The 71641-nt window shown below is 47.5% G+C and overlaps 1 protein-coding gene and 1 long non-coding RNA gene across 4 annotated transcripts; both read right to left on the minus strand.

The window, feature by feature from the left end:
• Positions 1-18669: 18669 nt before the first annotated feature.
• On the minus strand, positions 18670-38853 carry LOC103651638 (ABC transporter B family member 11). Of its 3 annotated transcripts, XM_008677312.4 has the most exons (13): positions 38399-38509; positions 38031-38167; positions 25472-25526; positions 24742-24917; positions 22855-23076; positions 22493-22731; positions 21868-22393; positions 21510-21783; positions 20690-21356; positions 20365-20593; positions 20001-20267; positions 19661-19930; positions 18670-19570 (listed from the first exon to the last, which is right to left on the minus strand). In XM_008677312.4, exons 3-13 carry the CDS (start codon positions 25518-25520, stop codon positions 18926-18928), a joined length of 3564 nt encoding a protein of 1187 aa, XP_008675534.1. In that variant the 5' UTR covers positions 25521-25526; positions 38031-38167; positions 38399-38509; the 3' UTR covers positions 18670-18925. The 3 variants fall into 3 exon arrangements, 2 of the variants coding, with proteins under 2 accessions (XP_008675534.1, XP_008675533.1); XR_002750337.2 differs by lacking the exon at positions 38031-38167 and having other exon boundaries at positions 19661-19908; positions 38399-38853; XM_008677311.4 differs by lacking the exon at positions 38031-38167 and having other exon boundaries at positions 38399-38853.
• Positions 38854-43747: 4894 nt separating this feature from the next.
• LOC109945354 (uncharacterized) lies at positions 43748-45800 on the minus strand. Its single transcript, XR_002268512.1, has 3 exons — positions 45707-45800; positions 44956-45612; positions 43748-44224 (listed from the first exon to the last, which is right to left on the minus strand). It is a non-coding gene; the product is annotated as an uncharacterized lncRNA (long non-coding RNA).
• Positions 45801-71641: the final 25841 nt, after the last annotated feature.

Consider the following 71641-nt stretch of genomic DNA (forward strand, 5'->3'; position numbering starts at 1 on the left):
CGTGGAAGCAATAAAAGCGCAAGCTAAGGAAGAGGCGGAGAAGGACAGTGAGGCAGAATGGAATGATCTACTCGTCTGCCTTGGGCAGGAGCAAACAAAGGTCGAGAAGCTGAGCACAAGGCTGACAGAGCTCGGCGAAGATGTGGATACCCTTCTGCAGGGTATTGGCGATGACACTGCCATTCCAGATGATGACGATGAAGATGAAGATGATGAAGAGTGATTGGTTTATGTAACCTGCAGGTCTGCTGGTGTAATCTACCTTCATGTTGGGTCATGATATTGCGATGGCAACTGGCAAATGTACAGTGGATGACAAATGCACCGTTCCAACTAAATAGCCTCTTGTTTTTGGTTAATAAATTAAGATATAAAATCATTATCATTTCAACAGAGAATAAAACATGACAGGATGACATCTTTGTATGGATTTGGTGTACATCCATTTAGTGCATATTCGGTGTCCCACAAAAATTTAAGGCCTGAAACAGAAGAGGGTGAATTATCTCCTAATGGTGAAATGAAAGAGGAACACTTCTGTGTTTGCTCAGATGAAGCTGTAGATGGAACTTCGAAACAAAACACTGAATAGCAATGAGGTGATAAACCGATTTTACCAGCGTCGCTCTACCAGCAGAATTAGTAAGGGTAGCCTTCCAACCAGGGAGCCGCTCAGCTATCTTATCAATGAGCGGATAGAAGTCACTCTTTGTAAGTTTCCTAACGACAATGGCATACCAAGATACTTACAAGGGAAGTGTTGTATAATTCCAAATCACGAAGCTCACATCTGATGGGAGTGACTGAACTCTTTCCAATGTTTGTAGCCAAATTAGAGGCTTCATCAAAGACCCTAATGATTTCTTTGACCAGCAGTAAATTCCTCAGCGCGAGGATGTAAGAACAGCACTACATCGTCAGCATAGAGAGAAACCCTCTGCCCTATCCTTTTAAAATGTTGATGGTCGACTTTTAAAGTTTTAGATATTGGTAGTCAAAGGTAAAAGGAATTGACTTAGGATAAACAAACATACATGAATATATGGTTGTGGTCAGAGGAGGTAGATGCTAATAGATAAGTTGGCGGAACATTTTATTTGGGAATTTTAGTAGTCAGTAGGTTGTTGCTGTATGACAACAAAAGTTGAAAGGAATATGCTGCGGATGAAAGACGCAAAGACAGATCTTAACACTGTAAAAGGTCATGGGAAACTGGATATGTCGCAATGGAAAAAAGAGTTTCTTCCTTAGTAAATACAGCACTAAAGTAACTGGATATTGATTTATAGTAATGGCATCTTAAGTTTAGCTGTAGTGTGTTTAGGGTGAATTGGAACCATGCCACTATAGTGAAATACTACTGCAACTTTTGACATCCAAAATATGCCATCATGATTTGCTTTATCTTCGAGGCATACCATTATGTCATGTTACATCAATGTTTGTGATTTTTCAAACCTGTTATCTAACAAGCTAGGTTCTGTTTGCTCGTTAACAGCGAGTACTCTATGCAGTTGAATGCTTCTCGCATCAAAGTTCTTCAAGCTCAGGATGATCTAGTAAACAAAATGAAAGACGATGCGATGAAGGAACTCCTCCATGAATACAAGAACCTTTTGAAAGATCTAATTGTTCAGGTTTGGACAAAACATAATACACAGATTTCAATGTTCTTTTTTTACAAAGAAAAAAAAATCTACAAGTCGATATCTAAAGTTACTAAACAAATAAAATGTATGTACATTAATGCATGCTCTAATCTTAAATTGCAACTAATTAAGGCAAACTATAGCACAATATGCTATTTGTCATTTTTCCTAGATTTGGCTGATCTGAACTGATGTCAAATGCTCAATAGGGCCAAATATGCTATGTGCCATATCAGTACTTTCTGCATGCTGCTTCCCATTATTGTCAAACATCAATTAGACAGTCTGTTTGATCAAATGCAGATCCGGAAGCTTCTTTTTGGCCAGACTGCAGCCTAATTGACTCAATCCGCAGATGATGGTATGGCTTGCTTCTACCTAGTGGTTTTTGCCAAATTGATCGTTTACGGTATTCATCCCCAATGTACAAACTACCTTATCAAGGCACATAAATTCTCCAGAGCAATATTCAAAGTATTTTACTGCAGGTTTATCAGTACACTATACAACTTACTTGATGGTTCTTCTGAGGAGAAGCCCGCGGCGGAGAAGACGACCGCCGGGAAGAAGCCCAAGGCGGAGAAGCGGGTCCCCGCGGGCAAGTCTGCCGGCAAGGAGGACGGCGAGAGCAAGAGTGGCAGGAAGAAGGGAAAGAAGAGCGTGGAGACGTCGCGCCCACATTTATCCTCATCGAAGTGGAGGGAGTGGAGCAGTTCAAAGAGAGAGATCGTGGGGGGATTGCAGTTGGAAGCTGCAATGGAGATCGTGGCGCGCGGGGGTGGGGAGCCCTGGCGATGACGGCGCGCGGGGATGGGCCTCGTGGCGCGCGGGGGTGGGGCGCCCTAGCGACGACGGCGCGCCAGGGTGGAGCGGAGGAGTGGGCGGAAGGGGACGGCGCGCGGGGATGGGCCTCGTGGCGCGCGGAGGAGGACAGCGCGCTGGGGTGGGCTGCGCTGGGCCACAAGCAGATGGGCCTCCTGCGTTGTCAACAAATACAAGTTAAAAATAGTACCATATTGTGCACTGAACTGTGCACACCCTTGTTTATAAGGTTTAGTGTGTCCCAGAGAATGTGTAGTCTTGGTTGGCTGTGAGCTTGAACCCACGCTGCTAGCTTTTTTGGTAAAAATTTGGTCGCGGTTCGCGGGACGCTTGGGAATGGGAAACGGGTCACATGCGCGACACAGTTGGGAATGAAGCAAACACACAGGAGTTGGGAATGGGTTCAGTTGGGAATGAAGCAAACACACAGGAGCTGGGAATGGGTTCAGTTGGGAATGAAGCAAACACACAAGAGTTGGGATTGAAAACGGAGTTGGGAATGGGAATGGCAGAACCAGGAAAGGGGCAGCCTACCCCTTGCGTTCTTAATTAGTAGTATAGATTAAGGATACAATAATGCTTTCGAATGCCTCCAGTTAATACTAGTAAAAGCAGTGATGGCCAATGTATTCATGCGTGTGGTTCTTTGTCCTCCTGTGCCAATTGTTTTGGATTATTTCTTTCACACTTGATATATGGTCATATAGAATATTGTTTGCACGGTAGACTGTATTGTTTATATATTAAATTTTGAAATAGGGGGTGTGGTAAGAGATTGAATGGGTAGGCTGCTGGAGACATTCTTAGGATTGTTGGCCATAACAAGGGACTGTTTGCAAGCACCAAATATTCTAAGAAATTGATTTCTATCTCTAATTTTTAGAAATTGGTTTATGAAAAAATTGAACGCGCGTGTTTGAAACCTAGTTTCTTATAAACAAGATAAGTAAAGAAAAGTCTAGATTGAACTATTCACTTCATCTAGATCGAACTCATTGTTAATTCAAAATTTTTAAATAGTAATCAAATTTAGATTGAACTTCATTTTTCATGGGAACTACTTCCACCCACTTGGTGAAATAATCCATCGCAACTAGCGGACCTTGCTGATCGTAGGGTGGATCTGTCCAATTAAATGTGTACCCAATATTTGAATGGCCATGGCTTTATAATAGGGTTTATTTTTGAAGCTATACCATTTATACATTACTAAATTTTTAGTAGTCTAACAACCTTTATAATATTTAAAATAATTTTCAAACAAAGTTAACCAAAAATAGCCAGACCAATGGATTAGTCACTTCATCTTGTGAGTTGAGTGATGTGTGCCACGGACTCCTTCACTAACTTTGTGCATTAATTCCAAAGCTTTGGTGAGGACCAAACATATTAACAATATACCTTCAAACATATGGTAATGAAGCTCATCTCCTACTAACACATACTTCAAGGCCTTGTACCTTATCCTCTTACTTGCACATGATGCTTGATGATGAGAACATCACTACACATGATGCTTCTCCTTCTATGTCATATGGACAATAACATGCACGTCAAGTTCAATGGCAAGTTAAGTAGATCTTAGGTTCTAGTTTTTGTCAAACTCAAGACCGATTGCTACCTAATGAAATTCTTATTGTTTGGAATGAAGGACAACCATATGAGGGACTTAACAACCAGTAAGGAAGCACTCAAGGATGTGTACAAGGTGTTGGACAAGGGGTATGACAAGCACAACAAGCTAGAGTCGTATACTCGAAGATGACTTCGAGTCTCACTCGAAGTTGAGGACCAGTATGACTTAAAATTGACGCTCAGGATGCATACGAACTCAGATTTGTATGTTCTTTATATGGTTGGAACGATAATGACAAGATCTTTCCGGTGCCACTAATCTCACGTCCAAATTTTATTGAGTCGTCAAAAATCATCCAAGAAATATGAGATCAGAATCTATTTCAGTGTTGTGCCATTGTATGGACTCATTGGGCCTTGTACTCAGTTGAGTCCACTAGGGACATGTCTTTAGGGTTAACCACACCCTAAAATTTATATATTCTTAGTAACTGGTTGTAAGTGCAATCAACTCCAATTGAGGGTTTTGGTGATTAAATGACAAAACAAATAAGGTTTCTAACAAAGTTTGCTCCTAGTGTACATTCAGTTTCTGTAAAGATAAAAGGAGTGCCAACTTTATTTGAGAAAGGAAAAAGGAAGTATCAAGGACAAAGGAAATACATTATGTGGTGCCTTGAAAAGATTCCATGCGACGATCATGCAAAAGTTTCTATATTTCTTGAGTCGCAGGATTTATTTCTTCCTAAGTAGTTTTCGCACAGGTAATGGTGTTTGCTATTGCTCAAGCCTCTAAATTCAAAAGCTATTTGGAAAACCAAATTCTTTGGACACTCTATGGGTTCAACTGAAGTGAGGTTTGAGAGACGGAGATCCTTCCTACTCAAAAGCAGTTGAACTTTCCTTCAGAAAAGTTATTTCAGAAAAGTTCAACTTGACTTCAGCTGAGTTGAACTTATCTTGTGGATAGTTCAACTTAACTTGAACTGAGTTGAGCTTTTCTCGAGGATAGCTCAACTTGACTTCAGCTGTGAAGCTCTCTAGTCAAAACCAGTTGAACCTGCCCGTCCTAGCACTTTAACCTTAGTCAAACTGCCTCGTTTTGATCTAGGGTTTGCTCTGGTCAAAAACCCGTTTTAACTTGGGGTTAGGGCGGTTCAACCGACCTCACACAGAAAAGTTCAGCCTAAAAGCTCTTTTTAAGGAGACTCTACAAATATCCCTCATACCTCTCTCCTCATTTACTCTGGCCACCTCCCACACTTATTACTCACCTAACTTGAGACAAAGCACTCCTCCTCTCTCTCTGTCACCTTATCTCGCTCTCAAATTGATTGATTGAAGGAGCCCTTGGTGTGAGGTTTGTGCTTGTGACTTTCGAATTTGGTTCTCATCTCCCCTCTCTTTCTCATCTCTTGAGCTTGCTGCAAACACCTATTGTGCAAACTTGTTGCTCTTAGAACCTTCGAGTTCCTTGATGGATTAAGGTTGCTTCCGAGTCTCCAAACTTGTGGACGACCCCAAGAAGTTTGTATCACCCGCTCTTTTGAGCCGATTTGAGGAAAGGTTTGCCTTGACCTTTGTGGTCTGGTTGTGGAGGATTAGGGTTGGAAAAGACTCGCCCTATGTGGGCTCCTCAACGGGGAGTAGGACACCTTTGTGGTGTGGCCGAACCTCAGATATATCTTGTGTATTGTGCTTTTGCTTGGATTCTTGGTTGTGTTTTGTAGTTGGCAAGAAAGGCATAGAGAGTTGTTCTTTGTGTGAATCTCGTGGTGGATTCACTCTTGTATTTCTCACCATCCACACTTAGTTTATCCCATGTGTTCCCTTTCTAAAGGAATCTCTCATTGTGTTTCTGCGTTGTTAGAAGCCTAGATCTACTCTTGTAGTTGGACTGGTTCAGAGTGGTTCAATCAACCTTTATAGCGGTTGAACCGGTCTACACCAGTTGAAATGTTGATTTGACATTATTTCGAAGTTTGTGTTGATAATTTTCAGGTTTAGCATATTCACCCCCGCTCTAGGCTACTTTCACTGGCACGAGTTAGGGTTGGGTTTTACTTAGATTATTCTATTTCATACAATTTTGTCGTCTCATAAATTTGTATGACCCCAATTTGAATATGCATCTGTGAGATTGTGTTCTTCCTTGTGTTCTTGAAAGTCGCCTAGAGGGGGGGGGGTGAATAGGGCGAAACTGAAATTTACAAAATTAATCACAACTACAAGCCGGGTTAGCGTTAGAAATATAATTGAGTCCGCGAGAGAGGGTGCAAAACAAATCACAAGCGAATATGGAAGTGAGACACAAGGATTTGTTTTACCGAGGTTTGGTTCTCGCAAACCTACTCCCCGTTGAGGAGGCCACAAAGGCCGGGTCTTTTTCAACCCCTTCCCTCTCTCAAACGGTCCCTCGGACCGAGTGAGCTTCTTCTTCTCAATCAAATGGGAACAAACTTCCCAGCAAGGACCACCACACAATTGGTGTCTCTTGCTTTGGTTACAATTGAGTTGATCGGAAGAAAGATTGAAAGAAAGCACGATTGCAAAAGCCAAGCGACAAGAGCGACAAATAACACACGGACCACTTTCTCTCTCAAGTCACTAATCACTAATGATCTCTTTTCTCAATTGTGAAACTTGGAGAGATGGAGGCTTTGAATGTGTCTTGGAATGGATTGCTAGCTCTTGTATTGAATGTTGAAGGTTGGAATGCTTGGGTCAAGTGAATGGAGGTGGTTGGGGTTGTATTTATAGCCACCAACCACTTCCTAGTCGTTGCTCCATTCTGCCGACGGCGGACGGTCCGCCCGCCTGGTCCGGACGGTCCGCGCCTGTAGATCAACGGCTGAAAACGCAACGGTCAGCAGTAACGGCTATATCAACGGCTATATTGCATTTAATGCGTCGTCAGATGTCAGATAAAGCCAGTCGCGGACGGTTCGGTCGTGCACCCCGGACGGTCCGCGAGGCCGCTATAATTCATTTTTCTGAACCCGTTACCTTCGGGTTTTTCGGTTTCTCACCTACCGGACGGTCCGCGCCTGAGCTCGGACGGTCCGCGCACGGTCTCGGACGGTCCTTGCTTTTCCTTCGGACGGTCCGTAGTGCATACTTGGATTTTTGCATTGGTTCTGTCCGAGTGTCATCCTGGTGTTGCGGACAGTCCGCCGCAAGGGCCCGGACGGTCCGCACTTGGCCTGTTTTTCCAAAAAGCTTCTCCTGTCCGGAATAATCTACGGTATTCCGGACAGTCGATTTAGTATAGTTGTAGATGAACCTTTGACACCTGTAGAACATATAATCTAGAGCAAACTAGTTAGTCCAATTATTTGTGTTGGGCAATTCAACCACCAAAATTAATTAGGAACTAGATGTAAGCCTAATTCCCTTTCAATCTCCCCCTTTTTGGTGATTGACGCCAACACAAACCAAAGCAAGTATAGAAGTGCATAATTTAACTAGTTTGCATAATGTCAGTGTAAAGGTTGCTTGGAATTGAGTCAATATAAATACCCATAAAGTATGCATGGATTGTTTCTTTATTTTTAACATTTTGGACCACGCTTGCACCACTTGTTTTGTTTTTGCAAATTCTTTTGTAAATCCTTTTCAAAGTCCTTTTGCAAATAGTCAAAGGTAAATGAATAAGATTTCGAGAAGCATTTTCAAGATTTGAAATTCTCCCCCTGTTTCAAATGCTTTTCCCTTGACTAAACAAAACTCCCCCTAAATGAAATCCTCCTCTTAGTGTTCAAGAGGGTTTTGATAAATCAATTTTGAAACACTACTTTTCTCCCCCTTTTGAACACAATAAGATACCAATTTGAAATTTATCAATTGAGAACCATACCAATTGAGAAACTCTTTTTTTTAAATTAGGTGGTGGTGCGGTCTTTTTGCTTTGGGCTAATACTTTCTCCCCCTTTGGCATGAATCACCAAAAACGGAGTCATTAGAGCCCTTAGAATTACTCTTTCCCCCTTTGGTCATAAATAAGGGAGTGAAGATTATACCAAAGACGGAGTGATGCTCGGAGTGACGGCGAAGGATGAGTTGCGGAGTGGAAGCCTTTGTCTTCGCCGAAGACTCCAATTTCCTTTCAATACACCTATGACTTGGTTTGAAATAGACTTGAAAACGCATTAGTCATAGCATATGAAGGATACATGATCAAAGGTATATAAAAGAGCTATGTGTGCAAATCAACAAAAGAAGTTCCTAGAATCAAGAATATTTAGCTCATGCCTAAGTTTGTTAAAAGTTTGTTCATCTAGTGGCTTGGTAAAGATATCGGCTAATTGATCTTTAGTATTAATTTATGAAATCTCGATATCTCCCTTTTGTTGGTGATCCCTAAGAAAATGATACCGAATGGCTATGTGTTTAGTGCGGCTATGCTCGACGGGATTATCCGCCATTTTGATTGCACTCTCATTATCACATAGCAAAGGAACTTTGGTTAATTTGTAACCGTAGTCCCGTAGGGTTTGCCTCATCCAAAGTAATTGCGCGCAACAGTGGCCTGCGGCAATATACTCGGCTTCGGCAGTAGAAAGAGCTACTGAATTTTGCTTCTTTGAAGCCCAAGACACCAAGGATCTCCCCAAGAACTGGCAAGTCCCCGATGTGCTCTTTCTATTAATCTTACACCCCGCCCAATCGGCATCCGAATAACCAATCAAATCAAAAGTGGATCCCCTAGGATACCAAAGCCCAATCTTAGGAGTGTAAGCCAAATATCTCAAGATTTGTTTTACGGCCGTAAGGTGAGCTTCCTTAGGGTCGGCTTGGAATCTTGCACACATGCATACGGAAAGCATAATGTCCGGTCGAGATGCACATAAATAGAGTAATGAGCCTATCATCGACCGGTATACCTTTTGATCGACGGATTTACCTCCCGTGTCGAGGTCGAGATGCCCATTGGTTCCCATGGGTGTCTTGATGGGTTTGGCGTCCTTCATCCCAAACTTGTTTAGAATGTCTTGAGTATACTTCGTTTGGCTGATGAAGGTGCCCTCTTGGAGTTGCTTCACTTGAAATCCTAAGAAGTACTTCAACTCTCCCATCATAGACATCTCGAATTTCTGTGTCATGATCCTACTAAACTCTTCACATGTAGATTCGTTAGTAGACCCAAATATGATATCATCAACATAAATTTGGCATACAAACAAATCATTTTCAAGTGTTTTGGTAAAGAGTGTAGGATCAGCTTTTCCGACTTTGAATCCATTTGCAATAAGGAAATCTCTAAGGCATTCTTACCATGCTCTTGGGGCTTGCTTGAGCCCATAAAGCGCCTTAGAGAGTTTATACACATGGTTAGGGTACTCACTATCTTCAAAGCCGGGAGGTTGCTCAACATAGACCTCTTCCTTGATTGGTCCATTGAGGAAGGCACTTTTCACGTCCATTTGATAAAACTTGAAGCCATGGTAAGTAGCATAGGCCAATAATATACGAATTGACTCAAGCCTAGCTACGGGTGCATAGGTTTCACCGAAATCCAAACCTTCGACTTGGGAGTATCCCTTAGCCACAAGTCGAGCTTTGTTCCTTGTCACCACACCATGCTCGTCTTGCTTGTTGCGGAAGACCCACTTGGTTCCTACAACATTTTGATTAGGACGTGGAACCAAATGTCATACCTCATTCCTAGTGAAGTTGTTGAGCTCCTCTTGCATCGCCACCACCCAATCCAAATCTTGAAGTGCTTCCTCTACCCTGTGTGGCTCAATAGAGGAAACAAAATAGTAATGCTCACAAAAATGTGCAACCCGAGATCTAGTGGTTACCCCCTTATGAATGTCGCCGAGGATGGTGTCGACGGGGTGATCTCGTTGAATTGCTTGGTGGACTCTTGGGTGTGGCGGACTTTGTTATTCATCCTCCTTGTCTTGATCATTTGCATCTCCCCCTTGATCATTGCCGTCATCTTGAGGTGGCTCATTTGCTTGATCTTCTATTTCATCAACTTGAGCTTCATCCTCATTTTGAGTCGGTGGAGATGCTTGCGTGGAGGAGGATGGTTGATCTTGTTCATTTGGAGGCTCTTCGGATTCCTTAGGACACACATCCCCAAGGGACATGTTCCTTAGCGCGATGCATGGAGCCTCTTCATTACCTATCTCATCAAGATCAACTTGATCTACTTGAGAGCCGTTAGTCTCATCAAACACAACGTCACAAGAAACTTCAACTTGTCCAGAGGACTTGTTAAAGACTCTATATGCCCTTGTGTTTGAATCATATCCTAGTAAAAAGCCTTCTACAGTCTTAGGAGCAAATTTAGATTTTCGACCTCTTTTAACAAGAATAAAGCATTTGCTGCCAAAGACTCTAAAGTATGAAATATTGGGCTTTTTACCGATTAGGAGTTCATACGATGTCTTCTTGAGGATTCGGTGAAGATATAACCGGTTGATGGCGTAACAGGCGGTGTTGACCGCCTCGGCCCAAAACCGATCCGAAGTCTTGTACTCATCAAGCATGGTCCTTGCCATGTCCAATAGAGTTCGATTCTTCCTCTCCACTACACCATTTTGTTGTGGCGTGTAGGGAGAAGAGAACTCATGCTTGATGCCCTCTTCCTCAAGGAAGCCTTCAATTTGAGAGTTCTTGAACTCCGTCCCGTTGTCGCTTCTGATTTTCTTGATCCTTAAGCCGAACTCATTTTGAGCCCGTCTCAAGAATCCCTTTAAGGTTTCTTAGGTTTGAGATTTTTCCTGCAAAAAGAACACCCAAGTGAAGCGAGAATAATCATCCACTATTACAAGACAATACTTACTCCCGCCGATGCTTATGTAAGCAATCGGGCCGAATAGATCCATGTGGAGTAGCTCAAGCGGCCTGTCGGTCGTCATGATGTTCTTGTGTGGATGATTGGCACCAACTTGCTTTCCTGCTTGGCATGCGCTACAAATCCTGTCTTTCTCAAAATGAACATTTGTTAGTCCTAAAATGTGTTCTCCCTTTAGAAGCTTATGAAGATTCTTCATCCCAACATGGGCTAGTCGGCGGTGCCAGAGCCAACCCATGTTAGTCTTAGCAATTAAGCATGTGTCGAGTTCAGCTCTATCAAAATCTACCAAGTATAGCTGACCCTCTAGCACACCCTTAAATGCTATTGAATCATCACTTCTTCTAAAGACAGTGACACCTACATTAGTAAAGAGACAGTTGTAGCCCATTTTGCATAATTGAGATACAGAAAGCAAATTGTAATCTAATGAATCTACAAGAAAAACATTGGAAATAGAATGGTCAGGTGATATAGCAATTTTACCCAATCCTTTGACCAAACCTTGATTTCCATCCCCGAATGTGATCGCTCGTTGGGGATCTTGGTTTTTCTTGTAGGAGGAGAATATCTTTTTCTCCCCAGTCATGTGGTTTGTGCACCCTCTATCGATGATCCAACTTGAGCCCCCGGATGCATAAACCTACAAAACAAGTTTAGTTCTTGATTTTAGGTACCCAAACGGTTTTGGGTCCTTTGGCATTAGAAACAAAAACTTTGGGGACCCAAACACAAGTTTTGGAGCTCTTGTGTTTGCCCCCAACATACTTGGCAACGACCTTGCTGGATTTGTTAGTCAAAACATATGATGCATCAAAAGTTTTAAAGGAAATATCATGCTCATTTGATGCACTAGGAGTTTTCTTCTTAGGCAACTTAACATGGGTTGGTTGCCTAGAGCTAGATGTCTCACCCTTATACATGAAAGCATGGTTAGGGCCAGAGTGAGACTTCCTAGAGTGAATCCTCCTAATTTTGCTCTCGGGATAACCGGCAGGGTACAAAATATAACCCTCGTTATCTTGAGGCATGAGAGCCTTGCCCTTTACAAAATTAGACAATCTTTTAGGAGGGGCATTAAGTTTGACATTGTCTCCCCTTTGGAAGCCTATGTCATCCTTGATGCCAGGGCGTCTCCCATTCTAAAGCATACTTCTAGCAAATTTAAATTTTTCGTTCTCTAAGTTATGCTCGGCAATTTTAGCATCTAGTTTTGCTATATGATCATTTTGTTGTTTAATTAAAGTCATGTGATCATGAATAGCATTAACATCAATATCTCTACATCTAGTACAAATAGAAGTGTGCTCAACGGTAGATGTAGAGGGTTTGCAAGATTTTAATTCTACAACCTTAGCATGTAATATATCGTTTTCACTTCTAAGGTTAGAAATAGTAACATTGCAAACATCAAAATCTTTAGCCTTAGCAAGCAATTTTTCATTTTCATTTCTAAGGCTAGCAAGAGAAATGTTCAATTCTTCAATCCTAGCAAGTAAATCATCATTATCATCTCTAGAATTTGAAATTGAACCATTACAAGCATGAGAATCAACCTTAGATAATAAATTAGCATTTTCATTTCTAAGGTTGGCAATAGTGCCATGGCATGTGCTTAGCTCACTAGTTAATTTCTCACATTTTTCTACCTCTAGAGCATAAGCATTCTTAACCTTAACATGCTTTTTATTTTCCTTGATTAGGAAGTCCTCTTGGGAGTCCAAGAGATCATCCTTTTCATGGATGGCACTAATTAGTTCATTTAGTTTTTCTTTTTGTTCCATGTTAAGGTTGGCAAAAAGGATACGCAAATTATCTTCCTCATCACTAGCATTGTCATCACTAGAGGACTCATATCTAGTGGAGGATTTAGATTTAACCTTCTTCCTTTTGCCGTCCTTTGCCATGAGGCACTTGTGGCCGACGTTGGGGAAGAGGAGTCCCTTGGTGACGGCGATGTTGGCGGCGTCCTCGTCGTCGGAGGAGTCGGTGGAGCTCTCGTCGGAGTCCCACTCGCGGCACACGTGGGCATCGCCGCCCCTCTTCTTGTGGTACCTCTTCTTTTCTCTCTTCTTGCCCTTCTTGTCGTTATCCCTGTCACTGTCACTTGATAATGGACATTTAGCAATAAAGTGACCGGGCTTACCACACTTGTAGCAAACCTTCTTGGAACGGGATTTGTAATCCTTCCTCTTCCGTTGCTTGAGGATTTGGCGAAAGCTTTTGATGATCAAGGCCATCTCCTCGTTGTCGAGCTTTGAAGCGTCGATTGGTTGTCTACTTGGTGTAGACTCCTCCTTCTTTTCCTCCGTCGCCTTGAAAGCCACTGGTTGTGCTTCGGATGTGGAGGGATCATCAAGCTCGTTGATCTTCTTTGAGCCCTTGATCATACATTCAAAGCTCACAAAATTCTCGATAACTTCCTCGGGGGTCATTAGTGTGTATCTAGGATTACCACGAATTAATTGAACTTGAGTGGGGTTAAGGAAGATGAGTGATCTAAGAATAACCTTAACTACCTCGTGGTCATCCGATTTCTTGCTCCCGAGGTTGCGCACTTGGTTTACCAAGGTTTTGAGCCGGTTGTACATATCTTGTGGCTCCTCCCCTTGGCGAAGACGGAAGCGACCGAGCTCCCCCTCGATCGTTTCCCGCTTGGTGATCTTGGTGAGTTCATCACCCTCGTGCGCGGTCTTGAGTAGATCCCAAATCTCCTTCGCATTCTTCAATCCTTGCACCTTGTTATATTCCTCTCTACTTAGAGAGGCGAGGAGTATGGTTGTGGCTTGGGAGTTGAAGTGCTCGATTTGGGCTACTTCATCCTCATCATAGTTTTCATCCCCTACGGATGGTACCTGTGCACCAAACTCAACAACATCCCATATACTTTTGTGGAGCGAGGTTAGATGAAATCGCATTAAATCACTCCACCTAGCATAATCTTCACCATCAAAAGTTGGTGGTTTGCCTAATGGGACGGAAAGTAAAGGTGTATGTTTAGAAATGCGAGGGTAGCGTAGGGGAATCTTACTATACTTCTTACGCTCTTGGCGCTTAGAAGTGACGGACGCCGCGTCGGAGCCGGAGGTGGATGCCGATGAAGAATCGGTCTCGTAGTAGACCACCTTCCTCATCCTCTTTTTCTTGTCCCCACTCCGATGCGGCTTGTGGGAAGAGGATTTCTCCTTCTTCTCTTTATGGTGTGAAGAAGATCTCTTCTCCTTCCCTTTGGAGGAGTCCTTCTTCTTCTCCTTCCTCTTGGTGCGGGACGCTTCCGATGAAGTGCTCCCTTGGCTTGTAGTGGGCTTTTCGCCGGTCTCCATCTCCTTCTTGGCGTGATCTCCCGACATCACTTCGAGCGGTTAGGCTCTAATGAAGCACCGGGCTCTGATACCAATTGAAAGTCGCCTAGAGGGGGGGTGAATAGGGCGAAACTGAAATTTACAAAATTAATCACAACTACAAGCCGGGTTAGCGTTAGAAATATAATTGAGTCCGCGAGAGAGGGTGCAAAACAAATCGCACGCGAATATGGAAGTGAGACACAAGGATTTGTTTTACCGAGGTTTGGTTCTCGCAAACCTACTCCCCGTTGAGGAGGCCACAAAGGCCGGGTCTTTTTCAACCCCTTCCCTCTCTCAAACGGTCCCTCGGACCGAGTGAGCTTCTTCTTCTCAATCAAATGGGAACAAACTTCCCAGCAAGGACCACCACACAATTGGTGTCTCTTGCTTTGGTTACAATTGAGTTGATCGGAAGAAAGATTGAAAGAAAGCACGATTGCAAAAGCCAAGCGACAAGAGCGACAAATAACACACGGACCACTTTCTCTCTCAAGTCACTAATCACTAATGATCTCTTTTCTCAATTGTGAAACTTGGAGAGATGGAGGCTTTGAATGTGTCTTGGAATGGATTGCTAGCTCTTGTATTGAATGTTGAAGGTTGGAATGCTTGGGTCAAGTGAATGGAGGTGGTTGGGGTTGTATTTATAGCCACCAACCACTTCCTAGCCGTTGCTCCATTCTGCCGACGGCGGACGGTCCGCCCGCCTGGTCCGGACGGTCCGCGCCTGTAGATCAACGGCTGAAAACGCAACGGTCAGCAGTAACGGCTATATCAACGGCTATATTGCATTTAATGCGTCGTCAGATGTCAGATAAAGCCAGTCGCGGACGGTCCGGTCGTGCACCCCGGACGGTCCGCGAGGCCGCTATAATTCATTTTTCTGAACCCGTTACCTTCGGGTTTTTCGGTTTCTCACCTACCGGACGGTCCGCGCCTGAGCCCGGACGGTCCGCGCACGGTCTCGGACGGTCCTTGCTTTTCCTTCGGACGGTCCGTAGTGCATACTTGGATTTTTGCATTGGTTCTGTCCGAGTGTCATCCTGGTGTTGCGGACAGTCCGCCGCAAGGGCCCGGACGGTCCGCGCTTGGCCTGTTTTTCCAAAAAGCTTCTCCTGTCCGGAATAATCTACGGTATTCCGGACAGTCGATTTAGTATAGTTGTAGATGAACCTTTGACACCTGTAGAACATATAATCTAGAGCAAACTAGTTAGTCCAATTATTTGTGTTGGGCAATTCAACCACCAAAATTAATTAGGAACTAGATGTAAGCCTAATTCCCTTTCAGTTCTCATTTGCATTGGCAAGCTTAAGCCTTCTTAGTAAGGATAATATGTGTGTACATGAGTTAGTAACCAACAAAGTAGTGGTGTAGTGATTACAGGAGTTTCTTGCGTCACCGGAAAACTTTAGATCATCAACATTGAGATCTCCACCCCCAAATGACTTATCGAAAGATTGGGTTCCTTACTCTATCACGTGGTATCAGATTTCAAGTTGCCCAAGTATCTTACTTAGTTTTTCCTTAGTAGATTGAATCCATTTTTCATTACTGAAAGTCGCCTGGAGGGGGTGAATAGGCAAAACCTATAAATTATAAACTTTAAACACAAAACTTCACCCCGAGGTTAGTGTTAGAATGAGTAGTAATGAAATCGGAGTGCGGAAGATAGTTCTTCTTGTCATGAGTTGCTCAATCAATGCTGATAACTTTGGGAGCTAGCTCAAAAATGATTGCAAGAAAGATAACTTAGAGAGATGGGAAGGAAGAATCAAATCGCAATAAAATATTAACACAAAGACACGTGCGATTTATTTCTTGAGGTTCAGTTCTAAAGAACCTACCCCCCATTGAGGAGGCCACATAGGTCAGGTCTCTTTGAACCTTGCCCTCTCTCAAACCATCAATTAGATCGGTTTAGTGCTTCTTCTTAATCTTGAGGGTCACTCAGACCCCGCGAGGATCACCACACAATTAGGTGTCTCTTGCTAGCTTTACAAGTCACCTGGGAGTTTGGAAGGAGATGAAGAAAGCATGACCAAGAAACCAAGCAACAAAGAGCGACAAATGAAACACTAGCTCACACTCTCTAGAATCTCTCATAAGGCACTTATAATGTGTTTGGTTGCGGGATAGTTGGGGATAGGCAGGACAGGGACGTCCCCTGGCTTCCTCTCTCGTCCCTCCAATTTTAAGGAACAACTGGGGACTACAATGGGATAGTCCTATCCCAACTCTGACCCTGAATCAAACAACCTTATTTAAGGGATCGTCCTATCCCATCCCGTTGTATCATTACAACCAAACACACCCTTAATCACTAAGGAACGCAATCATAATTGTTGCACTTGGAGGATCTTTGATGCTTGTGTGGGGCTTTGGAATAAACTCTAGCTCTTTGCAATGAATGTGGGAGTTGAAATGCTTAGGTGCCTTCAATGGAGGTGGTTGGGGTTGTATTTATAGCCACCAATCACTTTCTAGTTGTTGCCCACTTTCTGCCAACCGCGAACAGTCCGCCCCTGCACATCAACGGCTGAAATCGCAACGATCAATAGTAACGGCTATATCAACGGCTATAAGTGCATTAAATGTGTCGTCAGATGTCTGATAAAGAAGTCGCGGACGGACCGGTCATGCACCCCGGATGGTCCGTGAGGACGCTAAAAATAAATTTTAACGAACCCAGCACCTTTGGGGTTTTCTGGTTTTCAACGGGCGGACGATCTGCGCCATAGGGATAGACGGTCCATGCTTGGTCCTAGACGGTGTTCTTCTCTCCTTCAGACAATTCATAGTAGAAGTTCTAAAATTTGCATAGTTCCTGTACAAGGTGCACCGAGGTGTCGCGGACAGTCCGCCGGAAGGGGCCGGACGGTCAGCGCACAAGTGATTTCTCCAAAAAAACTCTCCTGTCCGGAATAACCTACGTTATTCCGGACAGTCGATTTAGAATAGATATGGATGGACTTATGTACATGTGAAACAACCAACTAGGCAAACTAGTTAATCCAATAGGTTGTGAGGGTCATCAAGCACCAAAATCAATTTAGAGAAAATGATAAAGGTCATTTCCCTTTCAATTACCTAGAGTCCCTAAAAAACCTCACAAAATCTGTACCTCCTATCGATGTTAGAGCCTGCAATTTTGTTTAAAACTGTTTTGTTGAGTTTGTTTTTCATGTGGTTTGAGTTTGTTGCTCGTATAGCATCGTATGTTAGGTCATAGTTCTTTGCTTCTACTTGTGTTTCTTCTGCTATCCCACATCCACCAACCGAAACATCAATTTGATCCTTTGTGCTATTCGGTTTGCCCTTGCTAGTTGTCTTTATGTAAACTCTTGTTGTCGCGAAACCTAGCTAGATCATAAACCCTTTGAGCCTTTCATCCTTCACTAAAGCTATTTTCACAAATGCAGGCAAAAAAGGTAAGTGTTTAGCAGTCCGTAGTAGCCTCTAGCGGCTAGAAGCTAGAAAAAAACTAAAACAAATAGGCCCATTATATACCCTCTTAGGCTCGTCCGCACGGTCCTGTTACAAATGCTCCTGTGGGCCTTGGCTCGGTAGGCTAAGGTGGATTGTGAGGCGTCATGACCAAGGATTACAAAACTGCTTAAAAACTAGTCCAGTTTCCGGTTATCGGACTAGACTAACAATTTTCTAGTCGTGTTTAAAATTCAAAAACTTTGGTAAAATTTATAAAAAATGAAATCGGTAAAAACAGTGAAACTCGATAAAAATAGTGGTTTCCCGCATAGAAATCCGATAAAATGTTTTATTTGAATTTGGAATGCAAATCGGTCGAAAATTTGAGGATCAGTTTCTCTGTCAGGAAAACTGGTTTCTCTATGAGAATCACCGGTTTCTTGGTCAGTTTTAGCGGTTTACGACGGTATTTAAATCATCACTATATCATCACTGGGAATGATTCCCAGTTACATAATACATGGAAATTATTTTGAGGTCAAAAAATCGTTATTGCTTATCATACCTATAAGGTGCACCTTTTTCGAAAGCCTATATCAAAAGACCGATCGTAAAGTTTTTCCGAGTGTGAGTGAGGACAAAGTGTATAGAGGTGAACTGTGACTTCATAGGCCAATGTTTAGAGGGTGTTTGGTTTCTAAGGACTAATTTTTAGTCCCTATATTTTATTCTATTTTAGTTCAAAATTGTCAAATATAGAAACTAAAATTCTATTTTAATTTCTATATTTGGCAATTTATAGACTAAAATGAATAAAAATAAAGGGACTAAACATTAGTCCCTATAAACCAAACACCCCCTTAATATGATTCATATAATACCAATGCCATCAAGTGCACCTTATTTTTGGGAAGTTTATCTAAAAACAATCTGGATTAAATGTGTTTAGCTTAGATTTTTTTTTTTGGGGATGTGACAAAAATTCCCCTCGAGAGTAATCACTGCTGATCGTACTGTCCGTGAGAGACTGAAGTGTTACAAATTAACTTGAAGTTCTGTTACGAATTAACTTAAAAGTATAACTTCGAGTAGCAACCTTTCTACATCGTAACCAATCCACGTGAGGATTTTCTAACTTTTGAATGATGACCGAACTTTCAGTATATCAACAAGCGAAGCTTGGTAATTGCCCAATTGATATTAAAGGCTAAGAAGTAGAACTTTGAGTAGCAACCTTATTAATTCTTTTCCCAATCCATGTGAGGATCATCTAACCTTATTAATTAATTATTTGGGGATCACGAAGAAGTAGAGCTTAGCTCAACAAGCGAAGCATAGGTTCCACCCTTCACCCGCATCAGGTCTTCATGCCTGCCTTTCTCGGCGACTGCCCCGTTCTTGAGGACAGCGATGACGTCCGCGCCTCTGACGGTGGACAGGCGATGCGCTACCACCACCGTGGTCCTACCGACCACCGCCTGGTCCAGCGCCTCCTGCACGACCCGCTCCGACTCGGCATCCAGCGCGCTGGTCGCCTCGTCCAGCAGGAGCACCTTGGGGTCCTTGACGACGGCCCTGGCGATGGCGACGCGCTGCTTCTGGCCACCGGACAGCTGGATGCCTCTCTCGCCGACAAGGGTGCTGTACCCGTCGGGCAGAGCCGATACGAACTGGTGCGCGTTGGCTGCTCCGGCAGCGGCGACGATCTCCTCTTCCGACGCCTCCCCCTGCTTCCCGTAGGCTATGTTGGCGCGGATGGTGTCGTTGAACAGCACTGGCTCTTGCGAGACCAGCCCGACCTGCTGCCGGAGCCAGCTGACTCTGAGGGCTCGGAGCTCCACGCCGTCGAAGAGGACCTTACCCGAGTCTGGATCGTAGAACCTTTCGAGCAGTGCGATCGCGGTGGACTTCCCGCTGCCGCTCTCCCCGACCAGTGCAACAGTCTGCAAGCAAGCGACAGCGACAGCGACAGTGTCAGGGAAGATCAGCTCAGATTCCATTTCTTGTTCTGGTGTGGAATTCGATTTGTTGACCTTTCCAGAAGGAATGCTTAGTGACAGATCCTTGAAGATCTGAACATTTGGCCGTAGCGGATACTTGAAGCACACGTTCTGGAAGTCGATCTCCCCCCTGACGCTCACGCCTGCGATGGTGATGCCCTCCTCGCAGCTGTAGTCGATCTTAGACTTTCGATCGAGGATTTCCAAGACAGACGCGGCCGCATCATTGGCCTTGGTGCTATCCGCGCCAACTGCGCTTGTTCGCGAGATCCCACTGGTGGCTAGAACCAATACAAAGAAGACCTGAGAGCCACTAGACAATTGAGGAGACGTCGAAACGATCAAGTGTGTGTGATGAGAGAATCACACTCACCCTGAACACCTGAGGAAACGTCGCCGTCCCTTGCTCAACGAACTTGGCACCGACATAGAAGCACAGAGCATACGTGAGGTAGAATGCCAGGAACGAGAACCCGAACCCCAGGCCACCAACGACACCTTCCCTGATCCCTTGCTTTATCGGAGACTCACATTTCCTCTCGTAGGCGTCCACCGCTTTCTTCTCGCCAGAAAACGACGCTACGGTTCTGATGCCGCCGACCGCGTCAGTGGCCACTTGGCTTGCTTCCTCATACTTGAGCTGCATATATATATCATCCCGCCAAACAATTAGACAGATCATGTACTCGCATGCATGCAGCAGTGGTTTACGGTTTACACAGATCATGTGTACCTACCTTCGCGTTTCTGTTGAGACCTTTAAGGAACTTCATCTGAGCATAGCCTTGGAAACCCACAAAGGGAACCACCACAGTGATGATCAGTGCCAGCTTCCAGTTTGCAACTGTTGCTATTGTGAAGCCTGATATGACAGTTGATAAAGTCTGCACATTGAGTGCTAAATTGTCCCCAACAAGCCGCTTAACGTTCATGGCATCGGTTGATAGTCTTGCACCAATTGATCCACTGGAATAAAAGAAAATGAAATACACCAGCTGGAGAAATGTTTCTTAAGATAACAGCAAAATAGATTGTTTTGAGAATAAAAAAAAACCAACACACCTTGAGTGTTCAGGTTCATCAAACCAGCTAATCTCTTGGCGCATTAAACTTTGGAATGTCAGTGATCGTACGCGCTCCACAAGCTTCCCACCAGCTAATCCGAATAGGAAATACTCTACTGGAATCAGAACAAATGCACAAGCACCCAACGCAACGAACATGCTTGCCCAGAACCTCGAGTCCTTCAGTAGTTCTGCAGGTGGCTCATAGAACACCTTTATTGCGGTGGAGATCAATGTGCCATATATTGGGAAAATAACGCCATGCATCGCAGCAGTTATAGAACCAAGTGCAAGGACAAGAGCTTCTGGTTTGTTTAGATACAAGAGTCTGCCAAGTGGAGCTTTCTTTGGAGCTCTGCTCGTTTTGTCAACAGTCTCTTCCACATCTGGAGATCCATTGAGTTCCATAGGATCAGGTAGACCAAGTGGAGCAGGGAAGGAGTGCCTACCACTGTGCCCAAACGAGGAAGATCCTTTACTAGTTGATCTCCTGGAGATACTTTGGCTTCTTGGTTTGCTATTAATAGACCTAGAGCCAATACCATTTGTTAGTACAATATCAGGGTCAACGCTTGAAAATTCTGCCCCTTGGCGTGTCTCTTGTAGATGTATCAGCTGAGAGTAAGCACCTTCAGGTATCTTCTTCATCAGTTCTACATGTGAGCCTGCCCAGAATTCACACAAGCAGAATTTATGCACCTAACCATGCAGCTCAAATATATCTACATTTTTTTTCCTCTTCTAAAGAGTAAATGAGTAAAGGAAAAACACATCTATTTCTAGGATTTTAGTTATTCTCCAAATTCCAGATATTATACCTTGTTCAACCACCTTCCCGTGTTGTAGGACAGATATCACATCAGCATTTTTCACTGTGCTTAGGCGATGAGCAACGATAATCGTAGTCCTTTCTAGCATGACCCTATTCAGAGCTTCTTGAACCACCCTCTCAGATTCCATATCCAATGCGCTAGTTGCTTCATCAAGTAGTAAGATCCTAGGGTTCTTTACGATTGCTCTAGCAATTGCTATTCTCTGCTTCTGTCCTCCAGACAGTTGAGTTCCACGTTCCCCAACCAATGTGTCAAGACCCTGTAATGTTCACAAAATATACTGGTTAATAATCTGTGGCAAAAAAAAAAGGTTAATATTATGACCGCATTAGTTTATATGTACATTTGGTAACTTATCGATGAATTTAGCAGCATTTGCAAGCTCAGTTGCTCTCTTGATCTCTTCAAGTGTTGAATTTTCCATTCCATAGGCAATGTTTTCCCTGATTGTAGTTGAGAACAACACTGGTTCTTGACTGACGAGACCAATTTTTCCTCTTATCCATCCAAGGTGCATCCTTCTAATGTCAACTCCGTCGATCAAAACTTGTCCAGCCCGTGGGTCGTAGAATCTCTCCACCAAACTGATCACGGTGGACTTCCCACTGCCACTCTCCCCCACTAGGGCCATAGTTGTGCCATTTGGTACTTGCAGCGAGAATCCATCAAATACCAAATGTTCAGACCTAGTAGGATAGCTGAAGTACACATCCTTCAGTTCAATGTCACCCTTTATGTCCTCCAATATGACACCTGTGGTATCATATATATCAATATCTGGTTTCCGTTCAATTGTCTTGAACATTCTATATGCTGCTCCTTGACCTTCAGCAAAAGCTGTTACTGATGGTGTTGCCTGACCTAAGGACCTATGGAACAAACATAGAAGCATTGCTCATTTATCATGAATGTTATTGATCATTTATGAATCTTCAGTGACCATGAAGTAATTAGGTTATGAGACTTACATTGCGCCAATCATGACAGCCATTATGACAGAGATAACCATGCCACCATTGTATCCTCGCTCAACTATCAGTCTAGATCCATACCAAACGGCCAAGCCATAGCTGCAAAACAAGACTGCCATTACGGAACCTAGTCCAAGTCCATTTACAGCACCTTCTTGTAGAGCAGATTCATATGCTTTTCGTATGAACTTGTTATATGTTCTTATAGCCTGCTTCTCACCATTGAACGACACAACCTTCAAAGCATAAGCAGATATATAAACTAGGTTACTGGAACATCATGATACTACATTATTACTAATCAACGAAGGAGGCAAGGATCAATAACCACAAAGAAGTGTCTAGCTAGTTGCACTAACCGTTCTAATAGCTCCAAGCATCTGTTCGACAACATTCCCAGCATCACCATATTTTGCTTGCATGCGAGTGGAGAGTCTTGTCATCAGCCTTGACACAATCGCACCAGCGATGGCGATTGGAGGAATGCTTGAGAGCATAACAAGGGCCAAGAGCCATCCTTTTACAAATGCAATAATAAAGCCACCAATAAAAGTAGAAAGAAGTTGTATGGACTTCCCAACCTAATGAAAATATACACACACCAAAGAGTTAATATGAAAACACTTCTTATGGTTTATCAACTATGTTCAGAAACAAAATGAGTACACATTTTTTTTCTTGAAGAATATTAAGTTACAAAGCTATCCAATATTTGATTGCAAGTTCATGATGCCGACATTTTATAATGTTAGGAAATAAAATAGACACAAAAATCTCTGTTAATTTTAAGGTGCCTACTACAACTCTATATAAGAATCCACGACTACAATGACAACCATGGCACCGAAAAAGTTTTCACCAGTACTCATGTGGCTCAGATAAATTATGTAATTTTGCATTTAGTCATCTTACTGACTTTGGTTTGTTATGTTGAAGTGTATAAGTGATTAACTACCTTCTTCCATTAGTTTAACCTTTTGGGTTAGACTAGTTAGTGTGTCCACTCTAACATAGTATCAAAGCCAGAGGTTTCGAGTTCGAATTCTAACAAAGGTTTTTATTTATGTCTCTACTCATGTATTTTCACGTTTGCGTCTCTCTCTGGTTGTGTTTGCACTTTTCTCTTTAGCTGCACGTGAGCAGTGGCAGGCCCATATGAGGTCCAGATAGGCCACTACACTCTCTCTAGTTACGTTTACACCTTTCTCTTTGACTGCACGTGAGTCGTGGCAGACCCACATGGAGGTCTAGGTGGGCCACGGCACATACTAACTCGCTAAGCCGGTCCATTCAGACCCCCAACCCCTGTACCGCAATCTCTTGTGTTCATCTTCAGCAATCAGCATCGCGCCGCAGCAGGTCGACCTCGTCCTAACGCCTACTCTCACGCGCCTCCTCCAAACCCTCACACTAGCCATAGGCCGTTGCAGTAGCCACCGACCACATGCGGACATGCCACTGCGCCACGCGGCAAGCCAGCGATCCGCCCACTGCCCAGCCACAGCGCACCGGTGGCTCCGGCTCCCAGCGGCCAGCGCCTGTGGGCCACGTGGCTGCCTCCCCATGACGCCGTCGCGCCCGATTTAGAGCAGCAGAGCAGGTCGAGTGCCTCCTTCAGCACGTCTGCGAGCAGTGAATCAGTGATTCGATGAATAATGATCCGATCACCAGTGTGTTCGATAGGACCATCACTGAAAGTTTCATAGGAAAAAGGCATCAAACAACTAGTTGTGGTCTAGTTTTTTTCCGAGACCAATCGATAAATAACTGAAGCACTAGTTGTGCACAGATGCAAGGCCAACAAGCATACAGATAAAGGAGCTCTCAGAATGACTGAAATATGACAAGCACAGACGAAATCAAGAAGAAAAGAAAACATTGTATTGCAATCTTTATGTCTATTTTATAATATGTTCGAAATTTTTATACTCTAATGTATGCAACATTCATGCGTATTGGATAAAATTATACTTGAAAATTTGTTGGACACACCCTATATAAAAATCCTATGTCCGCCACTGCACGTGAGTGAGGATGTTAAAGTGTATAAGTAGATTGACTATATTTTTCTATTAGCTTATGTTTTTAGGTTGAATTGGTAAGTGCATCTACTCTAGCATGTTACACATTTCACTAAAAGAAGAAGCAGTGTGACCACACGTCAAAGCATTCAAAACATGTAAATCAAAGAAGAAATGTGGTTTAGTTGTTAGCTTTTCACTTCCTGCAGTCTAAAAGTAGGGTACCTTTTCTCCGATGGCATCTTGAATTAGGAATGTATCCCCTGCCATCCTCTCAACCACTTGCCCAGTGCTCATTTCCATGTCAAAGAATGCAATATCCTGTCTTAGAATTGCCTTGAGATACAAGGCTCTGATTCGTGCTGCTTGTCTTTCTCCGGTAATTATCCAACATGATACCTCTAGCAAAATATTAAGTTAATTAATTGACATAGGTTTGTTTCTAGTAATATCCATTAGGTCCCGTTTGTTTCCTTTCATTTTGAGAAATTAGAATCTTACTAATGGAATAGTCTATTTTTTATAATGTGGCGTTCCACCACTTTCCAAAGTTATCATATAAGACTATCTCAAATTCATGGGGTGAGAGATGGAAATTGATTCTATAGATTTACATGCTATTTTTCAGATGCACAACTTATAGCACACTCTTTTACTTGCTTCGCTATAACATAAATGTAGTATATAACTATCTCTTTCATATGATTTAGTATAATATACAAATATATTACATATATAAATATATGAACTTAATTAATTTTGTCTAAATTATAATTATTAAAATGGAATTCAATTCCAACGAAACAAACGGGGCCTTACTGAAAAAGATATTCGGGAAAACAAGTCTTCTCTATAAGTAATCATTTCCTATATAGTTGGTAAATTCTGAAACCAAATGATGATTTCTGCCTAGTAATGGTTATGACAAATTCTAGATAGGAAATAATCCACTTACGAAATGTTGAAGCAAGCCCGGCTCCAATGGCAAGATAAACGAAGTTCATTATCACCTGGGAATAGGAAACATGGCATTGTTTAGTAAGAAAAAGAAAACAAAGTCACTTACCTTAATAAAACAATCACTAACCTAGACATTTATATTATTTCTAGATGACCAAGCCTAATTAATTTATTATTAGCAAACATTTATTGTAGCATTATATGGACGAATCATGGACTAATTAGTCTTAATAAGTGTGTCTTATCTTTAGTCTTTATCTGTGTAGTTAGTTTTATAACCCAATTGTATTTAATGTTTCTAACTAGTACCAAACATTCGACATGATAGAGACTAAAGATTAGTTAGGATCCAAATACCCCCTTACTCCTGTCTCAGCTCTCTGGCTCTCTGGCCTGCGTAGCGACCCTACTTAGACCAACTCCAGCAGCATCCGACAGCGCATCCGTATTATGCCTTCCATCGAATATGGACCTCACTGGTATGCGGTGTGTGCTTTCCAGCAGCATCTGTATCACTCCGTGTATTCAAGCTCTCTCTCTCGTGGACTGATGCCTGATTGTTTCCTTCCCGCGAAAACTGTGCATCTACAACACCTCTGGTGGAGCACGGTCGTTGAGCTAGGGAGAAGAGAAGAGAGAGAACATGGATGACAACGGAGTGGAAGTAGGCGCCCCATTTTGCATGGCGACAAACGGAGCCTGCTGGACACAGGAACAATATGTTTGGGCGTGCATTTTACAGATACAGAGTCATTTAGGAGGTCTGCTGGAGTTGGTCTTAATCCTTCTCCCTCGCACGACGCCCTCGCCTCTCCACGACGTGGTGCCCCTCTCTCCCCATGCGGCAGCGCACCTCCCTCTCATCTGCACGGTGGTGGGCTAGATGCAGTGGATCAAAAAGTCCAAATGTGGCGGTGGTCAGGCTGCGGCGGATGCTACAAGGGCTGCGGCGACAAGGACAATGGTGGATCCAGCGCGCCTCCTCTCCTCCACTCCACCCTCTCTCACTCCAAATCCTGCGGCGATAGACCCGCGCCCTGCTAGGGGTGGGGTGGGGGCGAGCTCCGACGTTTTTTTATTGATTGGCTCTTTCTTCGAGTACAAGATATAGTATCTGAACTCACACGCACACACACGCATACCTACCCTATCGGTTAGAACTACAACCTATACCTAAAGGTATACATAGGTGCAGCTACCAAAGGTGGTATCCAGCAATGACAGACACGTTTCTTTGACCATTGTGGCACATTTGCGTAAGAAGGCAACACACAAAATTATTAACGGGGGAAAACCTCAGCGGGACACCTGAGTTGCTCCCTACACATGCATAGCTCCAACGTTTTTTATCGTGCACATATTTTTCCTGGCCTTTGTTAGTCCTTATTCGATTAGTGGATTGGATGGAATTCAAAAAATGAAGGATTTTGATTTACTTGGGAGTTAATATCACTCAATCCAGTACAATCCATATCGATTAAACATAAAACGGATAGGCGCTTAGTTGTTACGACCCGTTTAGTTAGAGTGACTAATCTTTAGTCTCTGGTTTTTAGTCCCGTTTAGTCCTTACTTTACCAAACGGAAGGACTAAAGTAGAGACTAAAGGGCTAAATGGAACTAAAGTACAACATTTACTCCAATTACCCTTGCTTAGAAAACTGACGTCATACATAAGAAACAAGAAGAGGGGCATTTCGGTCTTTATGTCTTGCAATTAATGTATTTTGAATTTGTTTAGTCCCTCCAACCAAACACATTAGGAACTAAAGTTTAGTCTCTAAACTAAAATTTAGTCCTATGACCAATGGAACCAAACTGGGTCTTAATCTTTTTTTCACGTAATATTGTGTCTTCTTGATCGTGAGTGTAACATGTGTTGTCTCCGTAATTGTATTAGCCTATTATTGTAGTGGTCCACAATTTGGTAACGTGTTATGTACATGTAATCCGTGGATCACAATTCATAAGGTTAGACCACGTCCAGCAGTTTATCCATAGTTTACCCAAAACACTGTTTTTTGTATCGTTCTACACCATATACTACATTGTTCACAAAGTGGAGTTTGAATATGGATATACGGACAGTTAAGCTCCTGGAGATAGTCTTAGTCAATTGCTATAGAACCTGTATAGCATAAAGTCAAGTCATAGTCAGCATGACGTGTTCATCACATGACTTGTTTATCGATTTTCTTGGTTAGCATGATTGAAAGGGAAATGTGCCTTTGGGCCATTTCTAAGTATTTTGGTGATTAAGTGCCAACACAAGTACTTAAATGTGAATCTATGCCCATGGATGAACAAAGTTCAAATCACAACTAAAGGTATGTTTCTAAGCCTTAGCACATTGGTTTTGTGTACTAATATATTTGTCTAAGTGTTAGAAACAGAGAGAAGAAGAAATGAAGAATGTTGGCTGTGTACAGCCAACAGGATGTTTTGGTCTGGGGCACCGGACTGTCCGGTGGTGCACCGGACAGTGTCCGGTGCGCCAGGCTGCCTCGACCCGTAGACGCCGCTCTCGGGAATTTGCCGACGGCGTACGGCTAAAATTCACTGGACTGTCCGGTGTGCACCGGACTGTCCGGTGAGCCAACGGTCGGCCGAGCCAACGGTCGGCCGCGGAATCTGCGCGCGACACGTGGCCTGGCCAACGGTCGGGAGGGGGCACCGGACTGTCCGGTGTGCACCGGACTGTCCGGTGCGCCAGATCTGCAACGGTCGGCAACGGTCGACTGGACTGTTTAAGGAAAGAAATCGGGCACCGGACAGTGTCCGGTGTGCACCGGACTGTCCGGTGCGCCCGACGACAGAAGGCAAGGATGGCCTTCCAGATTTGTTCTCAACGGCTCCTAGCTGCCTTGGGGCTATAAAAGGGACCCCTAGGCGCATGGAGGAGTACACCAAGCATTCCTTGAGCACTCTTGATCACTCACACATCAATCTTGCGCACCTGTTCGACATTCTAGTGATTTGAGCTCCGTTCTAGTGTGCTAGTCTCTTGAGCTCAAGTCTGGGTCTTGTGTGTGTGTATTCGCTGTGATCTTTGTGTCGTGTGTGAGTTGCTAATCCCTCCCTTGCTCTGTGACTCTCTGTGAACATCTTTTGTAAGGGCGAGAGGCTCCAAGTTGTGGAGATTCCTCGCAAACGGGATTGAGAAAAGAAAAGCAAGAACACCGTGGTATTCAAGTTGATCATTGGATCACTTGAGAGGAGTTGAGTGCAACTCTCGTCCGTTGGGACGCCACAACGTGGAGTAGGCAAGTTTTGTACTTGGCCGAACCACGGGATAACCACTGTGTCATCTCTGGGATTGAATTCTTGTGGTTATTGTGTTTTGACTCCTCTCTAGCCACTTGGCATAAACTGTGCTAACGCTTAATCAAAGTTTTGTGGCTATAAGTTTAAGTTTCTACAGGATCACCTATTCACCCCCCCTCTAGGTGCTCTCAATTGGTATCGGAGCCGTTCTCTTCAAGAAAGGGACTAACCGCCCGAAGAGATGGATCCTAAGGGGAAGGGAATCGTGATCAACGACAAGGAGAAGGAGTCCTTCGTCAACGAGCCAAAGGATGACAAGTCCAACGACTCGGGCTCAGGCCATAGACGAAAAGATGGGAAGAAGAAGAAGACAAGGCGCATCAAGGAGATTGTCTACTACGACAGCGACGAATCCTCCTCTTCCCAAAAGGACGACGACAACGACTACAGGAAGACGGTCAATTCGAACTTTTCATTTGACTATTCTCGTATTCCACATAATTCAAATTCGCATTTGCTTTCCATTCCTCTTGGCAAACCTCCACACTTCGATGGGGAGGACTACGGATTTTGGAGTCACAAAATGTGTAGTCACTTATTCTCTCTCCATCCAAGCATATGGGAGATTGTAGAGAATGGAATGAAATTTGATAGCTCGGATAGTCCTATGCTTATAAATGAACAAATCCATAGAAATGCACAAGCTACTACTGTTCTCTTAGCATCTTTGTGCAGGGAAGAATACAATAAGGTGAGCGGCTTGGACAATGCCAAGCAGATATGGGACACCCTCAAGATCTCACACGAGGGCAACGACGTCACCATGCTCACCAAGATGGAGTTGGTGGAGGGCGAACTTGGGAGATTCGCTATGATAAGGGGGGAGGAGCCAACCCAAACATACAACCGGCTCAAAACCCTTGTCAACAAGATAAGAAGCTATGGAAGCACGCGATGGACGGACCACGACGTCGTCCGCCTAATGCTAAGGTCCTTTACCGTTCTTGATCCTCATTTGGTGAATAATATTCGTGAGAATCCCAGGTACACCAAAATGTCGCCCGAAGAAGTTCTTGGGAAGTTCGTAAGCGGGCGAATGATGATCAAGGAGGCAAGATACGTGGACGACGCGTTGAACGGTCCTATCCATGAGCCTCAACCCATTGCTCTCAAGGCAACAAGGAGCAAGGAGGCGCTACCAAGCAAGGTGGCGCAAGTTGAGGCGGCCGGGCTAAATAATGAGGAGATGGCCCTCATCATTAAGCGCTTCAAGACGGCGCTTAAAGGTCGCAAGGGACAGCCAAGCAAAACCAAGACAAAGGAGAAGCGCTCATGCTTCAAATGTGGTAAGATCGGTCATTTCATTGCTAACTGTCCCGATAATGAAAGTGACCAGGAAAAAGGGGACAAGAGGGAAAAGAAGAAGCATTACAAGAAGGCCAAGGGCGAGGCGCATCTAGGAAAAGAGTGGGACTCGGATTGCTCCTCTTCCGACTCCGACAATGAAGGACTCGCCGCCACCGCCTTCAACAAATCAACCCTCTTCCCCAACGAGCGTCACACATGCCTTATGGCAAGGGAGAAGAAGGTATGTACTCGCAACTCTACCTATGCTTCTTCAAGTGAGGACGAATCTAGCGATGAGGATGAAGTAGATTATTCATGTTTGTTCAAGGGCTTAGATAGATCTAAGATAGACAAAATTAATGAATTAATTGATGCCTTGAATGAAAAGAATATACTTTTAGAAAAGCAAGAGGATTTGTTATATGAAGAACATGATAAGTTTGTAGAGGCTCAAAAATCCCTTGCATTAGAAATTAAGAGGAATGAAATGCTTGCTTGTGAAGTATCAACATGTCATGATTCTATTTCTAACTTAAAGAGCATTAATGATGACTTAAATGCTAAACTAGTAGAAGCAAATAAATCCAACTCTTGTGTTGAACATGTTGAAATTTGCACTAGGTGTAAGGATGTTGATATTAATGCTTGTAGTGAACACTTAGTCTCCATTTCAAAATTGAATGATGAATTAGCTAGTCTTAATGCCCAACTTAAGACTAGCAAGAGTGAATTTGAAAAACTAAAATTTGCAAGGGATGCCTACACTATTGGTAGACACCCCTTAATTAAGGATGGGCTTGGCTTCAAGAGGGAAGCCAAGAACTTAACAAGCCATAAGACTCCCATCTCCACCAAGGAGAAAGGGAAGGCTCCTATGGCTAATAGTGTTAAGAAGAATCATGCTTTCATGTACTATGATAGGAGATATTCTAGAAATGCTTTTAGAGGTCATGATGTTTTTGATTCACATGCTTATGACTCTTATGCTATGACTTCTTCTAGTTCTCATGGCATGCATGGTAGAAATGTGCCTAGGAGAAATGTTGTTCATAATGCTCCTAAGAAAGTAGTGAATGAACCTTCTACAATTTATTGTGCTTTAAATGCTTCCTTTGCTATTTGTAGAAAGGATAAGAAAATTGTTGCTAGGAAGTTAGGGGCAAAATGCAAGGGAGACAAAACTTGCATTTGGGTCCCTAAGGATATTTGCACTAACCTTGTAGGACCCAACATGAGTTGGGTACCTAAGACCCAAGCCTAAATTTGCCTTGCAGGTTTATGCATCCGGGGGTTCAAGCTGGATTATCGACAGCGGATGCACAAACCATATGACGGGGGAGAAGAAGATGTTCACCTCCTACGTCAAAAATAAGGATTCCCAAGATTCAATTGTATTTGGTGATGGGAATCAAGGCAAGGTAAAAGGGTTAGGTAAAATTGCAATTTCAAATGAGCACTCAATTTCTAATGTGTTTCTAGTAGAGTCTCTTGGTTATAATTTGCTATCTGTTAGTCAATTGTGCAACATGGGGTATAACTGTCTATTTACAAATATAGATGTGTCTGTCTTTAGAAGAAGTGATGGTTCACTAGCTTTTAAGGGTGTATTAGACGGCAAACTTTATTTAGTTGATTTTGCAAAAGAAGAGGTCGGTCTAGATGCATGCTTAATAGCTAAGACTAGCATGGGCTGGCTGTGGCATCGCCGCTTAGCACATGTGGGGATGAAGAACCTTCACAAGCTTCTAAAGGGAGAACACGTGATAGGTTTGACTAACGTTCAATTCGAAAAAGATAGACCTTGTGCAGCTTGTCAAGCAGGTAAACAAGTGGGAGGAGCACATCACAGCAAGAATGTGATGACCACTTCAAGACCCCTGGAGCTGCTGCATATGGACCTCTTCGGACCCGTCGCCTATCTGAGCATAGGAGGGAGTAAGTATGGTCTAGTTATTGTTGATGACTTTTCCCGCTTCACTTGGGTGTTCTTTTTGCAGGATAAGTCTGAAACCCAAGGGACCCTCAAGCGCTTCCTCAGGAGAGCTCAAAATGAGTTTGAGCTCAAGGTGAAGAAGATAAGGAGCGACAACGGGTCCGAGTTCAAGAACCTTCAAGTGGAGGAGTTCCTTGAAGAGGAAGGGATCAAGCACGAGTTCTCCGCTCCCTACACACCACAGCAAAATGGTGTGGTAGAGAGGAAGAACAGGACGCTCATCGATATGGCGAGGACGATGCTAGGAGAGTACAAGACCCCCGAGTGCTTTTGGACGGAAGCCGTGAACACGGCTTGCCACGCCATCAACAGGGTCTACCTTCATCGTCTCCTCAAGAAGACGTCGTATGAGCTACTAACCGGTAACAAACCCAATGTATCCTACTTTCGTGTATTTGGGAGCAAGTGCTACATTCTAGTGAAGAAGGGTAGAAATTCTAAATTTGCTCCCAAAGCAGTAGAAGGGTTTTTATTAGGTTATGACTCAAATACAAAGGCGTATAGAGTCTTCAACAAATCATCGGGTTTGGTTGAAGTCTCTAGCGACGTTGTATTTGATGAGACTAATGGCTCTCCAAGAGAGCAAGTTGTTGATTGTGATGATGTAGATGAAGAAGATGTTCCAACGGCCGCGATACGAACCATGGTGATTGGAGACGTTCGGCCACAGGAACAAGATGAACGAGATCAACCTTCTTCCTCAACTATGGCGCATCCCCCAACTCAAGACGATGAATAGGTCCATCAACAGGAGGCGTGTGATCAAGGGGGAGCACAAGATGATCATGTGATGGAGGAAGAAGCGCAACCGGCACCTCCAACCCATGTTCGAGCGATGATTCAAAGGGATCATCCCGTCGACCAAATTCTGGGTGACATTAGTAAGGGAGTAACTACTAGATCTAGATTAGTTACTTTTTGTGAGCATTACTCCTTTGTCTCTTCTATTGAGCCTTTCAGGGTAGAAGAAGCCCTGCTAGATCCGGACTGGGTGTTGGCCATGCAGGAGGAGCTCAACAACTTCAAGAGAAATGAAGTTTGGACACTGGTGCCTCGTCCGAAGCAAAATGTTGTGGGAACCAAGTGGGTGTTCCGCAACAAACAGGACGAGCACGGGGTGGTGACGAGAAACAAGGCTCGACTTGTGGCAAAAGGTTATGCCCAAGTCGCAGGTTTGGATTTCGAGGAGACTTTTGCTCCTGTGGCTAGGCTAGAATCAATTCGCATCTTGCTAGCATATGCCGCTCATCATTCTTTCAGGCTGTACCAAATGGATGTGAAGAGCGCTTTTCTCAACGGGCCAATCAAGGAGGAGGTGTACGTAGAGCAACCCCCTGGCTTCGAGGATGAACGGTACCCCGACCATGTGTGTAAGCTCTCTAAGGCGCTCTATGGACTTAAGCAAGCCCCAAGAGCATGGTATGAATGCCTTAGAGACTTTCTAATTGTTAATGCTTTCAAGGTTGGGAAAGCCGATCCAACTCTTTTTACAAAGACATGTGATGGTGATTTGTTTGTGTGCCAAATTTATGTCGATGACATAATATTTGGTTCCACTAACCAAAAGTCTTGTGAAGAGTTTAGCAGGGTGATGACGCAGAAATTCGAGATGTCGATGATGGGCGAGTTGAACTACTTCCTTGGGTTCCAAGTGAAGCAACTCAAGGACGGCACCTTCATCTCCCAAACGAAGTACACGCAAGATCTGCTTAAGCGGTTTGGGATGAAGGACGCCAAGCCCGCAAAGACTCCAATGGGAACCGACGGACACACCGACCTCAACAAAGGAGGTAAGTCCGTTGATCAAAAAGCATACCGGTCCATGATAGGTTCATTACTTTACTTATGTGCTAGTAGACCGGATATTATGCTTAGCATATGCATGTGTGCTAGATTTCAATCCGATCCTAAGGAGTGTCACTTAGTGGCGGTGAAGCGAATTTTGAGATATTTAGTTGCTACGCCTTGCCTCGGGCTCTGGTATCCACAGGGGTCTACCTTTGACTTGGTTGGATACTCAGATTCCGACTATGCTGGATGTAAGGTCGATAGGAAAAGCACATCGGGGACGTGCCAATTCTTAGGAAGGTCCCTGGTGTCATGGAATTCTAAGAAACAAACCTCCGTTGCCCTATCCACCGCTGAGGCCGAGTACGTTGCCGCAGGACAATGTTGCGCGCAACTACTTTGGATGAGGCAAACCCTCAGGGACTTTGGCTACAATCTGAGCAAAGTCCCACTCCTATGTGATAATGAGAGTGCTATCCGCATGGCGGAAAATCCTGTTGAGCACAGCCGCACAAAGCACATAGACATCCGGCATCACTTTTTGAGAGACCACCAGCAAAAGGGGGATATCGAAGTGTTTCATGTTAGTACCGAGAACCAGCTAGCCGATATCTTTACCAAGCCTCTAGATGAGAAGACCTTTTGCAGGCTGCGTAGTGAGCTAAATGTCTTAGATTCGCGGAACTTGGATTGAACTGTAGCATACATGTGTTTATGCCTTTGATCATGTTCATTCTGCATTTTGTTGCTTATTGTGGTGCTCAAGTTGTACAAACACTTCCTGGACCTCACAAGTCCGGTGCAAAGTGATGCACAAGTTTAGGGGGAGCTGTGTTACAACTTGACCCTTTGAGACTAACCATATGCTTGAGTTTGCTTGATTTAGTCTCGAAGGAGAATTGATAGGGAAAAGGTGGACTTGGACCATGAAAGACTTCCACTGCACTCCGATGAGAGGGTAACTTATTCCAAGTCCATCTAATGAACTCTTATTGCCATTTGCTCTTAATTGACGATTTTGGTGAGGCAATGGGGTTAAAGGGCCAAAGTTGATTCCGTTTTGGTGCTTGATGCCAAAGGGGGAGAAAATAAAGGCCAAAGCAATAAATGGATCAGCTACCACTTGAGAAATTTTGAAAATAGTGAAATAGAGCTTTTTGTTTTGTCAAAACTCTCTTATTGTCTCTTTTGTCAAAAGTTGGTTTCTTGTGGGGAGAAGTAATGATTATGGGAAATAGGGGGAGTTTTTGAAATCTTTGATCAAATCTCTTTTGGAATGACTCTCTTTATGCTTCAACATGTGTGTTTGACTTAGAGATAGAGATTTGAGTTTGATTTGCAAAAACAAACCAAGTGGTGGCAAAGGATGATCCATATATGCCAAAATGAATCAAAATTGATTTGAGTTCTATTTGAAGTGATTTTGCACTTGTTCTAGTTGCTTTATGTTGTGTTGGCATAAATCACCAAAAAGGGGGAGATTGAAAGGGAAATGTGCCTTTGGGCCATTTCTAAGTATTTTGGTGATTAAGTGCCAACACAAGTACTTAAATGTGAATCTATGCCCATGGATGAACAAAGTTCAAATCACAACTAAAGGTATGTTTCTAAGCCTTAGCACATTGGTTTTGTGTACTAATATATTTGTCTAAGTGTTAGAAACAGAGAGAAGAAGAAATGAAGAATGTTGGTTGTGTACAGCCAACAGGATGTTTCGGTCTGGGGCACCGGACTGTCCGGTGGTGCACCGGACAGTGTCCGGTGCGCCAGGCTGCCTCGACCCGTAGACGCCGCTCTCGGGAATTTGCCGACGGCGTACGGCTAAAATTCACCGGGCTGTCCGGTGTGCACCGGACTGTCCGGTGAGCCAACGGTCGGCCGAGCCAACGGTCGGCCGCGGAATCTGCGCGCGACACGTGGCCTGGCCAACGGTCGGGAGGGGGCACCGGACTGTCCGGTGCGCCAGATCTGCAACGGTCGGCAACGGTCGACTGGACTGTTTAAGGAAAGAAATCGGGCACCGGACAGTGTCCGGTGTGCACCGGACTGTCCGGTGCGCCCGACGACAGAAGGCAAGGATGGCCTTCCAGATTTGTTCTCAACGGCTCCTAGCTGCCTTGGGGCTATAAAAGGGACCCCTAGGCGCATGGAGGAGTACACCAAGCATTCCTTGAGCACTCTTGATCACTCACACATCAATCTTGCGCACCTGTTCGACATTCTAGTGATTTGAGCTCCGTTCTAGTGTGCTAGTCTCTTGAGCTCAAGTCTGGGTCTTGTGTGTGTGTATTCGCTGTGATCTTTGTGTCGTGTGTGAGTTGCTAATCCCTCCCTTGCTCTGTGACTCTCTGTGAACATCTTTTGTAAGGGCGAGAGGCTCCAAGTTGTGGAGATTCCTCGCAAACGGGATTGAGAAAAGAAAAGCAAGAACACCGTGGTATTCAAGTTGATCATTGGATCACTTGAGAGGAGTTGAGTGCAACTCTCGTCCGTTGGGACGCCACAACGTGGAGTAGGCAAGTTTTGTACTTGGCCGAACCACGGGATAACCACTGTGTCATCTCTGGGATTGAATTCTTGTGGTTATTGTGTTTTGACTCCTCTCTAGCCACTTGGCATAAACTGTGCTAACGCTTAATCAAAGTTTTGTGGCTATAAGTTTAAGTTTCTACAGGATCACCTATTCACCCCCCCTCTAGGTGCTCTCAATGATGCGCTCCTCACATGACTTTTATGTGCACCTTTCTACCACTTTACAAATATGTATTATTACGTTGTTTGTATACATTCCAGCAATATCCTCCGAAGCGTCTTCCAAATATAAAGGACACTTTTTTATCCTTTCTATATATATATAAAGAGTTTCCCTCTTATCCTTCATTCATTTTTACACTTTAAACAATAAATTAAACAAAACTAAAATATGTACAAGACATTTAAGCGTAAGATAAATATACACCTACAAAAATCTAGAACAAAATGTCTCTAATATAAGTATTTAATGCATTATAGTATAAGATATAAAGGACACCGTTGGAGAGGGTTGAGATATAGAGAAAAAAATCTTTAGAGCAGTTATAAAGAGGGATATAGAGAATATGGTTGGAGATAGTCTTAGGACTACGGACTACCGTGGTGTTGGCTTCTTCGTTGTTGGCTTCATGTGTTCTCCCATGACTGGTATTAATGTTTTTGGAAAACCATAGTTGATGAAGATGAAGGAATAACTACTCCCTTTAAAAAAGATCGAAGTAATTTAAGAACAACTAATATGGATCATAAATAACGAGATCGTATAAAAACAAATAGTTCTATTACGATGAATGAAATCTCCTGGCCCTATGAGAAGACAAAGAGGATGAATATTAAGAATATAAAAATAGAAAATATTCAGTAGGTAGTAGACTTCATAGTACTTGTTTGTATTTATTTTAATGTACATATATTATTAATATTATTCATTTTTATATATTAATGCATATATATATATATATGTTAAATATTCGTAAGTATCAGTTAGTAAATATGTAGAATAAAAAATCCTAGACACTTTAGTATTGGATCGGTTGATGGCTCCAATCAATACTTAAAAATGTCTTCGAAGGGTGTGCCTACAAAGTTGGTGTTAAATACTAAAAAGGTTTTCGAAGGACGTGCCTACAAAATTGGTGTTAGACCCTTTTTAATACTCATCCTAGCCACGAGCTATTATTAAAGACTTCTCTTTAGTACCGCGCCATACAATCAGGATTAAAGATTAACGTCTTTAACAATTGCCACTATGGACTGATGATTAGATACTTATCTTGATTGACTAGCACCGTTTGAGGATCTCTTAATCGATACTGATAGCTGAAAGTGTCATGAGCGGCAAGCCAGCAACCACGGTAGCTGCTTCAGGACATGCACTGTGTTATTTGCTATCACACCTAAGGTTAGTTAGGTTTGATCAAATTAGATGTGTGGTTGGTTTGTAGCCACAACTAAAATAAGAATTTTATCGTTCTACGTAGATTCTAATCGTCGGTCACTTATAAAAATGTGGCAATATTTTCTTAGGCATATCAAGACGTGGTTGAGAATTTGAACGTCTAAACTTATACAAGTGCGACAAAAAAATGTGTAGCAATTTTTAGCATCTTAGACATATAACCAAACATACCTAGTCTGGTGCTGGAAACCCGTGGAGAAAGAAGCGATGTGTATAGAAGGGGGAGGGGAGGATGCCGGACACTGGTGCTGGCCGCCGGCAGGGGTGAAGACTACCGGGGGCGGTGCCCTATCGGGGAGACACTCGTTCTGAGGAAAGGCGGTACACAGTGACAATTCAGATTATTCAGAATTTCAGAGCGTACCCATCTATAAAACATACACATTTTTTGGATTGTAACATTCTGAGATTGTTATAATCTGATAGGCTAGCTAAGATATATTCGTTTTAGCTTGAATAAAACTGAAAAACAGTACAGTCCCTAAGCAAGAAAAAAAAGAGAAATGATATAGCAGCTATGAATTAAGGTGGCACCGTACCTTGACGACCCTGTGGAGCACGTCGTCGGGGGATGCGGAGGAGCCGAAGGCGTCGATGACGTCGCCGAAGATGAAGGTCATGAGCGGTTGTGCCATCCCGTTGGCCACCGCCGCGACGGCGCCCACGGCCATAAGCACAGCGTCCGTCCGGTCCGCGAACGCGAAGAGCCGGTACAGCGGCACGCGCCCCACCACCGCCGGCTTCGAACTGATCTCGCGGCCCGCAGATCCTCCTCCTCCTCCATCGCCGGCGTCGTCGTCCCTCCCTCCGGCGCTAGCTTCGGTCCTCTCCCTCCTGTCGTCTCCCGTCATGGTCAACTACTGTCCAAGAACTCGGGTGCAGCCTTGATGATGCTTGCGTTTGGCCTGGCTAGTTAGTTAGTCGATTGCTAGTGGAGGATGCCTGTAACTGTAAGCTTGCGTCCTCTTGGTGCGGCGGCACGTTTGACGCCCCCGGGCTCGCAGCGCGGCGTGGCATATAAAAGGGCCAATTCCCTGTATGCCACTGGAAAATATACTCATTCCTTGTATGCCACTGACCCCACATGTCATAGACACCAAAAAATATACCTATATGCCACTCAGTGGCACACAAGGAATGAGTATAAAATCTGATGGCATACCAGGAATTTTCTCCATATAAAACGGTCACGACTTGCGCGTGCCGTGCTTGGGCTGCACGGCGTGACGATCCGAGATGGCCTGGCCGTCGTTGTTCGCCGCTGACTGACGGAAGGACAGCAGTTCATCTCTCATGTAATTAATGTAATGACGCATGCTTGTGTTGCTTCTCTCTCTATATTTTTTTCAAACTCTTGCGTGTGTACGTGGTGCTCACACAGATTTAGCCCCAAGGTCCGGGTTCCGGATTGATACTATTTTCTTTTTTAACTAGGTAGGTGCCCGTGCGTTGCGACGACACATAAATTGTTGAGGGAGATCTATGACTACTCGTCCGGATCGATGACAGACTATTATTGTTGCTAGGCACCATCATCCGTATAAGGATAGAAGTATCTGGGATAGGATGAGCGTGAAGTTCTACACAAAGCCAAACAGGTGCTTGGTGGCTCTTATCTTACGAAACACAATGGAGATCCTCTTGCATTGACGACAAAGATAACATTAAAAAAACTACAAGATTGATTAAGCTAAAGTAAATGCTTAACATCCGAAAACAAGTATTGTAGTGCAGTGCACTTTAATACGCAAACGCTCCCACTACTCACCTCCGCCTGTAGTTCATAACATCGCATGCAAATTCATCCCCTATCAAAGAACGTGCTGAAGTAAAAAAAGTATCGTATGATTCATCATCATTGAGTTGACTGATCAGTTTTCATAACTATAGTGAAATTGTAGGCTCACGCCACACCATCTGCGATAGCATCATCACTTGGTCATTCACACAAGTGGAAATTGGAATTGCGAGAGCAATAAAAATAGAAGTGAGCAGCCATCCATTTTATTGAAAGCTTCATTTTACCAACAAAATAGTACTAACGATTGTCCTGTGTCTTCGTACTCAAGGCTTCATTTTACCAACAAAATAGCACCCAAAAAACTAAGTACTAACGATTTAAGCTACCAAAATAATAAGGTTCAGTACTTTCTGGTCTAAGGACATGTTTGCTCTGCGCCTTGAACCAATCAAGCTAGGCTGATTCTTGATTCTTTCACTATGCCCGAGACGGTCATAAACCAACAGTAACCATTTTATCCAAACACATCTAAACATACTGCCATCTCAAATTTGTAGAAGATCTCTTGCTATGTTTTGGAGTTGATGAAGACGCCAAACTGGTGAGGACATGAACTGCTACGAGCCCTTGTGCCAAAGGGATTTGAAATGTCGGTGCACAATTGTTACATGAAAATAAACAACACATATTGTGGACCTCACCCTTCTCTCCGGCATCGGTCTCCCGCGTCGACATTATCGGCGTTGTCATCGCCATCCCGCTTCTCCTCTGGTCTCGAGTGGACAAATTCGAGTCGCGCATCCTCGCCATCCGTGATCGCGTTAGCCTGTCCGTTCCCAGATCGCTCGCGTCCTCGTTCCTAGCTCCTGTGTGCTTCGCAATTGTCGCGCCCAACATCTAGTTCTTCATCTCCTTGTACGGTCACAGTGGAAGAGGCACACATATGCTCCAGTGAATCCAAGGAAATCGTGAATTAATGGGGAGGAGAGGATGACGTAACTTCTTTATCTTGGGTTCGGTGAGGGAGTGTCTATCTGCTGGCTTAGGGCCAGGATTTATAGCGTGTTGTTTGTTTCCGACGAGATAAGACTTAGGCAGGTGCCGCGGGGGGAGAGGGAAGGAATAGATCAAGATGTCTTATCCATAAGTTAGATTATATTTAAGATAAGTCTTTTCCATAAGCATGATTATCTTTTTCTATCGGTTAGGTGGAGGAGAGGGGGACGAAATAGATCTACACCACTACGCGTGTGACGCACGACGATGAAAACTCATACTTTAGGTGAAGGAGCTTGGGCTCAGTTGCTGCCCTGGGCATGGTCGGGTCAAGTTTCAGCAACAATCTGTAATCACCTTAGGGTTTATAGGGATTTTTGGGAGAGTTGCTCTGCAACTTCTCCTCTATTGTAATGTTTTTTTTCCTCTCTAATATATAAGATGCGCAGTTCTCCTGCGGTTTCTTAAAAAAAACTCATACTTTAGAGTAGAAATGAGAAGAAGATTAAGAAGATGTAATCCGTCATGTTTATATTAAACCACTTCAACCTGAAACTTAGTATTTATATCCTTCCACCTAAAATAGTATTCCACTCATTTCTATTAAAATTAAAAATCCACTCTCTTCTATTAAAATATACAAAATTCTTAGAGGTAGCTAATAAGTCAGATTGTTGGAGCTGCCCTAAACTTACATATAAAAATTGCTTAGAGCTAGGTCATAAGTTGATTGCTGAAGCTGCTTAAAGCTAGCTACTTTGTAAGAGACAACTAACTGAGCCATGTATTAATAATGAAAAATGAAAGGATTACAGATGGACTACACAAAAACTACCGAGTTAATAGATGTATTATTAGCCTTGCTATGAGCCAACAACGGACTAATTGCTCTGAGGGTGACAACTTAGACATTAGAGGCGTTTTAGAACACCAATGAAGGGTGGTCAATAACTGCATGTTATTATCATGTAGATCTGTACCAAAAGGAAGACACATCATGGATACCAGCTCAGACACATTGCAAACATATATCTTAGATTCGATAATGAGTCTTGATATCACATTAGGTACTCGATGAACATATAGTGTGGCGCCATTGCTAGATGAAATAAACCTTAAAGTTCTCTGAACTCAAAAAATTCTAATCCATAAAGTGCAATGCAGTCATCTCAACCATCAAACACGACTTATTGAAACTGAAGATTCTCTGAACAAACATTTCAAGAGCTTCTGCCTGCTGACCTAAGTGTATACAGGTTTGGTGGCTCCCAAGCTGTTACCATATGTTGTAGCACCTGGATATAATCCTCCCTCAGCACCAATAATCTAGATAAAAAACACAATAGATTATTTTGCAATCACCTTCATTAGGAACCAAGGTCTTATCACATTTACTTTAATGGTCTTCCTGTACTCATCTTCACTTATATTGAGGCAATATCGCACCTTCCCTGGCCACACAGTAAAGACAATTATTTTTTAAGAAAAAACACCAGAAGCAGAAACATAAACACAGACCAAACTTGCATTTGTGGTGTTTAACATGTTTCAAGACAAACATGCCATGTGAATTCAGAAAGGAGGCGTACGCGTACCTCTTGCCATGCAGACTCAACTAACCGAACATATACAGTTAGAATAATACAGTCAGGTCTAATATGGCTTTCTATATCAGATGGGCTACTCGACAACCAACCAAGAATCTGAAAAATCAGGATTTAAGTGTTAGGTTCAGGATATATTTTCTTGTGGCACGCTGAGAGAATGCATAATTTATCTGCGACCGCAAAACTGGAGGTAAGTCACTGGGAACTTTATCGAAAAGCTTGAAGACAATCTTATCAGTTCGGCACTGCAGGCAAAACAATAAGAATCAGGTGTTTCACAAAATGGCATCTAAGCATAGTAAGGTGTAATTCCATATATAGAATAATATGGTAAAATTAGCATCTTGGTGTTTGCATAAGTGCTGCCAAGACTATGGCTCTTCATCAAACTTTCCATGTATGTTGGAAGGCTGTCCAGTTCATGTTAGTCCTTTTCACTATTCACATGGCATGTTTGTTCAACAGATATGCAATCAAAAGCATGTATATGTATCTTTGAAGAGAAATTTAGCGGCATGTAGTAATTTTTTACTTTTAGGCCAGTACACTTAGATCTTCGAGATTGAGCACTTGTTTGGTTCACTTTTCCATCAGAAATCACTCTAGCATATGTTTTAGTTCTTGACAGTGATGGATATCACAACTTCTAGTAAATGTATAAAAAAAGTCAGGTAGGTAGAGAAGTCAAAGGGTTGAACAATTAAAGATGAGAAAATTGTTAGGAGTTCATTTATAAAATTATAATATGAGGGTTCTACAACCAAATGTTGAATGCTGATAGGTTAATAGACAACATTACGGACAACAGAACTTAAACCATATATATACCAGAATCTCGACTGCAACTTTAGGTTGGCGCAGCGGCCTGAGCGGGAAAGCAAGCCCTGTGTTAAAGTGAGTATGACGACAATCTGAACGACAAGGAACGACAATGTCGAGAGGGTCCTCGCCCTGCCACACCCCATCTTCACCGTCAACGACGACGATTGGATGCCATGTATTGCCGATGTTGTGCACAATGAAGACCGACAGAGCCTTGATATCACACCAGGCCTTTTTCCTCTTCTAATATAGTCAACCTGGAATGCTGACCTTGAATAATTCCAATGTATTTCGGCCAGAGGTGTGTTATCCTCTGAATAGTGAAATCTTCTATTTATAATTTTTGAATTGACAGTTGTTTTTTAGTGGCTGTGCGGATCACCTTTGGATTATAAAAGATTCAGATTGTGAATGGGATTATAATAATCTGGATTATTGGTTAAAATAATCTGGGTTGTTTGGAGCCTTGGATTATAGGTGCTAGATTATAGGAGTTGGTCTTTTGAGCACCTACCACCTATAATCTCGTATTAGCAGGTTTGAGATGTCTTTTGAAACCTTACACTGAAGACTGCTGCAATATCTGAATCTTTTATAACCTTTCAAGTAATCTTTGACAAATAATTAGAACTAATTACCAACTTTTGTTTCTCTTGCACTTATGTAACCAGTCAAAGTATTGTATTTGTTTTTACTTATTTTGCAACAGCAAGGTTTTTTTTCTTTATTTCCTGTTTTCATTCTGTTATACTATTTTTAACATCAACGCCTTTCTGACATATCTATTTTTTCTGGCAACTTAGGGATTGAAATACTGGTATCTGGGATGAGGTATCAATTTGAGTCCATGAATCCTTGTCCCCTTCTAATACTACTTTATCCATCTTTTGTCATTGCGGCATCACCACTGATACACGAAGAGGAGGTGCACAGAGAAGAAATAACTCATTGACTTTAATCCTTTTAGACCAAGGACCAAACGGTCCAGCTGATATTGAAAGCTTAACATGAGTATTTCTAGGGTTACCAGCTTACAAGCATTCACAGAACATTCATAGAAAAGAAACAACCAAGCACCTCAAACAAAAATCCCTGAGCATGAAGATCATACCTTACTGTCAAGAGAGTTTTTAGCTCTATCCCTCCTTACTTCAGTCTCGACAAGGTCACACCAGTAACTTCATTCAATCCTAAATGAACTATCAAGAACACAAACTCTGTTAGTAGACATATTGTATCGCTACACCTCATATCCTAACAAAAAAGTAAAGAACTAAATAAAGGAGCATTGCAGAAATATGTTACAGAACCATATCAAGGAGCATGACAGAATTAACCAAACCTTTTTTTCTTTTTTCCTTTTCACAGCAAAATTGGTTGGTTGAAAGAAAAGGTAACATTTAATCAAGTGGATCAAGATTACTAAACCCAAAGAGAAAGGGGGTTTATGGGTCAAAGATTTGAGAAGAATGAATATTAGTCTCCTTTGCAAGTGGTGATGGAAAATGGGAAGGGAATTTGATAGGAAACTGTACACAATTAAAGAAGCGAGTTGTTTCTCATCTTAAGCAGAATAATAAAAAAAGCTCTCCTGTGTGGAATGATCTACTGAAGATTAGGCATATATATCTAAAAGGCAGAGCTACTGCAGTAGGTATTAGGTAATGGCAGAGCTACCAGTTTTTGGAAGAATAAGTGCCACCTATCAGATCATGGAGAGAGAACATGTGGCTTTATTTTTTGTCTAACAAAATTCCCATGGAACTGTGATCTCTGAATGTTGGCAGAATCGTTAGCTCTTTTAATTGTTGATATCAGAGTTCAGAATATTTGAAAACCTCACAAGCTTTGTAGCTACATCACCATCAACTTGTGTGGAAATAGCAGAATATACTCATGATCGAAGAAGTAGATAAGCATGATGACATACTCATGATCGACGTAGCTGCATCACCATCACCTTGTGACATGTCCATGCTCTGGCCTTTTATCTTAACGAACAACAAGATGGTTCGTTACACTTGTTATCATCCTCTAGATGTTCGACTTCAACATATTTATCAAACGATGAATAAATGTCATGACAACCTTTGACGTGAAATGAAACTAAAACCAAACCGATGGACAAAGATATTCCATAAATCCTACTACCTATGAAATCCTACTACCTATGAAATCCACTACTCCTCTAGTCTTGAGCACATGCTTGCCTCCATGACAATGATCTGGCCATGATACTACTACCCAAACAAGTGAACAAATAGTCTACGCAAAGTTATTCCATAAATCCTACTACCTATGAAATCCACTACAGTTCGTTGCTATTTTTAACAAGTAGTTGAGATTACTATGTTTCTTCTACTATACAATATGCGAAACTGGTTGTGCCATCCCTAATTCCTGCAAGTTACAATACAATTTTCAGAACACTCACCACACAGAGCGCTCCGTTGACCTTGTCATTATATGTCTCAGGGTCATATGCCTGCATCTCTAGCAAATCGTTGCCATCGTCTTCCCTTGCTCCCTCCTAGATATTTGTCACAGTCGCCTGGTGCCCATCGATAAGCCACTGTGCCCACCTGTTCTGCACGTTGGACAGCCTTATCACGCGCTTGTTCACACCGCTAATGTCCACCTTGATAAATTCATCTGCAAGCTAATAGTGGTAAAGTTCATACAAGGGTTTCAATGACGAAGTCAACGCGTCGATCGACAGCCTCGGGTCGTCCCCTGCGAGACGTGGAGATCGGGAGAGCATCACAGCGAGGCGGCATCCGGGCATCGCGTAGTACCTCTACAAAACTGCAGTGAATAAATACATACACCAAAAAATTAAATCAATGATAATATATCGTCCACCACACCAAGCCCTACCCCACCTCCCAACCTCAACCCAAAAAACTTGGTAAATTGTACAACAGAATCGTGATCTCTCTTCCAGCCCGCAGAAATAAGTACAAGCATGGAACACTACCAGCACAAAACGGAAAAATGGACTAACCTACCATCTGTGGTGTCCCGGGAGCCATCCAATGAAGAATTTCCTGAAATTACCAAACCAAAGGCCAACCAATCAGACCGATTAATCCAGATCCAGTCCAGTCGTAAATTAAAGAGAGAGGGGCGCTAGAAATTTATACCTCGGGTTGCAGCTGCCACCGCCGCCACCCGAGGTCCCAGATGGCGCGGAGATGGCCGGTGTCGCGGATGGCATGGAGACATCTGGCTACGCGAGGATACACAACAATGCTAGAGCGGCTGACGCGTGGAAGATGCAATCCGCTCGCGGCGCGGAGGCGAGCGTACGCGCGGAGGATGGAAAGGCGGCAGGCATGGAGGCGACTGACCTGGACACCACAGTGCATGATGGCGTACTCCAGCGTCCCGCCGGCAGGTTTTTTAGGGTGAAGCGTCGAGCGAGTGTGCGTCAGCCACCGGCTCGCTCGATGGGCGCGACACGACAGCACTGCGCCGGCGGTCGGGAGAGAGGCCACGGAGGCGCGGGTCGGGGACGGCATGGGGCCGCACATCGACGCCGACAACGGAGCTCCTCCGACGTCGTCCCTCCCGCTCAGACCCAGGCGTCGTGACCGGGAGGTGGGGGTTGAGAAGGACGGCGACGACGCAGGTCTGGGCCGTACGGAACCGCGCTTCGACGTCGAGAACGGCACTCTTCCGCCATGGTCCCTCTCGCTCGGACCCAAGCATCGTCGAAGGGGCGGCAGTTGTGGCATCGATTACAGTTCTGAGATGCGAGGATGGGGCGGTTGCGACTGCGAGATACGGGGATGGGGCAGGCGCGGATCGGTCGCGAGATTAGCGGGGGGCGGGGGGAGGGCGAGGGCAGAGGCGTGGATCACGCGACTCCGATGTCCCCGCTGGTGACGGTTGCTGCGGGGATGCGGAGACGGGGCGGGCGCGGATCGGCGGGGGCGCGACTGCGAGCCGCGGGGACGGGGCGGGCGCGGATCGGCAGCGAGATTAGCGGTGTGTGTGGGGTGGGGGGGAGGGCGGAGCCACGGTGGTGTGGACGCCCTCCTTACCCCCTTATGGAGTAGTAGAGATTATTCCGTAACAACGGCAGTCACAGGCACGCAGCAGGATACAGGGTCTGCTTGGTTTCCTAGCTAAGGCGTCATAATCTGCCTAACCCTAGACGTTCGAATTGAAGAACTACGCTTAGACAGAAAAGTTAGGCACGTTGAGGCGCTTTAGGCCGCAAACCAAACAGCCCCCTAGTGATGCTCAAATGTACCTGGCTAAATGGGTCGTTACAAGGAAGAATAGACCATCACCCTGACTAGCTCCAAGAAGTACCTCCAAAGGGTCATCTACCTTAAATTTAGAGAATGAGATCGTCCTCTACTACCTCCAGCAACGTTCTCTAAACAGTACGCTGTTTGATTCTCTATATATAGAGTTTCTTTAAACGGTCATATGTCTATTTGAATACTTTAAGCAACTGGTTTAGCAAAACTAAAATATGTACAATACATTTGAGAGTATGGTAAATACGTATGTACAAAAATTAAAATTTTTAGAAATGTCTTTAATATAGGTATTTGTGTATAGAGTACATGATTTAGAGAACGTTGTTGGAGAGGAAGAATATATAGGGGATGTAATCTTTTAGAGAAGACTGTAAAGAACGGGTACAGAGGACGTTGCTGGAATATTTTAATATGAAGGATGGATATAAATAGACTTTATCCTCTAAATTTAGGATAGAGAACTCTTTAGAGATCCTTGTTGGAGCTAGTCAGGCTGAGGATCTATCCTTCCTTAAGCTTGTACCGACCCATTTAGCTAGGTACATCTGCACGTGCCCTAAATCTCAACCACAAAAGAATTATTTTTTGTACTTTACAACACTGTCGGTGTTTCGAGACCGGGGGGTCCCTGGGCCGACGAGTGAATGTCGCCGCGTGCCCCAGCCCAGATGGGTCGAGCGCGAGGGCGAGCGCGAAGGGGGGAGAGCGAGGCAGCCGGAGACCGGCGTGAGAGAGGTGGGAATCCCGCGGCCTTCGTGTTCGTCCCGCGCCCAGGTCGGGTGCGCTTGCAGTAGGGGGTTACAAGCGTCCATGCGGGAGAGGGAAGCGAGCGGCTCCAAGCGGGCGCCTGTCTCGTCCTCGTCCCCGCGCGGCCAACCCTCTCTAAGAGGGCCCTGGTCCTTCCTTTTATAGGCGTAAGGAGAGGATCCAGGTGTACAATGGGGGTGTAGCAGAGTGCTACGTGTCTAGCGGGGGAGAGCTAGCGCCCTAAGTACATGCCGTTGTGGCAGCCGGAGAGATTTTGGCACCCAGCTGGTGTGATGTCGTGACCGTCGGAGGAGCGATGGAGCCTGGCGGAGGGACAGCTGTCGGAGCGGTTGAGTCCTTGCTGACGTCCTCTTGCTTCCGTAAGGGGGCTGAGAGCCGCCGTCGTCACAGAGTACACGGGGCGCCATCATTGCCTATCTGGCGGAGCTAGCCAGAAGGGACGCCGGTCTTGTTCCCTGCGGCCCGAGTCAGCTCGGGGTAGGGTGATGATGGCGCCTCCTGTTGACGTGGCTGGTCTGCGCCCTAGGTTGGGCGATGTGGAAGCTCCTCCGAAGCTGAGGTCGAGTCTGTCTTCCGTGGTCGAGGTCGAGTCCGAGCCCCTGGGTCGGGCGAGGCGGAGTTCGTCGTCTTCTGGGGCTGAGCCCAAGTCCGAGCCCTGGGTCGGGCGGAGCGGAGTTCACCGTCTTCCGGGACTTAGCCCGAGTCCGAGCCCTGGGTCGGGCGGAGCGGAGTTCGCCGTCTTCCGGGACTTAGCCCGAGTCCGAGCCCTGGGTCGGGCGGAGCGGAGTTCGCCGTCTTCCGGGACTTAGCCCGAGTCCGAGCCCTGGGTCGGGCGGAGCGGAGTTCGCCGTCTTCCGGGACTTAGCCCGAGTCCGAGCCCTGGGTCGGGCGGAGCGGAGCTTCCTATGATGACTTCGGCAGGGCCTGACTGCCTGTCAGTTTCACTCTGTCAAGTGGCACCGCAGCCGGAGTGGCGCAGGCGGCGCTATCCTTCCGTCAGGTCGGTCAGTGGAGCGGTGAAGTGATGGCGGTCACTCCGGCTCTGCCGGCTGGGGGGCGCGCGTCAGGATAAAGGTGTCAGGCCACCTTTGCATTAAATGCTCCTACGATTTGGTCGGTTGGTGCGGCGATTTGGTCAGGGTTGCTTCTTAGCGAAGGCAGGGCCTTGGGCGAGCCGGAAATATGTTCGCTGTTGGAGGGGGGCCTCGGGCGAGACGGAAATCCTCCGGGGTCGGCTGCCCTTGTCCGAGGCTAGGCTCGGGCGAGGCGTGATCGAGTCGCTCGAATGGACTGATCCCTGACTTAATCGCACCCATCAGGCCTTTGCAGCTTTATGCTGATGGGGGTTACCAGCTGAGAATTAGGAGCCTTGAGGGTACCCCTAATTATGGTCCCCGACAGTAGCCCCCGAGCCTCGAAGGGAGTGTTAGCACTCGCTTGGAGGCTCTCGTCGCACTTTTTTGCAAGGGGACCAGCCTTTCTCGGTTGCGTTTTGTTCCGGTGGGTGCGCGCGAGCGCACCCGCCGGGTGTAGCCCCCGAGGCCTCGGAGGAGTGGTTTCACTCCTTCGAGGTCTTAATGCCTCGCGTAATGCTTTGGCTGGTCTGGTTGTTCCCTCATGCGAGCTGGCCGTAGCCTAGGTGTACGGTCGGGTCCCAAGTTCTCGGGCTGGTATGTTGACGCTGTCAACGGTTCGGCCGGAGCCGGGTTTGCGAGAGCAGCCCCCGAGCCTCTGCACAGGGCGAGAGGGCGATCAGGGACAGACTCGGTTTTTTTACATACGCCCCTGCGTCGCCTTTCCGCAAGGAGGAGGGGGGAAAGCGCCATGTTGCCCTCGATGGGCGCCGAACATGGTGTCTCCGGTGAGCTGCAAGCGGGTAATCCGAGTGGACGTTCGTGCCCCATTCGTTAGGGGTCGGCTAGGGGCCCAGAGGCACGCCCAAAAGTACCTGCGGGTGATCTGCCGGACCCGGTCCCCTGGCGACGGGGTCCGAGGGCTCGATGCCTCCCTCTGATGGGATTCCGTTACAAGATCGCTCCCGCTGGTCTTGGAAATGTCCTAGGGTACCTCGGGAGCGCAGCCCGAGCCTTGGTTATGTATCGAACGTACCCATGGTCATCACTCGCTCGGCGTCTGAGGCGGCTGTGAACCCTTCGGGGGCCAGCCTTCGAACCCCTGATCAGTAATGGGCGCGGAGCCCGAGTAGCCTGAGGCGGCCGTGGAACCCTTCCGAGGGGCCGGCCTTCGAACCTCTGACCAGTAGTGGGTATAGGGCCCACGCGATCTGAGGCGGCTGTCGAACCCTTCCGGGGGGCCAGCCTTCAAACCTCTGATCAGTAGGGAGGCTCGGAGCCTGGTTCCTTCACGGGGAAGGATCCGTTTCGGGGTATCCCCCTTTCCCGGTCCCTGTTGCAAGAGAGAGAAAGAGGAAAAAAGGAAAAGGATACGAAATCGAACGACGCGGCGTACCTTTTTTGGCACGGTTATTATGGCGAAGGCGAAACGTCGCCCGCTTCTCCTGCCAAAGGCGCCGCCTGTCCCGCCGCGGAGTTAATGCGACGGGGCGAGTGGTTGGCGGGGCGGCCGTTGCGCGTGCGCGAGCCGTTCGAGGAACGGAACACGGGCGCGTTGTCTTCACGCCGTGGGAGAGGGTTCTCCCGCTGCCCCCGGATGGGACGTGAGCTCGGCTGACGACGTGACCGCTGCTCCTGCCCGCCTGCCACCGTCATTACTGCCGGCCCATTTTTGGCCGCACTGACCGCCGCGCCAGGCTGGCGCTGCTGGGTCGTGCGCTGGGTCGCCTCGAGTCGCGGTATTGGTTCCGCAGTCGAGGAGGCGCGGTGGTGGCGCAAGTGGCGGTGCAGTTGCATGCACGAAGCATTCGGCGCGCCGGTTGCATGACGCGTGGGCCTGGGCCTCCATGTTGGGCGTGTTGGGAGTCGGAGAAGCGCGCCCACTTGGCGCGGTTGCATGCCGCCTGCATGGCTGCCCGCCCCTTTCGCCCGTTGGTCTGGGAAAAAGTGGAGGGTCACTTGTAACCGCTGGGCGGTTATGCGCACCGCGCACGACGGTTTGGCTTCTTCTGCTCTGAGTCGGCTTGCATGACGTGTGGGACCCAGCCCCCGCGCCGCAGGGGAGGACCTTGGAGCGTGTTGGAGAAGACTCAGCCCGTGACGGCTGGGGACGCAAGTAGGGATAGTCGCCTTTAAAAGGAGGGTGACCCCCTTGGAAGGCGACCATGTCTTCGTGCTCCCTTATGCATCGTGTCTTTCCACCTTCCAAGCCCCCGGATGGGGGATACCCGCCGTCTTTCTGCCTTATCGTCGGGGGAACGCAACTCCACGGGAGTTGGTACCTTTCAGCCATCGTTCGGCTTCAAGGATTTTCATCATGCAGCCCGGCTGCACCCCTCCGCCGGCGGTCACCCAAGATGGTGACCTCCAGTTTGATGGTGGGGGAAAGCGAGCCGGGCTGCGGCCTCTGCCCCTCCCTCAGCCTCAAGGATTTTCATCACCAGGGCTGGGGAGGGGAGTGTGCCGAGTTGGGGTCGGCCCCTTCGTGGGCGGTGGCCCGCTCCTTCACTCAGTGATCGGAGGGAAGGGCGGTCGTCGTCCGTGGCGCCGGCAGCTGCAGCGTGCCTGGCTCTCGGGCGCGAGTGGCTTCGGAGCCGCTCGCGGCGCCGGCGTCTGCCACGGCAGCTGGAAGAGGTTCTTCCGCCGACGAGATAGCCAGGGCCGCCCACGGACCGACCTCCAACTCTACGGCCTTCTACCCGTCCTTGCCTCACGAGTTTGGGCATGTGCGGGGGCCTCTTGGCAGCAGCATCCGCCCTGAGGTCAGTGCTGCCGCTGTTCGGCCCCCCGGAGCAGAAGTTGTCGTCGTCGCCGCTGCTGGAGCGGGCGACGGCGCGCCGTTCGTCGGTCTTCTGTTGCTCCGCAGGGCCTCCCCCATCGAGTGGGGTTGTTCGTACCTGCGGAGGTGGAACCGGAGTTCCGTTCGTAATGGCACTTTGAATGCCAGTGTTTTTGTTCATTGTGGTTGTCGAGGCTTGAACATGTATGTAATTTTGGCACGGAGCCGTGTTTTTTCCTCATTTTCGAGCACTAAGACTCGTCTGTTGGTTGTCTGAACCACTTCACCAAGCGTGAGTCGCCCCGTGTCAAGGTGACGAGTGAGGTATCCGTATCCCAGAGGCGTAGGAGTCCCTTGGCTCGGTCGGCCTTGTTGTCCGAGGCTTCTCTAGCTCAGTTAAAGGAACCCCTTGGCCGCTCTTGGATGAGCCGAGGCCAGGGGTAGCGATATCAGCATGAACAGGGGCAGAGTTGGCTCGAAAATGAAACCTGGTTGGCCGGAGCCTAGCCGTGTCGTCCGTTAGCGGGACCGACGCTGGAGTTGACCAGCCGAAGCCTCGGGTCGGGCTGGCGCCCTCGAAGGACGGCTGGCCGAGGCCCCGGGGCGACCGGCTGAGCCGCCTGCTCGGGCCGGATTCCCGGAGGAGACCCTGGCAGCGATTGCCCGGGCGTGGTGATGACGTCGTCCTTTAGAGTGGATATCCTCGGACCGCGTCGCCGTCTGAGGCTAGGTCGGACCTCGCCGAAGGTGTCGTCGATGCCGAGGGTGCTGCTGCCCCCTTCCAGCGTCAAGACCCGAGCCTGCAGGATCAGATTGTCTTGTAGCGTGTGTCTCCTGCGGCCGCCAAGGCCAGAACACACACCCTCGCTGTGTTGTAAAGCTGCGTCTCTTTTCCTCTTGTTTCGAGTATCTGGACTTTTCTGTGGGTAACAGGGATGTTTGTACGAGCGAGAGTTGCTTCTCGCGGAAGGTGATGAGTGAGGTATCCGTATCCCGGAGGCGTAGGAGTCCCTCGGCTCGATCGGCCTTGCCGCTTACGCGCACTTTTACCCGTCCATGAGGCTCTATCACCAACTCAGTCGAGAATGCTCGAAGGGTCGATTCAGCAGAAGAACTTCCGAACGTGAAGACTTTCGGTCCGCGGAATCACTTATCCGAACGTGAGTTACTTATCGCAGAAGGTGATGAGTGAGGTATCCGTATCCCGGAGGCGTAGGAGTCCCTCGGCTCGGTCAGCCTTGGCTGCTTACGTGTACTCCGTCGTTTTCAGGATCCACTTTTCGAAGTAGTCAAAAAGCACGAAAGACATTCTGGCAGAAGAGATCTTTTTTCGAGGAAAATTTCAACGCAGAGGGGGTTCCCCCCCCCTTTTAGCCCCCGAGGGAGGGTCGGGCTTTGCCGAGGCGAGGCCGACCCTTCCTTGATGACTAAACTTTGCGTGGGTGCGAGGTATATGAACAACTTGAAAACATCTTAAGGGCAGAAGCGACGTAGCTGTTGGATGTTTCAAGCGTTGTCGTAGACCTCGCCTTGACTGTTGGCCAGCTTGTACGTTCCGGGCTTCAGAACCTTGGCAATGACGAACGGTCCCTCCTAGGGGGGCGTGAGCTTGTGCCTCCCTCGGGCGTCTTGTCGCAGCCGAAGCACCAGGTCGCCCACCTGGAGGTCTAGGGACCGGACCCCTCGGGCGTGGTAGCGTCGCAGGGACTGCTGGTACCGCGCCGAGTGTAGTAAGGCGTTGTCCCGAGCCTCTTCCAGCTGGTCCAGCGAGTCTTCTCGGCTAGCTTGGTTGCTTTGATCGCTGTAGGCCCTCGTCCTCGGGGAGCCGTATTCCAGGTCTGTGGGCAAGACGGCCTCGGCCCCGTAGACTAGGAAGAACGGCGTGAAGCCCGTGGCTCGGCTCGGCGTTGTCCTCAGGCTCCAGACCACCGAGGGGAGTTGAAAGGGAATTAGGCTTACACCTAGTTCCTAAATTATTTTGGTGGTTGAATTGCCCAACACAAATAATTGGACTAACTAGTTTGCTCTAGATTGTATGTTCTACAGGTGCCAAAGGTTCATCTACAACTATACTAATTCGACTGTCCGAAATACCGTAGATTATTCCGGACAGGAGAAGCTTTTTGGAAAATCAAGCCAAGCGCGGACCGTCCGGGCCCCTGCGGCGGACCGTCCGCGACACAAGAATGACCCTCGGACAGAACCATTGCAAAAACACAAGTTTCCACTACAGACTGTTCGGAGGAAAAGCAAAGACCGTCCGAGCCCTCGCGCGGACCGTCCGGCCTCAGGCGCGGACCGTCCGGTCAGTAAGAAACCGAAAAACCCGAAGGTGACGGGTTCGGAGAAATGAATTATAGGGGGCCTCGCGGACCGTCCGGGGTGCACGACCGGACCGTCCGCGACTGGCTCTGTCTGACATCTGACGACGCATTAAATGCAATATAGCCGTTACTGCTGACCGTTGCATTTTCAGCCGTTGATCTACAGGGGTGGACCGTCCGCACCAGGCGGGCGGACCGTCCGCGCTCAGCAGAATGACCCAACGGCTAGGAAGTGGTTGGTGGCTATAAATACAACCCCAACCACCTCCATTCACTTCATCCAAGCATTCCAACCTTCAACATTCAATACAAGAGCTAGCAATCCATTCCAAGACACATTTAAAGCCTCCATCTCTCCAAGTTTCACAATTGAGAAAAGAGATCATTAGTGATTAGTGACTTGAGAGAGAAAGTGATCCGTGTGTTATTCGTCGCTCTTGTCGCTTGGCTTTTTCAATCGTGCTTTCTTGATTCTTTCATTGCGATCAAACTCACTTGTAATTGAGGCAAGAGACACCAAACTTGTGGTGGTCCTTGTGGGAACTTTGTGTTCCAAGTGATTGAGAAGAGAAAGCTCACTCGATCCGAGGGATCGTTTGAGAGAGGGAAGGGTTGAAAGAGACCCGGCCTTTGTGGCCTCCTCAACGGGGAGTAGGTTTGCGAGAACCGAACCTCGGTAAAACAAATCCGCGTGTCACACTCTTTATTTACTTGCGATTTGTTTTGCGCCCTCTCTCGCGGACTCGTTTATATTTCTAACGCTAACCCGACTTGTAGTTGTGTTTATATTTGTAAATTTCAGTTTCGCCCTATTCACCCCCCCTCTAGGCGACTATCAATTGGTATCAGAGCCCGGTGCTTCATTAGAGCCTAACCGCTCGAAGTGATGTCGGGAGATCACGCCAAGAAGGAAATGGAGACCGGCGAAAAGCCCACTACAAGCCACGGGAGCACTTCATCGGAAGAGTCCCGCACCAAGAGGAGGGAGAAGAAGAAGAGCTTCTCCAACAAAGGGAAGGAGAAGAAATCTTCTTCTCACCACAAAGAGAAGAAAGAAAAATCTTCTTCCCACAAGCTGCATCGGAGTGGGGACAAGCAAAAGAGGATGAGGAAAGTGGTCTACTACGAGACCGACACTTCATCAACATCGACCTCCGACTCCGACGCGCCCTCCGTAACTTCTAAACGCCAAGAGCGTAAGAAGTTTAGTAAGATCCCCTACACTACCCTCGCATTTCTAAACATGCACCTTTACTTTCCGTCCCATTAGGCAAACCACCAACTTTTGATGGTGAAGATTATGCTAGGTGGAGTGATTTAATGCGATTTCATCTAACCTCACTCCACAAAAGTATATGTGATGTTGTTGAGTTTGGTGCACAGGTACCATCCGTAGGGGATAAGGATTATGATGAGGATGAGGTGGCCCAAATCGAGCACTTCAACTCACAAGCAACAACGATACTCCTCGCCTCTTTAAGTAGAGAGGAGTATAACAAAGTTCAAGGGTTGAAGAGCGCCAAGGAGGTTTGGGATGTGCTCAAAACCGCACACGAGGGAGATGAGCTTACAAAGATCACCAAGCGGGAAACGATCGAGGGGGAGCTCGGTCGGTTCCGGCTTCGCAAAGGGGAGGAGCCACAACACATGTACAACCGGCTCAAGACCTTGGTGAATCAAGTGCGCAACCTCGGGAGCGTAAAGTGGGATGACCATGAAGTGGTTAAGGTTATTCTAAGATCTCTTATTTTTCTTAACCCTACTCAAGTTCAATTAATTCGTGGTAATCCAAGATATACTAAAATGACCCCCGAGGAAGTAATCGGGCATTTTGTAAGTTTTGAGTGCATGATCGAAGGCTCGAGAAAGATCAACGAGCTTGACGAACCCACCACATCCGAAGCTCAACCCGTCGCATTCAAGGCGACGGAAGAAAAGAAGGAGGAATCCACACCAAGTCGGCAACCAATTGACGCCTCCAAGTTTGACAATGAGGAGATGGCGCTCGTCATCAAGAGCTTCCGCCAAATCCTCAAACAAAGGAGGGGGAAAGACTACAAGTCCCGCTCCAAGAAGGTTTGCTACAAATGTGGTAAGCCCGGTCATTTTATTGCTAAATGTCCTATATCAAGTGACAGTGACCGAGGCGACGACAAGAAGGGGAGAAGAAAGGAGAAGAAGAGGTACTACAAGAAGAAGGGCGGCGATGCCCATGTTTGTCGGGAGTGGGACTCCGACGAAAGCTCTAGCGACTCCTCCGACGACGAGGACGCCGCCAACATCGCCGTCACCAAGGGACTTCTCTTCCCCAACGTCGGCCACAAGTGCCTCATGGCAAAGGACGGCAAAAGGAAGAAGGTAAAATCAAGATCCTCCACTAAATATGAAACCTCTAGTGATGAAAATGCTAGTGATGAGGAGGATAACTTGCGTACCCTTTTTGCCAATCTTAACATGGAACAAAAAGAAAAATTAAATGAGTTAATTAGTGCTATTCATGAAAAGGATGACCTTTTGGATTCCCAAGAGGATTGTCTTATTAAGGAAAACAAGAAACATGTTAAGGTTAAAAATGCTTATGCTCTAGAAATTGAAAAATGTCAAAAGTTATCTAGTGAGCTAAGCACTTGCCATGAAACAATAGACAACCTTAGAAATGAAAATGCTAATTTGTTAGCTAAGGTTGATTCTCATGTTTGCAATGTTTCAATTCCCAACCCTAGAGATAATGATGATGATTTGCTTACTAGGATTGAAGAATTGAACATTTCTCTTGCTAGCCTTAGAGTAGAAAATGAAAATTTAATTGCTAAGGCTAAAGAACTAGATGTTTGCAATGTTACAATTTCCGACCTTAGAAGTAAAAATGAAATATTGCATGCTAAGGTTGTAGAACTAAAATCTTGCAAACCCTCTACATCTACCATTGAGCACACTTCTATTTGCACTAGATGTAGAGATATTAACATTGATGCTATACATGATCACATGGCTTTAATTAAACAACAAAATGATCATATAGCTAAATTAGATGCTAAAATTGCCGAGTATAACTTAGAAAATGAAAAATTTAAATTTGCTAGAAGTATGCTCTATAATGGAAGACGCCCGGGCATTAAGGATGGTATTGGCTTCCAAAGGGGAGACAATGTCAAACTTAGTGCCCCTCCTAAAAGATTGTCCAATTTTGTTAAGGGCAAGGCTCCCATGCCTCAGGATAACGAGGGTTACATTTTATACCCTGTCGGTTATCCCGAGGACAAAATTAGGAGAATTCATTCTAGGAAGTCTCACTCTGGCCCTAATCATGCTTTCATGTATAAGGGTGAGACATCTAGCTCTAGGCAACCAACCCGTGCTAAGTTGCCTAGTAAGAAAACTCCTAGTGCATCAAATGATCATAACATTTCATTTAAAACTTTTGATGCATCTTATGTTTTGACTAACAAATCCGGCAAGGTAGTTGCCAAATATGTTGGGGGCAAGCACAAGGGCTCCAAGACTTGTGTTTGGGTACCCAAAGTTCTTGTGTCTAATGCCAAAGGACCCAAAACCATTTGGGTACCTAAAGTCAAGAACTAAACTTGTTTTGTAGGTTTATGCATCCGGGGGCTCAAGTTGGATACTCGACAGCGGGTGCACAAACCACATGACAGGGGAGAAAAGGATGTTCTCCTCCTACGAGAAAAACCAAGATCCCCAGCGAGCTATCACATTCGGGGATGGAAATCAAGGTTTGGTCAAAGGTCTTGGTAAAATTGCTATATCTCCTGACCATTCTATTTCAAATGTTTTTCTTGTAGACTCTTTAGATTACAATTTGCTTTCTGTATCTCAATTATGCAAAATGGGCTACAACTGTCTTTTCACTGATGTAGGTGTCACTGTCTTTAGAAGAAGTGATGATTCAATAGCATTTAAGGGTGTGTTAGAGGGTCAGCTATACTTAGTAGATTTTGATAGAGCTGAACTCGACACATGCTTAATTGCTAAGACTAACATGGGTTGGCTCTGGCACCGCCGACTAGCCCATGTTGGGATGAAGAATCTTCATAAGCTTCTAAAGGGAGAACACATTTTAGGACTAACAAATGTTCATTTTGAGAAAAACAGGATTTGTAGCGCATGCCAAGCAGGAAAGCAAGTTGGCACCCATCATCCGCATAAGAACATAATGACGACCGACAGGCCACTGGAGCTCCTACACATGGATCTATTCGGCCCGACCGCTTACATAAGCATCGGCGGGAGTAAGTACTGTCTAGTTGTTGTGGATGATTATTCTCGCTTCACTTGGGTGTTCTTTTTACAGGAAAAATCTCAAACCCAAGAGACCTTAAAGGGATTCTTGAGACGGGCTCAAAATGAGTTCGGCTTAAGGATCAAGAAAATTAGAAGCGACAATGGGACGGAGTTCAAGAACTCTCAAATTGAAGGCTTCCTTGAGGAGGAGGGCATCAAGCATGAGCTCTCTTCTCCCTACACGCCACAACAAAATGGTGTAGTGGAGAGGAAGAATCGAACTCTATTGGACATGGCAAGGACCATGCTTGATGAGTACAAGACTTCGGATCGGTTTTGGGCGGAGGCGGTCAACACCGCTTGCTACGCCATCAACCGATTGTATCTACACCGAATCCTCAAGAAGACATCATATGAACTCCTAACCGGTAAAAAGCCCAACATTTCATATTTTAGAGTTTTTGGTAGCAAATGCTTTATTCTTGTTAAAAGAGGTAGAAAATCTAAATTTGCTCCTAAAACTGTAGAAGGCTTTTTACTTGGTTATGACTCAAACACAAAGGCATATAGGGTCTTTAACAAGTCCACTGGACTAGTTGAAGTCTCATGTGACGTTGTGTTTGATGAAACTAACGGCTCTCAAGTAGAGCAAGTTGATCTTGATGAGATAGGTGATGAAGAGGCTCTATGCATAGCGCTAAGGAACATGTCCATTGGGGATGTGTGTCCTAAGGAATCCGAAGAGCCTCCAAAAGCACAAGATCAACCATCCTCCTCCACGCAAGCATCTCCACCAACTCAAAATGAGGATGAGGCTCAAGTTGATGAAGTAGAAGATCAAGCAAATGAGCCACCTCAAGACGATGGCAATGATCAAGGGGGAGATGCAAATAAGGAAGATAAGGAGGATGAGCAAGAACCAAGGCCGCCACACCCAAGAGTCCACCAAGCAATCCAACGAGATCATCCCGTCGACACCATCCTCGGCGACATTCATAAGGGGGTAACTACTCGATCTCGTGTTGCACATTTTTGTGAGCATTACTCGTTTGTTTCCTCTATTGAGCCACACAGGGTAGAGGAAGCACTTCAAGATTCGGATTGGGTAGTGGCGATGCAAGAGGAGCTCAACAACTTCACTAGGAATGAGGTATGGCATTTAGTTCCACGTCCTAACCAAAATGTTGAAGGAACCAAATGGGTCTTCCGCAACAAGCAAGACGAGCATGGTGTGGTGACAAGGAACAAAGCTCGACTTGTGGCCAAGGGATACTCCCAAGTCGAAGGTTTGGATTTCGGTGAAACCTATGCACCCGTAGCTAGGCTTGAGTCAATTCGCATATTATTGGCCTATGCTACTTACCATGGCTTCAAGATTTATCAAATGGACGTGAAAAGTGCCTTCCTCAATGGACCAATCAAGGAGGAGGTCTATGTTGAGCAACCTCCCGGCTTTGAAGACAGTGAGTATCCTAACCATGTCTATAAGCTCTCTAAGGCGCTTTATGGGCTCAAGCAAGCCCCAAGAGCATGGTATGAATGCCTTAGAGATTTCCTTATTGCTAATGGCTTCAAAGTCGGAAAGGCCGATCCTACTTTATTCACTAAAACTCTTGAACATGACTTATTTGTATGCCAAATTTATGTTGATGATATTATATTTGGGTCTACTAATGAGTCTACATGTGAAGAATTTAGTAGGATCATGACACAAAAGTTCGAGATGTCTATGATGGGGGAGTTGAAGTATTTCTTAGGATTTCAAGTTAAGCAACTCCAAGAGGGCACCTTCATTAGCCAAACAAAGTACACTCAAGACATTCTTGCTAAGTTTGGGATGAAGGATGCTAAACCCATCAAGACACCCATGGGAACTAATGGGCATCTCGACCTCGACACGGGAGGTAAGTCCGTGGATCAAAAGGTATACCGGTCGATGATAGGTTCTCTACTCTATTTATGTGCATCTCGACCGGATATTATGCTTTTCGTATGCATGTGTGCAAGATTCCAAGCCGACCCTAAGGAAGCTCACCTTACGGCCGTAAAACGAATCTTGAGATATTTGGCTTATACTCCTAAGATTGGGCTTTGGTACCCTCGGGGATCCACATTTGATTTGATTGGTTATTCAGATGCCGATTGGGCAGGGTGTAAAATCAATAGAAAGAGCACATCGGGGACTTGTCAGTTCTTGGGAAGATCCTTGGTGTCTTGGGCTTCAAAGAAGCAAAATTCGGTCGCTCTTTCCACCGCCGAAGCCGAGTACATTGCCGCAGGCCATTGTTGCGCGCAATTGCTTTGGATGAGGCAAACCCTGCGGGACTACGGTTATAAATTAACCAAAGTCCCTTTGCTATGTGATAATGAGAGTGCAATCAAAATGGCCGACAATCCTGTCGAGCATAGCCGCACTAAACACATAGCCATCCGGTATCATTTTCTTAGGGATCACCAACAAAAAGGGGATATCGAGATTTCTTACATTAACACTAAAGATCAATTAGCCGATATCTTTACCAAGCCTCTTGATGAACAATCTTTTAACATACTTAGGCATGAGCTAAATATTCTTGATTCTAGGAATTTCTTTTGTTAACTTGCACTCATAGCTCATTTATATACCTTTGATCATGTCTCTTTCATGTGCTATGACTAATGTGTTTTTCAAGTCTATTTCAAACCAAGTCATAGGTGTATTGAAAGGGAATTGGAGTCTTCGGCGAAGACAAAGGCTTCCACTCCGTAACTCATCCTTCGCCGTCGCTCCAAGAGACTCTCCATCTATGGGGGAGAGAGCAAAAGGACTTCGTCTTTAGTATAATCCTAACTCACTTATTTATGACCAAAGGGGAAGAAAAGTACTTCGAGGGCTCTAATGGTTCCGTTTTTGGCGATTCATGCCAAAGGGGGAGAAAATATGAGCCCAAAGCAAAAGGACCGCACCACCACCTATTTCAAAAACTTCGTGTTTCCAAGAATATTATCAATTGTTTTTCCTATTGTGTTCAAAAGGGGGAGAAAGTAGTATTTCAAAATGATATATCAAAACCCTCTTGAACACTAAGAGGAGGATCTCATTTAGGGGGAGTTTTGTTTAGTCAAAAGAAAGGCATTTGAAACAGGGGGAGAAAATTTCAATCTTGAAAATGCTTTGCAAAATCTTATTCATTTACCTTTGATTATTTGCAAAAGAACTTTGAAAAGGAATTACAAAATAGTTTGCAAAAACAAAACATGTGGTGCAAGCGTGGTCCAAAACGTTATATAAGAAAGAAACAATTCATGCAAGTATTTATATTGGCTCAATTCCAAGCAACCTTTGCACTAACAACTATGCAAACTAGTTCAATTATGCACTTCTATATTTGCTTTGGTTTGTGTTGGCATCAATCACCAAAAAGGGGGAGATTGAAAGGGAATTAGGCTTACACCTAGTTCCTAAATTATTTTGGTGGTTGAATTGCCCAACACAAATAATTGGACTAACTAGTTTGCTCTAGATTGTATGTTCTACAGGTGCCAAAGGTTCATCTACAACTATACTAATTCGACTGTCCGAAATACCGTAGATTATTCCGGACAGGAGAAGCTTTTTGGAAAATCAGGCCAAGCGCGGACCGTCCGGGCCCCTGCGGCGGACCGTCCGCGACACAAGAATGACCCTCGGACAGAACCATTGCAAAAACACAAGTTTCCACTACAGACTGTCCGGAGGAAAAGCAAAGACCGTCCGAGCCCTCGCGCGGACCGTCCGGCCTCAGGCGCGGACCGTCCGGTCAGTAAGAAACCGAAAAACCCGAAGGTGACGGGTTCGGAGAAATGAATTATAGGGGGCCTCGCGGACCGTCCGGGGTGCACGACCGGACCGTCCGCGACTGGCTCTGTCTGACATCTGACGACGCATTAAATGCAATATAGCCGTTACTGCTGACCGTTGCATTTTCAGCCGTTGATCTACAGGGGCGGACCGTCCGCACCAGGCGGGCGGACCGTCCGCGCTCAGTAGAATGGCCCAACGGCTAGGAAGTGGTTGGTGGCTATAAATACAACCCCAACCACCTCCATTCACTTCATCCAAGCATTCCAACCTTCAACATTCAATACAAGAGCTAGCAATCCATTCCAAGACACATTTAAAGCCTCCATCTCTCCAAGTTTCACAATTGAGAAAAGAGATCATTAGTGATTAGTGACTTGAGAGAGAAAGTGATCCGTGTGTTATTCGTCGCTCTTGTCGCTTGGCTTTTTCAATCGTGCTTTCTTGATTCTTTCATTGCGATCAAACTCACTTGTAATTGAGGCAAGAGACACCAAACTTGTGGTGGTCCTTGTGGGAACTTTGTGTTCCAAGTGATTGAGAAGAGAAAGCTCACTCGATCCGAGGGATCGTTTGAGAGAGGGAAGGGTTGAAAGAGACCCGGCCTTTGTGGCCTCCTCAACGGGGAGTAGGTTTGCGAGAACCGAACCTCGGTAAAACAAATCCGCGTGTCACACTCTTTATTTACTTGCGATTTGTTTTGCGCCCTCTCTCGCGGACTCGTTTATATTTCTAACGCTAACCCGGCTTGTAGTTGTGTTTATATTTGTAAATTTCAGTTTCGCCCTATTCACCCCCCCTCTAGGCGACTATCAGGAGTTCCTTCATCCATCGCTTGCCGAACTTGTTGAGGTCGTTGTAGATCCGAGGCTTGAGCCCTTGTAGAATCATGCCGTTGGCACGCTCTACTTGCCCATTTGACATGGGATGAGCCACGGCGGTCCAGTCCACCCAGATGTGGTGATCCTCGCAGAAGTCCAAGAACTTTATGCCGGTGAACTGGGTGCCGTTGTCGGTGATGATGGAGTTCGGGACCCCGAAGCGATGGATGATGTTGGTGAAGAACGCCACCGCCTGCTCGGACCTGATGCTGTTCAGAGGTCGGACCTCGATCCACTTGGAGAATTTGTCGATGGCGACCAGCAGGTGCGTGTAGCCCCCGGGTGCCTTCTGCAAGGGGCCGACGAGGTCCAGACCCCACACAGCGAAGGGCCAGGTGATGGGTATCGTCTGCAGAGCCTGAGCGGGCAGGTGGGTCTGCTTCGCATAGAATTGACACCCTTCGCAGGTGCGGACAATTCTAGTGGCGTCGGCCACCGCCGTCGGCCAGTAGAAGCCTTGTCGGAAAGCATTCCCGACAAGGGCTCGAGGCGCTGCGTGATGGCCGCAAGCCCCCGAGTGTATCTCTCGCAGGAGTTCCCGACCTTCGGCGACGGAGATGCATCGCTGGAGGATGCCTGAGGGGCTGCGGTGGTAGAGCTCCTTCTCATCGCCCAGCAAGACGAACGACTTGGCGCGCTGCGCCACCCGCCAGAGCCTCGGCTTGGTCGAGGGGTAGCTCTCCTTGGTGGAGGTATTGCAGGTACGGGGTCTGCCAGTTTCGATCAGGCGTGGCCCCGCTTTGCTTCTCCTCGACGCGCAGTGCCTCACCCTCGGGGGCCGAGGGTACCTCGGGCTGAACCGAGGGCGCCTCGGGCCGAGCTGAGGGTGCCTCGGGCTGTGCCGAGGGTACCTCGGGCTGGGCCGAGGGTGCCTCGGGCCGAGCTGAGGGTGCCTCGGGCTGTGCCGAGGGTACCTCGGGCTGGGCCGAGGGTACCTCGGACTGGGCCGAGGGCGCCTCAGGCTCGGGCGAGTCGTCAATCTTGACGGAGGGTTGATGCAGATCCCGGGAGAAGACGTCCGGAGGAACCGTCGTTCGCCCCGAGGCTATTTTAGCTAGCTCGTCCGCAGTCTCGTTGCAGCGCCGAGCGATGTGGTTGAGCTCGAGCCCGTAGAACTTGTCCTCCAAGCGCCGAACCTCATCGCAGTAGGCCTCCATCTTTGGGTCGCGGCAGTGGGAGTTCTTCATGACTTGGTTGATGACGAGCTGCGAGTCACCGCGGGCGTCGAGGCGCCGGACCCCTAGCTCGATGGCGATCCGCAACCCGTTGACCAGAGCCTCATACTCAGCCACATTGTTGGACGCCCAGAAATGGAGGCGTAGCACATAGCGTATGTGTTTCCCGAGGGGCGAGATGAAGAGTAGGCCTGCGCCGGCCCCCGTCTTCATCAACGACCCGTCGAAAAACATGGTCCAGAGCTTCGGTTGGATCGGAGCCGTCGGTAGCTGGGTGTCGACCCATTCGGCCACGAAGTCCGCCAAGACCTGGGACTTGATGGCCTTCCGAGGGGCGAACGAGATTGTCTCGCCCATGATTTCCACCGCCCACTTTGCAATCCTACCCGAGGCCTCTCGGCACTGGATGATCTCCCCAGGGGGAAGGATGACACCACAGTTACCGGATGAGACTCGAAGTAGTGTCGCAACTTCCGCCGTGTCAGGATCACCGCATACAGCAGCTTCTGAACTTGTGGGTAGCGGACCTTGGTTTCGGACAGTACCTCGCTGACGAAGTAAACTGGTCTCTGAACGGGCAATGCATGCCCCTCTTCTTGCCTCTCGACCACAATCGCGGCGCTAACCACCTGAGTGGTCGCGGCGACGTAGACCAAGAGGGCTTCTCCGGCAGCTGGAGGCACCAAGATAGTCGCCTTTGTGAGGAGCGCCTTCAAGCTTTCGAGAGCTTCCTCGGCCTCAGGGGTCCAAGTGAAGCGCTCGGCCTTCCTTAAGAGGCGGTACAGAGGTAGACCTCTTTCGCCGAGGCGTGAGATGAAGCGGCTCAGAGCCGCGAGACATCCCATGACCCTCTGTACGCCTTTCAAGTCCTTGATGGGCCCCATGCTGGTGATGGCTGCGATCTTCTCCGGGTTGGCTTCGATGCCCCGCTCGGAGACGATGAACCCCAAGAGCATGCCTCGGGGCACCCCGAAGACACACTTCTCGGGATTGAGCTTGACGCCTTTCACCTTGAGACATCGGAATGTCACTTCAAGGTCGGAAAGGAGGTCGGAGGCTTTCCTCGTCTTGACTACGATGTCATCGACGTAGGCCTCGACCGTGCAGCCAATGTGTTCGCCGAACACATGGTTCATGCACCGCTGATACGTCACGCCCGCATTCCTCAAGCCGAACGGCATGGTGACATAGCAGTACATGCCGAAGGGTGTGATGAAAGAAGTCGCGAGCTGATCGGACTCTTTCATCCTGATTTGATGATACCCTGAGTAGGCATCGAGGAAAGACAGGGTTTCGCACCCAGCAGTGGAATCCACGATTTGATCGATGCGAGGCAGAGGGTAGGGAACCTTCTGACATGCTTTGTTGAGACCAGTGTAGTCTACACACGTCCGCCATTTCCCCCCTTTCTTTCTCACAAGCACAGGGTTGGCAAGCCATTCGGGATGGAATACCTCTTTGATGAACCCAGCCGCCATTAGCTTGTGGATCTCCTCGCCTATGGCTCTGCGCTTCTCCTCGTCGAATCGGTGCAGAGGCTGCTTGACGGGTCGGGCTCCGGCTCGAATGTCCAGCGAGTGCTCGGCGACATCCCTCGGTATGCCGGGCATGTCCGAGGGACTCCACGCGAAGACGTCGGCGTTCGCGCGGAGAAAGTCGACGAGCACTGCTTCCTATTTGGGATCGAGCCCGGAGCCGATCCGGATCTGCTTGGAGGCGTCGCCGCTGGGGTCGAGGGGGACGGCCTTAACCGTCTCCACTGGCTCGAAGTTGCCGGCATGACGTTTCACGTCTGGCACCTCCTTAGAGAGGCTTTCCAGGTCGGCGATGAGGACCTCGGACTCGGCGAGGGCCTCGGCGTACTCCAAGCACTCCACGTCGCATTCGAACGCGTGTTTGTACGTGGGGCCGACGGTGATGACCCCGTTGGGGCCCGACATCTTGAGCTTCAGGTAGGTGTAGTTGGGGACGGCCATGAACTTCGCATAGCATGGCCTTCCCAGTACCGCGTGGTAGGTTCCTCGGAACCCGACCACCTCGAACGTCAGGGTCTCCCTTCGGAAGTTGGAGGGTGTTCCGAAGCAGACGGGGAGGTCGAGTTGTCCGAGGGGCTGGACGCGCTTCCCGGGAATGATCCCATGGAAGGGCGCAGCGCCTGCTCGGACGGAGGACAGATCGACACGCAGGAGCCCGAGGGTCTCGGCGTAGATGATGTTGAGGCTGCTGCCTCCGTCCATAAGGACCTTGGTGAGCCTGACGTCGCCGATGACGAGGTCGACGACGAGCGGGTATTTCCCCGGGCTCGGCACGTGGTCGGGGTGGTCGGCTTGGTCGAAGGTGATGGGCTTGTCGGACCAGTCTAGGTAGACTGGCGCCGCCACCTTCACCGAGCAGACCTCCCGGCGCTCTTGCTTGCGGTGCCGAGCCGAGGCATTCGCCGCTTGCCCACCGTAGATCATGAAGCAGTCGCGGACCTCGGGGAACTCTCCTGCTTGGTGATCTTCCTTCTTGTCGTCGTCGCGGGCCCTGCCACCCTCCGCGGGCGGCCCGGCCCTGTGGAAGTGGCGCCGAAGCATGACGCACTCCTCAAGGGTGTGCTTGACGGGCCCCTGGTGATAGGGGCACGGCTCCTTGAGCATCTTGTCGAAGAGGTTGGCACCTCCGGGGGGTTTCCGAGGGTTCTTGTACTCGGCGGCGGCGACAAGGTCCGCGTCGGCGGCGTCGCGTTTCGCTTGCGACTTCTTCTTGCCTTTCTTCTTGGCGCCGCGCTGAGTTGACGCCTCGGGAGCATCTTCCGATGGGCGGTCCTGGGGCTGCTTGTCCTTTCAGAAGATAGCCTCGACCGCCTCCTGGCCGGAGGCGAACTTGGTGGCGATGTCCATCAGCTCGCTCGCCCTGGTGGGGGTCTTGCGACCCAACTTGCTCACCAGGTCGCGGCAGGTGGTGCCGGCGAGGAACGCGTCGATGACATCCGAGTCGGTGATGTTGGGCAGCTCGGTGCGCTGCTTCGAGAATCGCCGGATGTAGTCCCGGAGGGACTCTCCCGGCTGCTGCCGGCAGCTTCAGAGATCCCAGGAATTCCCGGGGCGCACGTACGTGCCCTGGAAATTGCCGGCGAAAGCTTGGACTAGGTTGTCCCAGTTGGAGATCTGCCCCGGAGGCAGGTGCTCCAACCAGGCGCGAGCGGTGTCGGAGAGGAACAGGGGGAGGTTGCGGATGATGAGGTTGTCATCATCCGTTCCACCCAGTTGGCAGGCCAGACGGTAGTCCGCGAGCCACAGTTCCGGTCTCGTCTCCCCCGAGTACTTTGTGATAGTAGTCGGAGGTCAGAACCGGGTCGGGAACGGTGCCCGTCGGATGGCCCGGCTGAAGGCCTGCGGACCGGGCGGTTCGGGCGAGGGACTCCGATCCTCCCCGCTGTTGTAGCGTCCCCCACGCCTGGGGTGGTAGCCTCGGCGCACGCTCTCGTCAAGGTGGGCCCGACGGTCGCGGTGATGGTGCTCGTTGCCGAGGCGGCCTGGGGCCGCAGGCGCGGTGTTGCGCGTGCGCCCGGTGTAGACCGAGGCTTCCCGCATGAATCGGGAAGTCGCGACATGAGGTTCCGAGGGGTATCCCTGCCTTCGGGAGGCAGAGCTCTCGGCCCGTCGGACCGCGGCGCCTTCCAGGAGATTCTTGAGTTCCCTCTGGATTCGCCGGCCCTCGGTGGTTGATGGCTCCGGCATCGCGCGGAGAAGCATCGCTGCTGCAGCCAGGTTCTGGCCGACCCCACTAGATGCGGGTGGCGGCCTGACCCTGACGTCGTCGGCGACGCAGTGCTGGAAGCCCTGGGGCAGATGACGTATTTCTCTGGCCGGGGGTTGGCCCACCCATGCCTGCCCGACGTCCCGGCGGATCGGCTCAAGCGCTCCTGCTCCCTCGTCGAGCCTGGCCTACACCTCGCGGATTTGCTCGAGCTGTGGGTCATGGCCCCCCGCCTGAACGGGGACCACAGCTAGCTCCCGTGGGATGTCAACGCGGGGCACCGGCCTAGGGAGATCACCGTCCTCCGGCATGCCGAGATGATTGCCTTCGGAGGGACCCCCTAGATCGACGTGGAAACATTCGCGGCTTGGGCCGCAGTCCTCGTCGCCGAGGCTGCGGCTACCGTCGGAACAGTCGGAGAGGCAGTAGTCACATGCGGTCATGAAGTCTCGCATGGCACTGGGGTTGCCAAGTCCAGAGAAATCCCAACAGATGCTGGGCTCGTCGTCTTCCTCGGACCCAGAGGGCCCGTAGGTCGAGACGTCCGTCAGCCGGTCCCAAGGCGACCGCATGCGAAACCCCAGAGGGTTTGGACTCGCCTCTACGAGAGCGCCCGCCAAAGCGAGGTCGCTAGACGGGTTGAGGCTGAATCTAAATGACGTGGGATGGGAATCGGTCGGTACCTCTTGGTCGACGAACGACGATAAAGTCACGTCGGGGACTGACTGCACCGTCGTCTCAGGTACGAGGGTGACGTCCAGCGAGCTTTTCGCGAGCGCGCTGGCGTCATCTGCTTGCTCGGGATTGGCGTGTTGCGGGGAGACGGCGCTCGCCTTCGTCTCAAGCGCGAAGTCGACACCCGGTGCGCCCCCCGTTGGGGTGCCGGCGCTGTCGACTCGCTCGACAGCCGACGAGGCGCTGCCTCCTGCTTGGCCTTGTTTGCCCCGCCTTCCCCTCCGTCGGCGGGGAAGAAGGCGGGATGAGGTCGAGGGTTGTTCTTCCACTACGCGGGGAAGACGTCGTCGATTCCGCCGCCGGCGGGCGGGCTGTCGGCCGCCATTGTCGTTGTCGCACGGCGGTGGAAGGAGCATCATGTCGTAGCCGCCGTCGAGGGACATGAACTCAAGACTCCCGAAACGGAGCACCGTCCCGGGTTGGAGAGGTTGCTGGAGACTGCCCATCTGGAGCTTGACGGGAAGCTGTTCGTCAACACGCAGCAGGCCCCTACCAGGCGCGCCAACTGTCGGCGTTTCGAGACCGGGGGGTCCCTGGGCCGACGAGTGAATGTCGCCGCGTGCCCCAGCCCAGATGGGTCGAGCGCGATGGCGAGCGCGAAGGGGGGAGAGCGAGGCGGCCGGAGACCGGCGTGAGAGAGGTGGGAATCCCGCGGCCTTCGTGTTCGTCCCGCGCCCAGGTCAGGTGCGCTTGCAGTAGGGGGTTACAAGCGTCCACGCGGGAGAGGGAAGCGAGCGGCTCCAAGCGGGCGCCTGTCTCGTCCTCGTCCCAGCGCGGCCAACCCTCTCTAAGAGGGCCCTGGTCCTTCCTTTTATAGGCGTAAGGAGAGTATCCAGGTGTACAATGGGGGGTGTAGCAGAGTGCTACATGTCTAGCGGGGGAGAGCTAGCGCCCTAAGTACATGCCGTTGTGGCAGCCGGAGAGATTTTGGCACCCAGTTGGTGTGATGTCGTGGCCGTCGGAGGAGCGATGGAGCCTGGCGGAGGGACAGCTGTCGGAGCGGTTGAGTCCTTGCTGACGTCCTCTTGCTTCCGTAAGGGGGCTGAGAGCCGTCGTCGTCACAGAGTACGCGGAGCGCCATCATTGCCTATCTGGCGGAGCTAGCCAGATGGGACGCCGGTCTTGTTCCCTGCGGCCCGAGTCAGCTCGGGGTAGGGTGATGATGGCGCCTCCTGTTGACGTGGCTGGTCTGCGCCCTAGGTTGGGCGATGTGGAAGCTCCTCCGAAGCCGAGGTCGAGTCTGTCTTCCGTGGTCGAGGTCGAGTCCAAGCCACTGGGTCGGGCGAGGCGGAGTTCGCCGTCTTCTGGGGCTGAGCCCAAGTCCGAGCCCTGGGTCGGGCGGAGCGGAGTTCGCCGTCTTCCGGGACTTAGCCCGAGTCCGAGCCCTGGGTCGGGCGGAGCGGAGTTCGCCGTCTTCCGGGACTTAGCCCGAGTCCGAGCCTTGGGTCGGGCAGAGCGGAGTTCGCTGTCTTCCGGGACTTAGCCCGAGTCCGAGCCCTGGGTCGGGCGGAGCGGAGTTCGCCGTCTTCCGAGACTTAGCCCGAGTCCGAGCCCTGGGTCAGGCGGAGCGGAGCTTCCTACGATGCCTTCGGCAGGGCCTGACTGCCTGTCAGTTTCACTCTGTCAAGTGGCACCGCAGTCGGAGTGGCGCAGGCGGCGCTGTCCTTCCGTCAGGTCGGTCAGTGGAGCGGTGAAGTGACGGCGGTCACTCCGGCTCTGCCGGCTGGGGGGCGCGCGTCAGGATAAAGGTGTCAGGCCACCTTTGCATTAAATGTTCCTGCGATTTGGTCGGTTGGTGCGGCGATTTGGTCAGGGTTGCTTCTTAGCGAAGGCAGGGCCTTGGGCGAGCCGGAAATATGTTCGCCGTTGGAGGGGGGCCTCGGGCGAGACGGAAATCCTCCGGGATCGGCTGCCGTTGTCCGAGGCTAGGCTCGGGCGAGGCGTGATCGAGTCGCTCGAATGGACTTATCCCTGACTTAATCGCACCCATCAGGCCTTTGCAGCTTTATGCTGATGGGGGTTACCAGCTGAGAATTAGGAGCCTTGAGGGTACCCCTAATTATGGTCTCGACAAACACCATCTAAAAGATTATGTTCTCTATATATTCATCGTCTCTATCAACGTTCTCTACGTTGATCCTCTGTATATCAGTTTTTAATATACCAATTTAACTAATAGAATATATTATTTTACTAAGCAATTACTACTAATGCAACCGACGCTTATGCCTTTAACATAACTAGAAAAGTTGTTTATGGCTTCATGCACAACGGCTTAAGCTAGCTTGAAGCACCTCACGCCATGGCTGCAGCACCTTGCAGCATGGATGTTTACCTGCCGTCTCCAGCTTATACACCTCGCCGTTGAGGACGCCAAGGCAACGACGGGGACCGGGCCAAGTGGGCGGCGCTCGTGCTCCTTGCCGTCGGTCGCGCGGTCTTCTCCTCCTCGCCGGCGGCTGTGCGCGCTCGTGGTTGTCGCTGGCGGCCGCGCGCTCTCCTCCTCGCCGGCGGCTACGTGCGCTCTACTGCTCGGCGCGTCCTCTACTCCGGTGCGGCGGCGGCAACGATGGCTTCAAGCACGCCAATGGGATATATTCCCCTGTAGCTCCGGTCGTGCCGATGGTGAAGCTCCATGGACGCTGCTTCGGATGAGAAGGAAGAAAGTCAAAGAGTGGCGGCGTAGAGAACACACAGAAACACTCTCCGTCTGATTGGTTCTGATTGGTTAATTTTATTTGAGATTATGTTTGGTTATTTGTATGGGAGTCACAACCCATGTGATTGGTAGCCGGTTGGCTATG

Source organism: Zea mays, chromosome 3 (genome assembly GCF_902167145.1).
Source record: "Zea mays cultivar B73 chromosome 3, Zm-B73-REFERENCE-NAM-5.0, whole genome shotgun sequence".
Lineage (NCBI taxonomy): Eukaryota > Viridiplantae > Streptophyta > Magnoliopsida > Poales > Poaceae > Zea > Zea mays.

Excerpts from the sequence above, each read along its gene's own strand:
- LOC103651638 (XM_008677311.4), bottom strand. The coding sequence starts at position 38,710 with ATGACGGGAGACGACAGGAGGGAGAGGACCGAAGCTAGCGCCGGAGGG. Across the intron at positions 24,918-25,471 it reads CGGGCTTGCTTCAACATTTC|AGGTATCATGTTGGATAATT; the intron begins GTAAGTGGATTA and ends ATATTTTGCTAG. Across the intron at positions 21,784-21,867 it reads TCATCGATAAGTTACCAAAT|GGTCTTGACACATTGGTTGG; the intron begins GTACATATAAAC and ends TGAACATTACAG.